The following is a 59,403-nucleotide window of genomic DNA, read 5'->3' as shown; positions in this document are numbered from 1 at the left end:
CAGAAACAACATTACCACCTGTAGAAGGAGGCCATATCAGAAACAACATGACCACCTGTAGAAGGAGGCCATATCAGAAACAACATTACCACCTGTAGAAGGAGGCCATATCAGAAACAACATTACCACCCGTAGAAGGAGGCCATATCAGAAACAACATTACCACCCGTAGAAGGAGGCCATATCAGAAACAACATTACCACCTGTAGAAGGAGACTATATCAGAAACAACATTACCACCTGTAGAAGGAGGCCATATCAGAAACAACATTACCACCTGTAGAAGGAGGCCATATCAGAAACAACATTACCACCTGTAGAAGGAGGCCATATCAGAAACAACATTACCACCTGTAGAAGGAGACTATATCAGAAACAACATTACCACCTGTAGAAGGAGGTCATATCAGAAACAACATTACCACCTGTAGAAGGAGACTATATCAGAAACAACATTACCACCTGTAGAAGGAGGCCATATCAGAAACAACATTACCACCTGTAGAAGGAGACTATATCAGAAACAACATTACCACCTGTAGAAGGAGGCCATATCAGAAACAACATTACCACCTGTAGAAGGAGGCCATATCAGAAACAACATTACCACCTGTAGAAGGAGGCCATATCAGAAACAACATTACCACCTGTAGAAGGAGGCCATATCAGAAACAACATTACCACCTGTAGAAGGAGACTATATCAGAAACAACATTACCACCTGTAGAAGGAGGTCATATCAGAAACAACATTACCACCTGTAGAAGGAGGCCATATCAGAAACAACATTACCACCTGTAGAAGGAGGTCATATCAGAAACAACATTACCACCTGTAGAAGGAGGCCATATCAGAAACAACATTACCACCTGTAGAAGGAGGTCATATCAGAAACAACATTACCACCTGTAGAAGGAGGCCATATCAGAAACAACATTACCACCCGTAGAAGGAGACTATATCAGAAACAACATTACCACCTGTAGAAGGAGGTCATATCAGAAACAACATTACCACCTGTAGAAGGAGGCCATATCAGAAACAACATTACCACCTGTAGAAGGAGGTCATATCAGAAACAACATTACCACCTGTAGAAGGAGGTCATATCAGAAACAACATTACCACCCGTAGAAGGAGACTATATCAGAAACAACATTACCACCTGTAGAAGGAGGTCATATCAGAAACAACATTACCACCTGTAGAAGGAGACTATATCAGAAACAACATTACCACCTGTAGAAGGAGGTCATATCAGAAACAACATTACCACCTGTAGAAGGAGGCCATATCAGAAACAACATTACCACCTGTAGAAGGAGGCCATATCAGAAACAACATGACCACCTGTAGAAGGAGACTATATCAGAAACAACATTACCACCTGTAGAAGGAGACTATATCAGAAACAACATTACCACCTGTAGAAGGAGGCCATATCAGAAACAACATTACCACCTGTAGAAGGAAGCCATATCAGAAACAACATGACCACCTGTAGAAGGAGGCCATATCAGAAACAACCGGCTATTCAAAGGCGAGGAAACACCACAACAATGTATTCAGATTTGTGAATAAAGGTTTTGCAATTTGAATAATGAATAGCCTACTGGAGCTTTTAAAATACGTTTTAGTGAGAATTGCAGATTTGTTCCGGCAGGGGGGGGGTGGTGTGTATTTCGCAAACCTTGTTTGCATTTCTCTGTATGAGCGCATAAGGTTTGACATGGTAAGAGAGAAAAAAGATCTTAAAAAAAGAACCCAACATGTATCAGATATTGCAGCCTTTCTGCTGACTGTGCAACCTAATGAACAGGTTTTCATCCCAGGCAAAAACAAGATAATTATCATCTGTAAAAACACACCTCTGTTACATAACTCTGTACTTTCACTCTCAGGACAGGATGTACAGTGTGCATTGCATGCAGGCGTACTGTAGCCTATGTACGCAGTGTGTGAGCCCTTCCATTATTGATTACATGCACTCACGATGTGCTCAGCTCAAGCTGGGCTAGTCTGACTAATCCTCTAATAACAGGCATAAACACGGGCTCAGGGCCGGATCTAGGGGGTGGCAGGGCACCAAAAAGTAATCTTGCCCACCCATTTTTTTTTTTTTTTTTTTTTTTATCTCCCTTTTTGAATTCCAGGCGACCCCACTTAGGGTCGCAACCCGAAGGTTGGAGACCACTGGGTTAGTTAGTTTAGGGCACCTAACAGTAGTTATAGCTTTAATTTGATTTGAGAAATAAGCTCATCCAATGAAAAGAATATTATGGAGTTGATTATTTTTAAACTATGGATGAAGGATTGTTATTTATTTGTTAGGGGAACAAAGTCAATCTGCTTTCAAAGTTTTAATTTCAGTTTGAGTTTGAATAAGACTAAAAGTCTTGTAAATATAGGTTTGAAGGCTAAATGGCAAATAGTTTTTAGCTATGGTTAAGTCTCACTGCACTAGTCTTTAATTTGATTTGAGAAATAAGGTCATCCAATGAAAATAACTGTTATGGAGTTGATTATTGAAATTATGGATGAAGGATGTTTTTAAGTTTGATGGTAAATCAATCTGCTTTCAAAGTTGTTTTCTTTTCACTTTTAAGACTAAAAGTCTTGTGCATATAATAACAGTTTTGTAAATTGTTAGTTTGTTAGTTAGTTTGTATGTACATAGTTAGTTTGCAAATAGTTTTAATAATAGGAGTTTTGTAAACATTGGCCTGTCCCCTGAGTGAAAGTTCATACTTAGGTTACCCACAGCACAATGTGGACACCTATTGGAACAGTTTAGTGTTAGAATATAATGCAACTTAATCCCCATCCCCAAACAGAGAACCTTTGGGCAACCTACCGCCAAAGATGTAACAGGCTAAAAACGGATCTGGTACCAGCTACCGTATGGCATACTAGCTTGTCAAATTTTCAATTGCCCACCCAGTAACCTCACCCTAGATACGGGCCTGCTGGGGCTAGTCTGACTAATCCCCTAATAACAGAGGCATAAACACTGGGGCTTGATACAAAGGGCCCGGGATTCAGTGAGGGCCACTGGGGTTACAGCTGACCATTCAGCTGTTTGGGAGCTCTTTGTGACTGAGAACGACTTTGGTAAAATACACTTTTCAATGTCGTGAGTAGTGAATATTTCCTGTCTGCCTGTCCATTTCTCTCTCTCTCTCTCCATTCGCTGTTTCTCTGTGTGCGTTAACCAGTGGCTCACTCGTTTCCCAACAACACATCACATAAATGATATCGAACTTATTTGCCTGTGAATTCTCATGAAGCGTCAACATACCTCATTATGAATTCAAATCACTGTGTTCGAATAGAATCCCACGTCCAAATCTCTGTGCTATGAGCTGGCGATGACAGACACTAAACACACAGACAAATACACAGACGCCCTCCCCTACCCCACCACCCTACGCTGCCCCCCACATACATTATCAGTGCCATAAGTCTATACTTGCCTGTCACCCTATCGCACCTCTTTAATTATGCACACTGAGAAGGCCCCCCCCATCTGAGGTCTGGGTCCAGGTGATGCTGCTCCTTGGCCTTTGGGTTTATTGGCTGCTGCAGGATGAAGATGCAGACGGACAACGCAGATCTCACAGCTTCAGGACCATATTGTAAGTACAGTACTGTGTACATTTACATTATAATTCTGATTACAATCCTCAAGTTAGAATAATCATTAGAATGATTATGAATGCTAGCTCTATGGATGATTTGTAGATATGATTTAGACTTTAAGAAAGCGGGTATATGGGGTAAAAAAAAGTGATGTAAGTAATATAGTTATTATATTATCATATTATAATAGTCATAATAATAATAAAAGTCTTTACAATGATAATGTGAAGCATTTCGCATGAAAAAGAATAATTTTTGAAACATTTCCATTTTTAAATGTATGTATGTATTTGATTGGGTGTATTTTCATATCAGCTTATGCAGGCCTAAAGGTTAGTGCAAATTACACGCGATTGTCATAGAATGAGGTTATGATGTCAAGATGTGATATATGCACTAAACGCCTTACTGAAATATGCGATAATAAACGATATGTTGTACATATAACATTTACATACCACTCAGATGGCATCTGACTTCTTGGGCTGCCGTTTTCAATTGGGTGAACGGAACAGCTTTACGTAATGTCCCATGTAACACATGGGGTATTGAATGGCATGGAGCTCGTTAAGAAATCCTGTGAATCGTTATCTGAAGCAGCATATCATGTCTCTCTAAACGCTCACAAACGCTTTCTCCTACACTCTGTGGGGGATACGCTACATTCAGTGGCCGGGGTCCTGTTTCATCACTTGCTGATATCTATCTGTGATGTGCTGTGTAGCCTACTGTATATTGTGTGTGTGTGTGTGTGTGTGTGTGTGTGTGTGTGTGTGTGTGTGTGTGTGTGTGTGTGTGTGTGTGTGTGTGTGTGTGTGTGTGTGTGCATGCGTGCTGGGGGTCTCAGTCTCTTAGGAGATTACTTTGGCCCTTTTACACTCACTGCCACTGCTGGGTGAAGTTCTGTCATCATCATCTCCAGGATGATCTCCAGGAGGGGGCCCCACCTCCTCCCCTCCCCCCCCCCCCACCCCCCCCCCCAAAAAAATATCGATTGCTGTTATTCTTGTTGGGTTGTTTTTTTCGCTGTTTTGGTTGTTGTTGGTCTTTAAAGTAAACAAATCATGGATGAGTGAATGAATCAGTCAAATAGAATCAAAGTTAATTCTTTTGTTCATTCTACAGAGATATCCCTCTGATTGGTTCATGTGATGCCATACATACGTTGAGTCTGATTGGTTCATGTGATGCCATACATACGTTGAGTCTGATTGGTTCATGTGATGCCATACATACGTTGAGTCTGATTGGTTCATGTGATGCCATACATACGTTGAGTTTTCTTGTCTTTTTTCTCCATTTCCAGAAAGAGCAGCTCATTGTCCTGTCCACTTGAAACATCCGCTTGTGAATGAGCAGAATCAACATGGAGAACAGCAAGGTGAGGTGTCCAGGCATCAGTAGAGCAAGGTGAGGTGACCAAGCATCAGTAGAGCAAGGTGAGGTGACCAAGCATCAGTAGAGCAAGGTGAGGTGACCAAGCATCAGTAGAGCAAGGTGAGGTGACCAAGCATCAGTAGAGCAAGGTGAGGTGTCCAAGCATCAGTAGAGCAAGGTGAGGTGTCCAGGCATCAGTAGAGCAAGGTGAGGTGTCCAAGCATCAGTAGAGCAAGGTGAGGTGACCAAGCATCAGTAGAGCAAGGTGAGGTGTCCAGGCATCAGTAGAGCAAGGTGAGGTGTCCAAGCATCAGTAGAGCAAGGTGAGGTGACCAAGCATCAGTAGACCAAGGTGAGGTGACCAAGCATCAGTAGAGCAAGGTGAGGTGACCAAGCATCAGTAGAGCAAGGTGAGGTGACCAAGCATTAGTAGAGCAAGGTGAGGTGTCCAAGCATCAGTAGAGCAAGGTGAGGTGACCAAGCATCAGTAGAGCAAGGTGAGGTGTCCAAGCATCAGTAGAGCAAGGTGAGGTGTCCAAGCATCAGTAGAGCAAGGTGAGGTGACCAAGCATCAGTAGAGCAAGGTGAGGTGTCCAGGCATCAGTAGAGCAAGGTGAGGTGTCCAGGCATCAGTAGAGCAAGGTGAGCTGACCAAGCATCAGTAGACCAAGGTGAGGTGACCAAGCATCAGTAGAGCAAGGTGAGGTGACCAAGCATCAGTAGGGGACACCAACAATAACAGGAGGCAGTTTATGAGTCGGGGAAGGGGGTACTCCTACTCGACTCCCTTTGCTAAGAAAAACAACAGAATGAGAAGCATGTAGGAACTTCTCTCTAGAGATTTTAGGGTCAAATCTCTCATGTAACACTGAGCTGGAGAAAGTAGTGGAGATGTGTGTAATTGAATTTCCTACAGTGTGAACAGTCAAGCAGCCTCCAACGTGACGGCACTGAGAGTCTGAGAAGATCAAACGTGCTGAGAAATGAACGATTAAAGAACGCTTTCTGTAGAATTTATTAACAAATAATCACGAAAGCTCAATTTCTGATGGCCTTGCTCCCTCACCCCTGCTGTGTGTGTCCCCAGCAGCCAGTGAAGGAGGTGCCCCCTGTACCTCGCCACCCCAGCCCGCCCCCTGTGAACTGTTTATCCATGACACCTATCGCCTCCTCCAAAAAACACTCCACCGGCTCCATCCAGCATGTCCAGGTGGCTTCCTCAGGTGAGCCCGTCTGCTCTCCCAGGAGCATCTTATCTTTGCAGCTAAACAAACATGTTCTTCTCCTCAGCTCTTCAAGTAAGTGGCTTATATTTGGCACCTAGTATGCAATAAGAAGTGGCTAAAAGAAGCCTGAATGCCAGCGGTTACAGCAGATGTACCTGGTATGTTGGAGTTTGACTGGACTGAACTTCTATGTCGGTTTGCATGCTGAAAAGTTCATTTATAAATTCTCATGATGTTGAGATGATTCATTTTGAATTTTGTACACAGTTATATGTGTAGTAGGATTAAACCAATTCATTGTGTAAATCAAAGGTTTATACTTTTTTTTTCTCGCTGATTCAAACACACACACCTGCACGCACACATTTTGTCTCCATTTAAATCAGAATCAGAACTGATCATTTACAATTCATAAATACTCATCATTGTTAGCATTTTTTCAATTGACATAACTGATATAGTAAAAGTAAATACAAGTAAACATACTACATGTCAACATGTGCATTCAAAGCCAAAGCCATTTTTTTCCCAGTGTAGCAACATTGACAGTCAAATATGTGCAATAAATCCCACTTCAGATTAATTAATTCAGATCATTAACTGTAGCAGTATTGTGGCTTGTTAGTGTACAATGTGTTGTTGTTGTTGTTGTTGTTGTTGTTGTTATTGGTGTTTTGTTTGTTTTGTTTGTTTGTTTGTTTTTGTTTGCAGTGGTGACCTCGTTCAACCTTCTGAAACCTCCAGAGAGAGACCAGACCCTGTTCTCTCAGATGAAGTCTATCAAGTCCCTGAGGCATGCCGGCTTCACCGCAGTCTTCACTGGACAAGCGGTGAGCTCGCTGGCCTTCAAGCCAAACTGTATTAGCTCAAGTTCCTTATTGTCAAAATTGTGCAGAGACAACGGTTGAAAATGTGTTGCAGAGGTTGGAGCCGGAGGAAGTGCTGGAGGTACCTATAGTGGATGTGATCCTGGCTGACGTGGACTCCCTGGTGCCCACTCACGACCAGGCGGGACGTCCCATCGCAGAGTGGAAGAGGCAGGTGATGGTGCTGCAGCTGCAGGCCAGGCTGCAGGATGAGGAGGAGCAGAGGAGACAGGTACTGATGGATGTGTGAATGCAATTTTATTTGACACAATGTTCAAATCCAGCATGATTAGAAGCCATTAGGCCACAGCCATATACTGTATGGATCAAATTGTCGAGGAATTTTCACACACAATAAAGTCAAGGAGACTTGTGGTGCTCGTTAGTAAAGTCAATGAGACTTGTGGTGCTCGTTAGTAAAGTCAATGAGACTTGTGGTGCTCGTTAGTAAGGTCAAGGAGACTTGCGGTGCTCGTTAGTAAAGTCAAGGAGACTTGCGGTGCTCGTTAGTAAAGTCAAGGAGACTTGCTGTGCTCGTTAGTAAAGTCAAGGAGACTTGTGGTGCTCGTTAGTAAAGTCAAGGAGACTTGTGGTGCTCGTTAATAAAGTCAAGGAGACTTGCGGTGCTCGTTAGTAAAGTCAAGGAGACTTGTGGTGCTCGTTAATAAAGTCAAGGAGACTTGCTGTGCTCGTTAGTAAAGTCAAGGAGACTTGCTGTGCTCGTTAATAAAGTCAAGGAGACTTGCGGTGCTCGTTAGTAAAGTCAAGGAGACTTGCTGTGCTCGTTAATAAAGTCAAGGAGACTTGCGGTGCTCGTTAGTAAAGTCAAGGAGACTTGTGGTGCTCGTTTAGTAAAGTCAAGGAGACTTGCTGTGCTCGTTAGTAAAGTCAAGGAGACTTGTGGTGCTCGTTAGTAAAGTCAAGGAGACTTGTGGTGCTCGTTAGTAAAGTCAAGGAGACTTGCGGTGCTCGTTAGTAAAGTCAAGGAGACTTGCGGTGCTCGTTAGTAAAGTCAAGGAGACTTGCTGTGCTCGTTAGTAAAGTCAAGGAGACTTGTGGTGCTCGTTAGTAAAGTCAAGGAGACTTGTGGTGCTCGTTAGTAAAGTCAAGGAGACTTGTGGTGCTCGTTAGTAAAGTCAAGGAGACTTGCGGTGCTCGTTAGCAAAAGCAGCGGCAAAGAAACACATTACTTGATTGTGTGTGTGTGTGTGTGTGTGTGTGTGTGTGTGTGTGTGTGTGTGTGTGCGCGTGCGTGTGTGTGTGTGTGTGTGTGTGTGTGTGTGTGTGTGTGTGTGTGTGTGTGTGTGTGCGTGCGTGCGTGTGTGTGTGTGTGTGTGTGTGTGTGTGTGTGTGTGAGTGAGTGAGAGAGAGAGAGAGTGAGAGCACAAATGTATGTACACACCCATTAAGCAGGATGAGAATAAAGGCACTGGGAAGTACAGACAGAACAGAACAGACTGTAAGTTAGTTAATTTGCTGTCTTCAAAGTTAATAATCGAACATGTTTTTTTATGTTTTATTTATTTGCACACATAAAATACAGAAAAAAGATTAAAAAAAAAAAGCAAAACAAATAAAATATAAGCACACTCAGTCAAGAGAGGAAAAATTGGGTAAAAATAAATCGACACGTATTTGTGAAGGAAACCTGAGTCAGTCCGCCTCAAATGTATTGCAGATACAAATCCATGTTGGTCTACTTTAAGCGAATGAACAAAGATGATTTTATTTCCTTGACGATTTTGTGAAAAAAGGAAGTGAAAATATTGTGGTTAAAATGTGCTCCGTCCTCTTCCTCTCCCATCAGGACCTGACTGATGGCATGCCAGTGGAGGGCTGGAAGTTCTCCCAGGAGCATCACGCCGTGTTGGGCCCGTTTGGCGAGCTGCTGACGGAGGATGACCTGCTGTACCTGCAGCGACAGATTGACCACGTGTCGCTCCAGAAACGCTGCCAGGCCTACGAGCTGGAGCTGACCAGGCTGACCGACGCGCTGAGGGCCATTTTACCCGGTCCCCTTGTCAACATTTCCCTGAACAAAGAGGTCCTCCAACAGATGGATGCGGAGGGACGTCTGCCCTTAACAGATTGGTGCGGCCGCGTCTCAGAGATGGTCAAGAATATGTCCCTGCTACTGACCAACCTGACCAGCAGAGACGGAGGACGGGAGAGGAGCATGGTGGAAGGCATGATGCAGGGAGTGAGGGATAGTTTGGGAATTGACCTGGGCCAGGGCGCGGGACAGGGGGACCAAGGGACTCATGGAGAGACATGGAGTGGACGTAGGATACCCCACATCGGGATGGCGTCAGCGTTTAGCCACCGTCTGGAGACCAACAGCTACAGTAGAGCACAGAGGGAGAAGGTAGAGAGGGAGATCCAACAGTCCGGGGTGTCGGTCAGAAACCTCCGATCTCACTTTGAAGGCCAGATTGGGGCCATTCATCCCTTCGCTGGGTTTGTAAACATCTCGCACAAACTGGACATCAATGGAGACGAGGGGTTGAAGAAGCAGATAGAGGTGGGAGCTCCTGAAGTAAACGACACAGACCATGGCTGTGAGGTAAACCATCGTTATACTCCTCAACAAGCTGTGATGGAGACTACCAGCTTAAGGAAGGAACGTATCGTGGTGCTGTTCCTCAGCCACTGGAAGAAGTCTGCCTATGCTATTAACATGAGAGCAGCAGGGCTGCGACAGGAGACAGGGAGAGCCCAAGTGGTTGCAATGGCAGCAACACAGAGCCAGCAGAGCGCCTGCACCTCCATGTTTCAATTCTGCCGCCGGAGAACCGCTGTGGACAAGATGCTCCGCTCCTGGAGGAAGTTGGAGCTCAGAGACACGGCCAATCCGTGTCCCTCCGCCGGTGTCCCCTCACAAGCTCCACCACCTCGGGTCACCTACTCCCCAGAACAGTTCCTGCCAGAGGTGGACGGTGTCGCAATGACCCACGATACCTTGACCCTTGACCTATTCATGCTGGGATACTTCCATATCTTGGAGCAAGAGCTGTTACCGGAGGAGAGGAAAATGAGGCATCTACTTTGTTTCGAGGTCTTCGACCATGTGGGCAGTTTCCCCTGGGAGAAGGTCAGGGATTTCCACAAGGCTGTTCTCCAGGAGATCCAGGCTGGGAGGCGACAGTGGAGGGAGGGCTTCGAGGACATCAAAGTGCACTTCTTCGGGCACTCGAGAGACTGCCGCTGTCCATCACCATCATCATCATCATCATCATCAACGTTGTTGTCAGATACTCGTCTATTACCGAAGGTCGTAGTTCAAACTGCTACTCTGGATGAGTGCGGCAATGACACAGACTTCTCCTGCTTCAACAACGAAGACATATGCAAATATATTGACCGCAGCTTTGCTTTCTGGAAAGAGAAGGAGGCCGAGCTGTTTGATTTTGAACGTTAGTCTGCAATTTAAATGAATGATTTCATTTTGATATTTTTTGCATAAAGTTGATTCTATATTGGTGTTTTTGTGTTGGTAAATAAAATTATATTGACTATGCGAGTGCTTTTTTGATCAACTGTAAGGAGATTTAGTCATTTTTATGTACAAGGGCATCAACTGAATGTTTTGTTGGCAAGCCGGAGATAACACGGGGCCGCGAACCTACGACCCTCATATTGGTAGGCAGGGAATCTACCGCTACACTACCCGGACGGCCATGATTCTTTCTCTTTTTTTCCAGATTTTTCTCCCCAATTGTACTTTGGCCAGTTCCCCCTGCATGCTGCTACACTACCTAGACGCCCAATGAGTTTTTAAGATGAATAGGAAGATCTAGCTTTGTGGACTTTATGAGTTCGTATAACCTAGGTGAGATAAGGCATTTTTCATTGGGGTCAAGGGTCAAAAAACAAAGTAGACTCAATTTGAGAGCCATGAGAGCAATTGGGGAACTAGAGGAATTGATTTTGTACAAAGTGTTGTAGAAAATGTTGGATTCGTAAATACTAAATATGAATAAAATAATAATAATTAAGAAAACTGCCATAAAGATCATTGATTGAGAGAATGTGTCAGTTGGACCACACACACACACACACACACACACACACACACACACACACACACACACGTTCTATTTTGTTCACTGACTGTGTGCAAGAACGTCATACAACCCCATCTGTTGGATCAGATTACTTTGAAATGTAGTCAGTTACTGATCACAAATGACATGACAATTTTTGTAATAAGTAACAATCCCTTGGATTATAAAACAATTGTAATCTAATCTGATTACTTTTGGATTACTTCAAAATCAAACATTGAAAAAATTACACCTAGCCTACTAAAGAAAAGCACAAAAGTGAGTTCCACAAATAAAATTGTTTTCTCTATTTTTTTCTCTTTCAGCTTTTACAGTTGGTCAAATACAAAAAAATACAAAAATAAATTGGTTTCAAGTCTCCACCCCTCAGCTTTGAGTCAACAGACAGATGAGGAGACAATCAGCTCCACCTGTCGACTCCCAACTGATTCACTGTGCAGGGCTGCCACTCAATTGACTCCTAATGATGAGAGGCAGGTTCTTAGCAAACAACACATGGTCACTCATGTATAAAGCCTATGTGGGGCGCACATGGTGCAGATATCAGCAGCAGCAGCATGATGGAGCTTTGGAAGTATCTGTGTGGTGTGGTGATTTCTCTTTTGGCCTGCGATGTTGCTGCCCAGCATCAGTGGATGAGTCCTCCACAGGCACAGAGACACCCAACACCTCCACAGGCGCAGCGATATCCCACAGCTTCAGTTCCACAGAGACACCCAGCATCTCCACAGGCAGAGCGAGACCCACTGTCTCCACAGGTACAGAGACACCCAGCGTCTCCACAGGTACAAAGAGACCCAGCGCCGAGATATCCCACAGCTTCAGTTCCACAGCGACACCCAGTGTCTCCACAGGTACAGAGACACCCAGTGTCTCCACAGGCACAGCGACACCCAGTGTCTCCACAGGTACAGAGACACCCAGCGTCTCCACAGGCACAGCGACACCCAGTGTCTCCACAGGTACAGAGACACCCAGCGTCTCCACAGGCACAGAGATACCCAGCGTCTCCACAGGCACAGAGATACCCCACACCTTCAGCTCCACAGAGACACCCAGTGCCTTCACTCCCACAGCTGCCTCAGCGACAGCCTCAGGTGCACCAGAAGGCCCCGGTGTCTCAAGATCCCTCTGACAAATGCCAGGTAGAGGAGGCTGAGAAGATCCTGTGTGGCCCCCCGGATGTCACAGCTGAGGAGTGTGAAACCATCAACTGCTGCTTTGATGGGCGGCAGTGCTACTATGGGAGAGCAGGTATCTGAAGGATGTTGCATTAGCTTTGACTACACTGCTGTTGACAAATGTACTTATAAGCTGCTCTTGACAAAACTAAATGACTGTTATAGTTATAATTAGTTTTTCTAGTATGTTGTTGCCAAGGTCATGTGACGTTAATTTCCTCCTCGGTGACTGTGCAGTGTACCAGGTCATGTGACGTTGATCATTTCCTCCTCAGTGACTGTGCAGTGCACCAGGGATGGGCAGTTTGTGGTGGTGGTGGCTCGGGATGCCACTCTGCCCCACATAGACGTGGACTCGGTCAGCCTGCTGGAGATGAGCCACGCCTCCTGTAGCCCTGCTGACACCACCTCTGCCTTTGCCATCTTCCAGTTCCCCGTCACTGCATGTGGTACTACAGTGACGGTGGGTGTGTGGGCGCGCGTAAAATAAGTTTGCCAAAAACCAAATATTTCACCATTTTGGTCCAAAATGGTGAAATATTTTTCTTTACTAAATATTGTTTCTCTACTGCAGGAGGACGACGGTTATGTGGTGTATGAGAACCACATGTCGTCTTCATATGAAGTTGGAATTGGACCCAGAGGATCGATCACTAGAGACAGCCACTTTGAGTGAGTTCATGTCCAATCAATTAAACTTCACCATCACTTTCCTGCTGGAGAACATTGTGTGTACCTGTGACTCTGTATTCTGAGTGGAAATGTAACACTGCATGAACGTTCCTGCAGGCTCTTGTTCCAGTGCAGGTACTCTGGCAGCTCTGTGGAGGCTCTGGTGATTGAGGTGAACACTCTGGCCGCACCTCAGTCAGTGGCTGCTGTTGGACCCCTCAGGGTGGGGATCAGACTAGCCAATGGACAGTGCCACACCAAGGGGTGCAATGAGGGTGAGCGTCACAAGATCCTCCCATGTCAATTTCAAACAGTATTGGGAGAAATGCATTAACTCAAATCTAACTGATCTCAATTCCAGAGGAAGCAGCGTACAGCTCCTACTACACTGCAGCAGACTACCCAGTCAGCAAGGTGCTGAGGGAAGCGGTGTACGCAGACGTGCACATCCTGGAGAGGACTGATCCAAACATCGTCCTGACTCTGGAACACTGCTGGGCCACCTCCACCCCCAATCCTAATGGCCTACCACAGTGGGACCTTCTGGTTGATGGGTAGGCCTAATGCAGACAACCTCTGCGAACCCGTTTTCACTACTTGATACTAAATTTGGTAGATTAACCGAATGGAATAATGCAGAATTAGAACAATCGGCTCCTCATCTCCAGGTGTCCCTACCATGATGACCGTTACCTAACCAGAGTCATCCCTGTTGATGGCTCCTCTGGGCTTCCTCACCCAACCCACCACAGACGTTTCGTCATCAAGATGTTCACCTTCGTGGATCAAGAAACATACACTCCCCAGAAGGACACGGTAAGTGTTTCATGGTGTAGCATCAAATGCTTGGCTCTAGTTACGCTTGTATTGTCTGATTGAGACATGTTTGATATTTATGAAGTAGCTACTAACAGGCATTCTAATGGTTCCAGTTTGACTAAAACGTGATACTTTGTAGGTGTTCATCCACTGTGCTACAGCAGTGTGCCATCCCAGCAGCACGAGCTCCTGTGAGCAGCAGTGCCACCACAGGCAACGTGAGTCTAGTGGCCTCTAGTCTATGTAAATGAGAAGCGGTACAAATCTAAAGGGCAGCTTCATTACTATGCATAACTTAATTTTCTGTTACAGGAAGAGCTGCAGTGAGGAAGGTTTCCTCAGGCCAGCAGAGGGCGCTGGTGTCAAGTGGAGAAGTTATCCTGACCGCTCGAAGGCCTTTCTCTGCCAAGCACAGCAGAAATGACATGCCCAAGACCACATCAAGGAGATGACCATCCATTGGCAGCTGTATATGAAATTACTTTTAAAATAAAAAGCTTCATGAGCTTCTTCTGACAAACTTGTCCCAATTTGTCTGTATGGTGTGGAAAGGTGCCTGCAATCGGTTCAGAGATGTTAATTCAGTAGTGGAATGTATGTGTTAAATTTCCAGCTTAATATTATTGGGTGGCACATAGCCATAAAATGTCATTCTGGCTCAAGCGAGGCAAAGTCGTGAGTTCCATCTTCCTGAATGTCTACTACTAATCCATCCCCTCGGATAACTCTGATCAACTAGGAAACCACAACCCAAAATAACCAAATTATTTAGTTCATTGTCAGAGCAATGGTGTAAAGGTGAAGTCATTGGGTCAAGGCCAACGTACACTTCATCTGTCTTGCGTTAAAGGACACTGTAGTACAGACATACAATACTGTATACAGACAGTCATGGTCTTGAAAATTAGTCTGGTCTCGGTCTCTGGTCACTTCATGCTTCAGCACAAAAGCAGGATCCTTACAAATGAGACATCATTGTAAAGGGAAATGAACAGGCTACTACTACAGCTCTATACGGGCTTGTTTATCATTGTGACTGGTAGAACTGCCACCCACCTCCCTGTCTCCTTACAGCTCCACATGAGTTCAGTCAGACGTTTTAACCCCAACTCAAGACATCGCACAGGGGGAGAGAGAATCTTTAACTCATCTGTCTATATCCTACTTTTAAACTTTACAGCCTTATGTACAGATTTGTTTGCAAAATATAAATACATAGCTCTGTTTACACATCTCTGTATTTAAACAGGCTAACATTAATAGCTGTTTTTGTTTATAATTGTGATATATTATGTTTTTTATATCGTGCATTTTTGTTTTGTTTCTCACCTGCTTTGGCAATGTAAACAATACAGCCTTATTGAATTGAAAGAAGAGTTTTGCTGAGTTCTGGGACATGCTGGAATTGAGGGAAACAGATCAGCTGATTCCAAAGCCTAGTTTGGTTAGTTTGGATGTCCTGAAACAGTTAAGCTGAGCATGTTTTCCTAGAATGTGCCAAATACAAGACAGAAAGGGAAACAACTTATAAAAGTTTGATCTGATCACAAAAGCAGTTTTAAAGTTCCTGAACTGCCTGCATGATTCAGAGTTATCCTATGATGTGTTTGAGTTAGCGCTATATTTCCTTGTCCTGCGGAGGGCAGTAATACGCCTCGTAGTATCGTCTATACTGCCGCAAACTTGAAAGAAGAAGGAGAGAAAGAAGGAGAGACAAAGGGAGAGAGAGAGAGCCTTGTGTGGAAACCAGGAAGAAGTTCAACTCTGGAGCGAATTAATAATCTCAGTAAGTAGTAGTTGACACAACTTTAACACGACATGCATATGTCATCAAACTCTTGAGCTAATTCTGCTCTCACTCAGAATGTAAAAATAAAGTGATGTGGTGTATAGTTTTTGAGATATTAACATTTGTTTGGCACAACTCATACTGTTTGTTCATCCATGTTGAAAATGTGTTCTCACCATGTACATGCCTAAATGCTATGAATGTAGTGTAATAATAATAATAAAATTAATGAATAATTGTACTGACATCAAACAATACACTCACATAATTAACACAACATAAAATAAAGATAAATGTATCCTAAGGGAGACAATAGGCTAATCTAATCTAAATTAATTTGTATCTTGTAGAGTTGGATCTCAGAGGTGCCGTGGAGACAGAACTCCAGCAGCAGAAGCAACGTTACTGTAAGTGTTGTGGTTTGTGCTTTATGATTTTCATCTTTTATGTGAGCACAGGCAGCAGGATCAGCCACAGTACAGTACTCTATCTTGTGGCAGGTCTAGAAATGATATTTCTAGTATCCTGTTGAAGGTGACAATCTTCTAGCATGTTTTTAGCAGGCAGCAAGCTCAGACTTGGACAGATGAAGCTATGCGGAAGTGATGAAATCTGTAGTTACTCAAATGGCCATGATGTGAGGCTGGCTCCAAAAGCGAGTCAGTCCCTGTTCACCCCCATGTTAAAATGCCTGTCTTTACAACAGGATTAAACATGTTTACAGCCTGGTTCAAAACACGGTTTTGGTGAGTTATATAACTCACTAAACGAGTGAGTTCTATAACTCACTCTTTAACTTTAGTGAGTTATATTATATATTATATTAGAGTCAAATACCGGTACTATGTACTATGAAAATACTATATTTTGGGCATGATTGACAGGTTGCCTGTCCAGTGAACTGCTTTACTACATAAGGAAGGAACACTGGTGTACAGGACTTTACGATGCATGCGTTTACACTGCCTGCATGGCAGCCCTGCGAGTAACACCATCCTCTACCCGGTTGTCAAAATTACGCAACGCAGCGTTTTTATATGCGTTCAAGACCACAAATTACTTATTTACAAGAAATCACAGAGTTGCCTCGCCCACAGCTTAACTAGAAGAGCATAAAGAGACGACTAACCAAACAGTAGGAAGTGTAGACAGTGACGTTTCACCTTCCACAACTATAGAGTATGATTGGTATGAATGTAGACATGAATGATGGTGGTCGGAGGGGCCGTTGAGCGCCGATGTGTGGCTGCCACGCTTTCGAACCACCGGTACGAATGGTGTGAACGAATAATGATTCTGTGAAGCGCTTTGAGCACTTGGAAAGGCGCTATATAAATCCAATCATTATTATTTATTATTATTAGAGCTAAAATCAATATCTTCTAAATTATTTTGCAAATGTTTACAAACACATCAACACATTATTGTTGTTGTTGTTGTTGTTGTTTCTTTGTGTGGGCGTTCCCTGTCTTACCGTCTGTTTTGATCATGTCAGAGCTGATTGGCAGGAAGAGAGACATCTGGCAGAGGAGGAGAAGAACACTGTCAAGATGAATCCTTCAGGAGAGGTGAGAAAACATATCACTGATGATGACAGACACACACACACATACACACACACACACACACACACACACACACACACACACACACACACACACACACACACACACACACACACAGTCGCTCTGTCCTGATTCTTTCTTTGTATCTTTCTCTATGGAAACAGACAGGCACCAGTGGACCCAGACGTCATCATTGTGATCAGTGTGACAAAACATTCACAAAACTTCATCTGTTGAAGCGTCATCAGAAAGTTCACTCAGGAGAGAAGCCCTACTCCTGTCAGGAGTGTGGACACTCTTTCAGTCGGTCAGAACACCTAAAATCACACCAACGTATTCACACTGGAGAGAAACCCTACAGCTGTGACCAATGTGGGAGCAGCTTCAGTCGGTCAGAACATCTAAAAACACACCAACGCATCCACACTGGAGCTAAACCCTACAGCTGTGACCAATGTGGAAGCAGGTTCAGTCGGTCAGAGCGCCTAAAAAGACACCAACACATCCACACTGGAGCTAAACCCTACAGCTGTGACCAATGTGGGAGCAGCTTCAGTCAGTTAGGTGCCCTAACAACACACCAACGCATACACACTGGAACTAAACCCTACAGCTGTGACCAATGTGGGAGCAGGTTCAGTCAGTCAGAACACCTAAAAAGACACCAACACATCCACACTGGAGCTAAACCCTACAGCTGTGACCAATGTGGGAGCAGCTTCAGTCAGTTAGGTGCCCTAACAACACACCAACACATACACACTGGAGCTAAACTCTACAGCTGTGACCAATGTGGGAGCAGGTTCAGTCGGTCAGAACATCTAAAAACACACCAACGCATACACACTGGAGCTAAACCCTACAGCTGTGACCAATGTGGGAGCAGGTTCAGTCGGTCAGAACATCTAAAAACACACCAACGCATACACACTGGAGCTAAACCCTACAGCTGTGACCAATGTGGGAGCAGGTTTAGTCGGTCAGAGCACCTAAAAAGACACCAACACATCCACACTGGAGCTAAACCCTACAGCTGTGACCAATGTGGGAGCAGCTTCAGTCAGTTAGGTGCCCTAACAACACACCAACGCATACACACTGGAGCTAAACCCTACAGCTGTGACCAATGTGGGAGCAGGTTCAGTCGGTCAGAACACCTAAAAAGACACCAACACATCCACACTGGAGCTAAACCCTACAGCTGTGACCAATGTGGGAGCAGCTTCAGTGAGTTAGGTACCCTAACAAGACACCAACGCATACACACTGGAGCCAAACCCTACAGCTGTGACCAATGTGGGAGCAGCTTCAGTCAGTTAGGTCACCTAAAAACTCACCAACGCATACACACTGGAGCTAAACCCTACAGCTGTGACCAATGTGGGAGCAGCTTCAGTCGGTTAGGTAACCTAACAACACACCAACGCATCCACAATGGAACAGGCTACTGGTGTGATGGCTGTAACAGAATGTTCACTCGGTCTGATAGTCTGAAGAAACACCGCTGCATCTAACCACCTGCTGAAGAGCACCTCCACTGTCTGCCACTCAGACAGCGTTCAGACACACAACAGACAGACTGTACAATCAGTTTGCAGATTTCTTTCTGTAGGCTATGTGTGTTTTTTTCCTTGTATGTACTGAAGTTGCTGTTTAAATTTTGAAGATGTATAGATGTAGATAAAATCCTGCAGTCGCAGTAGAAAATAGTAATAGGATACAGCAAAGAGAATTAGAATATAGAGGTACTGCCTTTTACTTGTTAATGTTATTGTTATTGTTAAAAAAGAAAAGAAAAAGTAAATTCGATTAAGTACAGGAACCGCACAGCGGGGGGCGGAGCTCATCCACCGTGCTGAAAAGGTGGTCGGATGCAGCCTGCCATCCCTTCAGGACCTGTCCTACACACTGCCAGGACGCTGAAGCGCTCTCAGAAAGTCATGGCCGACCCCTCCCACCCAGGTCATAAACTCTTTAAGGCTCTCCCCCTTGGCATGAGACTGAGGTCTGGTGGTACTAAAACCTCTCATCAAATGGACAGCTTCTACCCAACTGCCATCTGTCTCTTCAACGACACCTGAAAGCTCCACAAAGGACTTTATCACTCCCCCCCAACCCACCCACCCTGCCTCCATCATGTCACTTTAAAGGACTTTATATTTAGCACTTCATAATTTGTGATTGTTTTTCTGTATTAGTTTGTCTTCCACTTGATGTGACCGCTGTGCTGCATACTTGCACTAAAATATAATACAAGTTAAAAAATTAAAAAACGCAAATCAAGACTGAACCAACCCCCCCCCCCCCCCCCCTTTTTTCATCTATCATGTTATTTGTCTAGTATCCTAAATGTAGGCTATACCTCTCTTCCACAGAGTGGTCTGATGTGATTCTACTAACTATATCAAAAGAAAGGAGGGTAGAAAATATCGCAAATAGCCCCAATATAGCCTTAAGTCTGCCATATATGATGAGACCATGATGCCAAACTCATACTAGAAGTTTCATATTGCCTCTCTGATAATAAAATGTGCACATCCTGTAAGATATGACTTCAGACTAGGGATCGTCCACTAGTATCGTCTATACTGCTGCAAACTTGAAAGAAGGAGGAGGATGAGAGAGAGAGAGAGAGAGAGAGAGAGAGAGAGAGAGACAGGGAGAGAGAGAGAGAGAGAGAGAGAGACGCTTGTGTTGAAACCAGGAAGAAGTTCAACCACACGCTTGTGTTGAAACCAGGAAGAAGTTCAACTCTGGAGCGAATAAATAATCTCAGTAAGTAGTAGTTGACACAACTTGAACACGACATGCATAGTCATCAAACTCTTGAGCTAATTCTGCTCTCACTCAGAATGTCAAAATATAAGCGATGTGGGGTATAGTTTTTGAGATATTAACGTTTGTTTGGCACAACTCATACTGCTGCGGGGTTCCGCATTTTGTAATGTTTTTGTATACAGTACTTGTTTGTTCATCCATGTTGAAAATGTGTTCTCACCAGTGTTGGAGGTAACTCATTACAGAAGTAACATATTACATGTAATATATTACTTTTAGCAGTAACTCAGTAATATAACTTATTACTTATAGGATTTCAGTAATATTATACCAGTTACTTTGTCAGGTAACTCAAGTTCCAAATTTATTTATTTTTTAATCAAAGCACATATTTAAAAAGGTTACAATCATTTCCTAATCAAACTGTGTTTTTATGCAAATAACCACTATAGATGACAATAACAAAGGAAAATAATAACATTTAGAATGTTGGATTGTTTACACTGACTTCAAGGCAGTTGAAATGATTTTTTGGGATGGTTCCGGGGCAGCGATGTCATTCTGCTGTTGCTATTGTTTTGGTGAAAGTAATGCAAAAGTAGTGTAATAAGTAACGAGTTACTCTACACAGACAGTACTATAATTGTAAAGTAACTTATTACTTTAAAATGAAGGTAACTAGTAATATGTAGTATATTACATTTTGAAAGTAACTTGCCCCACACTGGTTCTCACCATGTATAAAATACATGTACCTAAATACTTATTCAATTAGGCTATGAATGTAGTGCAATAATAATAATAATGAATGATTGTACTGACATCAAACAATACACTCACATAATTAACACAACATAAAATAAAGACAAATGTATCCTAAGGGAGACAATAGGCTAATCTAATCTAAATGAATTTGTATCTTGTAGAGTTGGATCTCAGAGGTGCCGTGGAGACAGAACTCCAGCAGCAGAAGCAACATTACTGTAAGTGTTGTGGTTTGTGCTTTATGATTTTCATCTTTTATGTGAGCACAGGCAGCAGGATCAGCCACAGTACAGTACTCTATCTTGTGGCAGGTCTAGAAATGATATTCCTAGTATACTGTTGAAGGTGACAATCTTCTAGCATGTTTTTAGCAGGCAGCAAGCTCAGACTTGGACAGATGAAGCTATGCGGAAGTGATGAAATCTGTAGTTACTCAAATGGCCATGATGTGAGGCTGGCTCCAAAAGCGAGTCAGTCTCTGTTCACCCCCATGTTAAAATGACTGTCTTTACAACAGGATTAAACATGTTTACAGCCTGGTTTGGTGAGTTATATAACTCACTAAACGAGTGAGTTATATAACTCACTTGTTTAGTGAGTTATATTATATATTATATTAGAGTCAAATACCGGTAGAAGAAATAAAATACTATGTTTTGGGCATGATTGACAGGTTGCCTGTTCAGTGAACTGCTTTACTACATAAGGAAGGAACACTGGTGTACAGGACTTTACGATGCATGCGTTTACACTGCCTGCATGGCAGCCCTGCGAGTAACACCATCCTCTACCAGGTTGTCAAAATTACGCAATGCAGAGTTTTTATATGCATTCAAGACCACAAATTACTTATTTACAAGAAATCACAGAATTGCCTCGCCACAGCTTAACTAGAAGAGCATAAAGAGACGACTAACCAAACAGTAGGAAGTGTAGACAGTGACGTTTCACCTTCCGCAACTATATAGCTAAAATCAATATCTTGTTTACATGTTTAAATGTTTACAAACACATCAACACATTATTGTTGTTGTTGTTGTTTCTTTGTGTGGGCGTTCCCTGTCTTACCGTCTGTTTTGATCATGTCAGAGCTGATTGGCAGGAAGAGAGACATCTGGCAGAGGAGGAGAGGAACACTGTCAAGATGAATCCTTCAGGAGAGGTGAGAAAACATATCACTGATGTTGCAACACACACACACACACACACACACACACACACACACACACACAAACACACACACACACACACACACACACACACACACACATATACACACACACACACACACACACACACACACACAGACACACACACACACAGACACACACACACACACACACACACACACACACACACACACACACACACACACACACACACACACAGTCTCTCTGTCCTGATTCTTTCCTTGTATCTTTCTCTATGGAAACAGACAGGCACTAGTGGACCCAGACGTCATCGTTGTGATCAGTGTGACAAAACATTCACAAAACTTCATCTGTTGAAGCGTCATCAGAAAGTTCACTCAGGAGAGAAGCCCTACTCCTGTCAGGAGTGTGGACACTCTTTCAGTCAGTCACATGACTTAAGAAGACACCAACGCATACACACTGGAGAGAAACCCTACAGCTGTGACCAATGTGGGAGCAGGTTCAGGCAGTTAGGTCACCTAACAATACACCAACGTATTCACACTGGAGCTAAACCCTACAGCTGTGACCAATGTGGGAGCAGCTTCAGTCACTTAGCTACCCTAACAACACACCAACGCATCCACACTGGAGCTAAACCCTACAGCTGTGACCAATGTGGGAGCAGCTTCAGTCACTTAGCTAACCTAACAATACACCAACGTATTCACACTGGAACTAAACCCTACAGCTGTGACCAATGTGGGAGCAGCTTCAGTCAGTTAGCTAACCTAACAAGACACCAACGTATTCACACTGGAACTAAACCCTACAGCTGTGACCAATGTGGGAGCAGCTTCAGTCAGTTAGCTAACCTAACAAGACACCAACGCATACACACTGGAGCTAAACCCTGCAGCTGTGACCAATGTGGGAGCAGCTTCAGTCAGTTAGGTCACCTAAAAACACACCAACGCATACACACTGGAGCTAAACCCTACAGCTGTGACCAATGTGGGAGCAGCTTCAGTCAGTTAGGTGCCCTAACAAGACACCAACACATACACACTGGAGCTAAACCCTACAGTTGTGACCAATGTGGGAGCAGCTTCAGTCAGTTAGGTAGCCTAAAACACACCAACGCATACACACTGGAGCTAAACCCTACAGCTGTGACCAATGTGGGAGCAGCTTCAGTCAGTTAGGTGCCCTAACAACACACCAACGCATACACACTGGAGCTAAACCCTACAGCTGTGACCAATGTGGGAGCAGCTTCAGTCAGTTAGGTCACCTAAAAACACACCAACACATACACACTGGAGCTAAACCCTACAGCTGTGACCAATGTGGAGCAGCTTCAGTCAGTTAGGTACCCTAACAACACACCAACACATCCACAATGGAACAGGCTACTGGTGTGTTGAGCACCACCTGCTGAAGAGCACCTCCACTGTCTGCCACTCAGACAGCGTTCAGACAGACACACAACAGACAGACTGTACAATCAGTTTTCAGATTTGTTCTGTATGTCTGTTTTTTTCCTTGTATGTTTTGAAGTTCCTGTTCTTTAAATTTTGAAGATGTATAGATGTAGATAAAATCCTGCAGTCGCAATAGAAAATAGTAATAGGATACAGATACAGCAAAGAAAAATTTAATATAGAGGTACTGCCTTTTACTTGTTGATGTTATTGTTAAAAAACTTTTTTTTTTTTGTAAATTCGATTAAAGTAAGTTAAGAAAACCAGTGAGTGAAGAAAAGAAAACCAATAATAATTAAAAGAACTGAACATTTTGTGGTTGAATTTCAAATAAAGGTTTTAACATAACCACTATAGACTAATGCTTCTGTTAATTAACAGCATACTCCACATAATATCATATACAGTACTGTAGCATCATACAGGTAATTAAAATAGGCTACTGTATAACTGACCAATCAGTGGCTGCCCCCCTCGGTCTTGGTCTTGACTCAGTCCCCCTCCCCCCCCTGTCACGGTCTCTCTTGGTCCTGACTCGGTCTCGGTTTAGGGGGTCAACAAAACCTATTGCTTTCAAAATGAGTAGCAGATGCTGATAAAGACTCAGTCTGTTATAATCTGGGGCCTGGGGGATCCATTGATGGTATTTGAGCTTATCCACCTCATGCTGGCATCATACTCCCTCCCACACACACTTTACCAGTGTTGTGTGAGTGTAGGTGGCTGTGCAGCCAAAGTGAACGTCACTTCCTGCTTCAGCACTGTACCAGAGATTTTCATCCACCATTTATTTTCCCATAGACATTTCGTAAAATGCTCCTAAAATAGTTTTACTTGGTCAAACCAAACGGTTCAGCTATATTTAGAATCGGGGGAGACCATATAACATTTCACTCGGACCAAAACTAAAAGAAAACATTGAAAAAAAAAAAATTTTAATCCGCAATTTACGTTTTGGTCCGAGTGAAATGTTATGCGGTCTCTCCTGTTTCTCTGAACCATTTGGTTTGGACAAGTAAAACTATTTTTATACGCATTTTAGAAAATGTCTATGGGAAAATAAATGGCGGATGAAAATCTCTGGTACAGTGCTGAAGCAGGAAGTGACGTTCCACTTTGGCTCTCTACAGACATGGAATTCAGCCGCAAACATGAGGAATGCCGCAGATGGCGTTGCCTCTCCATGACAAGATGCAGTTCAGACATTGCCCACAAGACTTATGTGTCAAGTGTGTCAGCCAGGTATTTTTATGTGACATTATGACAGATGACAGTTTGGTCAAACGGCTAACCATCTCATCTCTATGACATCATAATTGTCACTTGACATCACAAGTTATTTCTGCTGTAGTGAACATGGCAGGAAGACAGAATGGGTAAAGTACTTCTCCACATGCTTGTTATGAATCATCTAATTCAAGGTTTGCTATCTGGAATGGTAACAGTATTCAATGCTGCATCACCTATATCAACAAGGATCGAGGAGCCTTGCTCATACATATTCACAATGTAAACAATTCTGCTTCACAATATAGTCCTTCATTATTGACCATTTGGGATGAATGAACACACTTGGGAAACATGATGTTGAAGCAAACTCAGGCCAGCATGGGGTCAAAGGTCATACAACAAAACATGACACTTTTGATCAGCCTACATATACTCTGATTACATATACTCTGATTACTCTGTGATTAGGACTTTCTTACTTTCGCAGTTTCCACTACAGTATAAAGCTTTTGGTCCAAGCCCTCAGCCTTCACTACGCCATCTAGACAGAGCTGGATGACTTTGAACAACTTAGGTTGCCAAGCATATATCGCCCTCTGCAGGCATCAAGCATATATTACCCTCTGCAGGCATATATCGCCCTCTGCAGGCATTTAAGGGGCAAGACTTGTTCATGACTCAGCCTTGTTTTTTAATCCACCAGCATTTGTGTGCACAGAAAAGGACTATTTCAGTTATCAAAGCAAGCTAAAAAAATGTTTTCCCGGTAGCCATCTACCGCCTTTCTCTACTAAATTCTCTTGAAATTGTATTAGACAAATTTGATGTAATATATACCAGAGCCATGTAGATAGAAGAGTCCCGACATCTCCATTCACTCCAATAGACCTTTTTTTTTTACTTTCAAGAGTTCCAGGAAGTAAGGTCCTGGATTAAGCAGCACTGTCGAGTTGCAGCAAAATAGACAGTTTGTGTTGTACTCTGAAAGGGGTTTTCCCCCCTTGAATCAAATTGTACATTATCAGCTTTGTTTTAGCATGCAAGAAAGTAGCGCGAGACCCCTTCCTGGCTGTTCATTGGCTAATGAGTCTCGCATTTTGGTCCTCCGCTGACGCCACTCTCTCTCTAGAGGACACTAATATCTACCAATAATTTATATTTATTTATTCCATTGACATGCACAAAAAGAAATGGTTGACATAATGTTCAAAAGCTTAGGGAGGACACATTGTCCCTGTGTGAAAAGATTATTTTAAGGGTTGGAAGATTTGAAGAATGAAGTGTGGTTTTCAGGACGTTCTTCTCTTCACCCACATGTGCACATCATGTATATCAATATAACTCCAAATCCCTGTGATGAACAACCAGCCTCAAAACAGTGAGATGCACAAATTCACCCAAATCCTAGATGTCCCATGTGAAAATGTGAGATCATTATGTCCACGTCATTCATTGATTTCCGATGTGTGGCCGTGTCTTGGTAGCATATGGAGAGCACATCATGTAGGAAAGTTGTGTCAAGTGTAAAGATGGACTGTTGCAGTGTGAGTCCCAGGTCTTAGACTGGTCTGTGAAAGGTTAAAGGTCAGCTAAAGAACTGAGAACCATTGCTGATGACAGGCATAATCCCATGGACGAACAATACGGGACCATGGTCAATAATGGATACAGTTAAGGTCAATAATGGATACAGTTTTGATAGTAAAAGACTAGAGGTCAGTAGTGACAACAGGAGTTAGCCCGTGGACGAGCAGCGTAGGTCCCAGGTCTCGACTCAGCAGGTCCAGGTAGGTCAGGTAACGCCTTGTGTCTGCTGGTGGGCGGGGCAAGTACAGGAACCACACATCGGGGGGCGGAGCTCCGTGCTGGCGAATCAGATTGTTGACAGCACAGATATATTGATCCGTCAGCTGCGCAGCATTGTTGGGGAACCTCTGTATACTCTGGTCCTGCTGCTTCTCAGCCTCCTCTTCATCCCAGTCCCTCTCCTCATCCTCTCCAGGTTGTAGAGCTGCAACGATTCATCGGTTAGTCCAGTGGTTCCCAACCTTTGTTTGTCTTATGTACCAGGCCAAAGGTATCTGAGGTCTATAATGCCAAAGGCAGCGATGGTGCTTTTCTACACCTCCACCGTCGAGTCCACCCTCACCTCCTCCATCTCCAGACTGCAGCGCATCATCCACCGTGCTGAAAAGGTGGTCGGATGCAGCCTGCCATCCCTTCAGGACCTGTCCTACACACTGCCAGGACGCTGAAGCGGTGTCAGAAAGTCATGGCCGACCCCTCCCACCCAGGTCATAAACTCTTTAAGGCTCTCCCCCTTGGCATGAGACTGAGGTCTGGTGGTACTAAAACCTCTCATCACATGGACAGCTTCTACCCAACTGCCATCTGTCTCTTCAACGACACCTGAAAGCTCCACAAAGGACTTTATCACTCCCCCCCAACCTGCCCACCCTGCCACCAGTACAGTATGTCATATATGATGAGACCATGATGCCAAACTCATACTAGAAGTTTCATATTGCGTCTCTGATAATAAAATGTGCACATCCTGTAAGATATGACTAGTATCGTCTATACTGCTGCAAACATGAAAGAAGGAGGATGAGAGAGAGAGAGAGAGAGAGAGAGAGAGAGAGAGAGAGAGAGAGAGAGAGAGAGACGCTTGTGTTGAAACGGTTGAAACCAGGAAGAAGTTCAACCACACGCTTGTGTTGAAACCAGGAAGAAGTTCAACTCTGGAGCGAATTAATAATCTCAGTAAGTAGTAGTTCACACAACTTTAACACGACATGCATATGTCATCAAACTCTTGAGCCAATTCTGCTCTCACTCAGAATGTAAAAATAGAAGCGATGTGGTGTATAGTTTTTGAGATATTAACGTTTGTTTAGCACAACTCATACTGCTGCGGGGTTCCGCATTTTGTAATGTTTTTGTATACAGTACTTGTTTCTTCATCCATGTTGAAAATGTGTTCTCATCAGTGTTGGAGGTAACTCATTACAGAAGTAACATATTACATGTAATATATTACTTTTAGCAGTAACTCAGTAATATAACTTATTACTTATAGGATTTCAGTAATATTATACCAGTTACTTTGTCAAGTAACTCAAGTTACAAATTGTACCACTATAGATGACAATAACAAAGGAAAATAATAACATTTAGAATGTTGGATTGTTTACACTGACTTCAAGGCAGTTGAAATGATTTTTCGGGATGGTTCCTGGCCCGCAATGTCATTCTGCTGCTGCTGTTGTTTTGGTAAAAGTAATACAAAAGTAGTGTAATAAGTAACGAGTTACTCTACACAGACAGTACTATTGTAAAGTAACTTATTACTTTCAAATGAAAGTAACTAGTAATATGTAGTATATTACATTTTGAACGTAACTTGCCCAACACTGTATAAAATACATGTACCTAAATACTTATTCAATTAGGCTATGAATGTAGTGTAATAATAATAATAATAATGAATGATTGTACTGACATCAAACAATACACTCACATAATTAACACAACATAAAATAAAGACAAATGTATCCTAAGGGAGACAATAGGCTAATCTAATCTAAATGAATTTGTATTGTAGAGTTGGATCTCAGAGGTGCCGTGGAGACAGAACTCCAGCAGCAGAAGCAACGTTACTGTAAGTGTTGTGGTTTGTGCTTTATGATTTTCATCTTTTATGTGAGCACAGGCAGCAGGATCAGCCACAGTACAGTACTCTATCTTGTGGCAGGTCTGGAAATGATATTTCTAGTATACTGTTGAAGGTGACAATCTTCTAGCATGTTTTTAGCAGGCAGCAAGCTCAGACTTGGACAGATGAAGCTATGCGGAAGTGATGAAATCTGTAGTTACTCAAATGGCCATGATGTGAGGCTGGCTCCAAAAGCGAGTCAGTCCCTGTTCACCCCCATGTTAACTCATTGAATGCCATGGACGGACATGTTCGTCATTTCAAATAGTAACGTAGAGTGCCAAGGACGGACATGTTTGTCAATTGCGTTTTTTGACGGTGGGGCGTCGATCAAAGCCTTCTGCCTCTCCTGTACAAATATTATAGCTATTGGAGGTCTATAACCTATTTTACAGAACCCTTAGGTGGCGACAGTGCTCTCCACATAACAGAAAGGCAAGGAAAAAACAAAGAAGAAGTCGTTATGGAAACGGAATCGCATCGCATCCGTATGCATCGATATGCTGAAGCACGTTACTGCAGCTGTGCCTGCAGCAGCCAATCTGCTCCCACAATTGAGCCGCTCCGTGTCGGTTGCGACAGCACATCCGCACATCCACACCGTGGAGTTGTTATTATTCTCAACTGGAAGCATCGTTGCCGGTGACAAACACACGCGGAACGCTGTAAAAAAGCTGGATGTCGCGCACAGCAAACTCAGCAGAGAGCCACCACAGACAGGAGGAGGAGTGTGCAGTTGAGGCGAGGCGAGGCGAGGCGGGGCGGGGCGGGGCGGGGCGGGGGGGGGGGGCACGCAGAGCAGCACGCAACACCCAGACAGACCCAGGCAGCAGGACAGGATTGACAAACGCAAGCCAGAATATCCGATGCCCACCAGCAGCAAGCTTCAGAGTCAGTGATGTGCTTGAAATGTTTAATTTCACAAAAGGCCAATTATCTCAGCTTCTAGAAAAAAATTGCTGTTTTTGGATGAATCAAGCTATTTTCTCCGGCTCATAACTAAAGAACGGAAAATGGGATCAATATACTTTTTTTGCAGATGATAGAATAGAGTCTCATCGTTCTTTGTGCGTGTTCAGTGTTTACATAGTAATATCACACAATATTCTGTGGGCCTCGAGAAATCACTGAAAACGCTCTGAAACTCTGGCACTGGGAGCGTCCGTTCTCCAAAAGTGGCTGGCACTCAATGAGTTAAAATGCCTGTCTTTACAACAGGATTAAACATGTTTACAGCCTGGTTCAAAACACAGTTTTGGTGAGTTATATAACTCACTAAACGAGTGAGTTCTATAACTCACTCGTTTAGTGAGTTATATTATATATTATATTAGAGTCAAATACCGGTAGACGAAAGAAAATACTATGTTTTGGGCATGATTGACAGGTTGCCTGTCCAGTGAACTGCTTTACTACATAAGGAAGGAACACTGGTGTACAGGACTTTACGATGCATGCGTTTACACTGCCTGCATGGCAGCCCTGCGAGCAGTGGCGGTTCTAGACATCTGGAGGCTCCAGGTGAAGATCAATGTGTGAGCCCCCCCCCCCCCCTATTTTTGTTTGTTGCTTAAAGCTCGTGAACAAAAACTACTTGGGGGCAGCTCTTTTCAGCCCCAGAACTAGAGGACACATAAATAAGAACTCTTACTGTTCTACCTGAAGAACTTGACCAGAATAGTCACCAGAATAACCAGTCAGTTAGAAGAAGACAATGTGGCAATAGTAATATACTGTAAGTATATAGCCTTTAATTAATATCAAATGCTCACAGATCACACCACACACTCAGATGATCACCACATCACAGCCACAGCCAGTCAGGTCATCATGATGATGTTGGGATGTTGTTGGAACAACCTGGAGAGAGACATTGGAAGAGAGAGAAGAAGAGAAGAAGAGAAGGGGACAAGTAAATAACTTAAGGAGGAGAGAGATGACTTCCACTGAAAAAGATCTCATTGAATAACTAGAAACATTTGCAATGTAAACCCTTTTGTCTCGTCTATAAGATGGAAAGATTAGTGTACAACTGTATACTTAACTTACTGTGTGTGCTGGAGTTTAGCTGTTAACAATCACAGCCAGGCAGCAGTACAGTAGATCACAGGGAGAGCAGGTTACATCCTCACAGCCAGGCAGCAGGTCAGTAGATCACATGGAGAGCAGGTTACAGCTTCACAGCCAGGCAGCAGGTCAGTAGATCACAGGTTACAGCTTCACAGCCAGGCAGCAGGTCAGTAGATCACAGGGAGAGCAGGTTACAGCTTCACAGCCAGGCAGCAGGTCAGTAGATCACAGGGAGAGCAGGTTACAGCTTCACAGCCAGGCAGCAGATCACAGGGAGTAGCGTTGTTGTTAGCTAGCTCACGCTCACCTGGCTGGTACTGCTTCAATTAAGGTTCCAGCTGCTCGCTGCTCCTCGTCCTCCATCAAGTCGGTGGCTTTTTTTGAAGAGGAATTTTGTCAGCTTGGGCAAACTTTCATTAAACTTCGCCTCTTCCAATTTCCTCTTTTTCTTCTGTGCGCCACTCTGAAAACGCTTCTTTGTCATTGTTCTACTGCGGCTAGATGCTGCTCTGATATAAAGCCTCTGATACGTGATACTACTGACAAGTAAACACACTTGAACTGATAACCTGACAATGCAAGTACTGATCACTGTTGTTGTGACTGCAGCAGTCAGGCACACCTGACATTAATCAGTTCATCCAATAGTGTAGGACAGGAAACCAAACTGCCCTATTCATTTCAGGAAGTAGTGGAGTTGTGCAAGTAGTCTATTGGACCCATTGGACAAAAACATTTGCATATCTCCCAACATGCATTGTTCCTTCCAAACTTTTGACCACAAAGTAATTAGTAACCACATTAAATAAGTGGTGAGTGGGAATAATCATTAGCCTATTCTTAGTTAAACATGCAGTTTTGGAACACTCAATAAAGACAAATAAAAAAATCGACTATGACTCGACACCCTAAGTGATACACACATGTTATGGGAGTGGTATATACAGTATACCCCTCACACTAATATACATTTTAGTATAGAATGGTTAGTTCCTTGCTCTGCTCTCCCCTAGAGTGCAACAGGACAAACAACCATGTCCAACCGTACAACAGAGTCAGTGATCAACACATGATTATTATTATTGTTGTTTCTTTGTGTGGGCGTTCCCTGTCTTACCATCTGTTTTGATCATGTCAGAGCTGATTGGCAGGAAGAGAGACATCTGGCAGAGGAGGAGAGGAACACTGTCAAGATGAATCCTTCAGGAGAGGTGAGAAAAAATATCACTGAGGTTGCAACACACACACACACACACACACACACACACACACACACACAGTCTCTCTGTCCTGATTCTTTCTTTGTATCTTTCTCTATGGAAACAGACAGGCACCAGTGGACCCAGACGTCATCATTGTGATCAGTGTGACAAAACATTCACAAAACTTCATCTGTTGAAGCGTCATCAGAAAGTTCACTCAGGAGAGAAGCCCTACTCCTGTCAGGAGTGTGGGCAGTCTTTCAGTCGGTCACAAAACCTAAAATCACACCAACACATCCACACTGGAGAGAAACCCTACAGCTGTGACCAATGTGGGAGCAGGTTCAGGCAGTTAAGTCACCTAACAACACACCAACGTATTCACACTGGCGCTAAACCCTACAGCTGTGACCAATGTGGGAGCAGCTTCAGTCACTTAGCTACCCTAAAAACACACCAACGCATACACACTGGAGCTAAACCCTACAGCTGTGACCAATGTGGGAGCAGCTTCAGGGAGTTAGCTAACCTAACAAGACACCAACGTATTCACACTGGAACTAAACCCTACAGCTGTGACCAATGTGGGAGCAGCTTCAGTCAGTTAGCTAACCTAACAAGACACCAACGTATTCACACTGGAACTAAACCCTACAGCTGTGACCAATGTGGGAGCAGCTTCAGTCAGTTAGGTGACCTAACAAGACACCAACGTATTCACACTGGAACTAAACCCTACAGCTGTGACCAATGTGGGAGCAGCTTCAGGCAGTTAGCTAACCTAACAAGACACCAACATATTCACACTGGAGCTAAACCCTACAGCTGTGACCAATGTGGGAGCAGCTTCAGTCAGTTAGGTGACCTAACAAGACACCAACGTATTCACACTGGAACTAAACCCTACAGCTGTGACCAATGTGGGAGCAGCTTCAGTGAGTTAGGTACCCTAACAAGACACCAACGTATTCACACTGGAGCTAAACCCTACAGCTGTGACCAATGTGGGAGCAGCTTCAGTCGGTTAGGTACCCTAACAAGACACCAACGCATACACACTGGAGCTAAACCCTACAGCTGTGACCAATGTGGGAGCAGCTTCAGGCAGTTAGGTGACCTAACAAGACACCAACGCATCCACACTGGAGCTAAACCCTACAGCTGTGACCAATGTGGGAGCAGCTTCAGTCACTTAGCTACCCTAACAACACACCAACGCATCCACACTGGAGCCAAACCCTACAGCTGTGACCAATGTGGGAGCAGCTTCAGTGAGTTAGGTGACCTAACAAGACACCAACACATTCACACTGGAGCTAAACCCTACAGCTGTGACCAATGTGGGAGCAGCTTCAGGCAGTTAGGTGACCTAACAAGACACCAACACATTCACACTGGAGCTAAACCCTACAGTTGTGACCAATGTGGGAGCAGCTTCAGGCAGTTAGGTAACCTAACATCACACCAACGCATCCACAATGGCACAGGCTACTGGTGTGTTGGCTGTAAGAGAACGTTCACTCGGTCTGATAGTCTGAAGAAACACCGCTGCATCTACCCACCTGCTGAAGAGCACCTCCACTGTCTGCCACTCAGACAGCGTTCAGACACACAACAGACAGACTGTACAATCATTTTTCAGATTTGTTTCTGTATGTGTTTTTTTCCTTGTATGTTCTGAAGTTGCTGTTGTTTACATTTTGAAGATGTATAGATGTAGATAAAATCCTGCAGTCGCAATAGAAAATAGTAATAGGATACAGATACAGCAAAGAAAAATAGAATTTAGAGGTAGGCTACTGCTTTTTACTTGTTAATGTTGTTATTGTTTTTTTTGAGTAAATTCGATTAAAGTAAGTTAAGAAAACCATTGAGTGAAGAAAAGAAAACCAATAATAATTAAAAGAACTGAACATTTTGTGGTTGAATTTCAAATAAAGGTTTTAACATAACCACTATAGACTAATGCTTCTGTCAATCAACAGGATACTCCAGGGGGTCAACAAAACCTATTGCTTTCAAAATGAGTAGCAGATGCTGATAAAGACTCAGTCAGTTATAATCTGGGGCCTGGGTATTTTGAGCTTATCCGCCTCATGCTGGCATCATACTCCCTCCCACACACACTTTGCCAGTGTTGTGTGAGTGTCGGTGGCTGTGCAGCCAAAGTGAACGTCACTTCCTGCTTCAGCACTGTACCAGAGATTTTTATCCGCCATTTACTTTCCCATAGACATTTCGTAAAATGCTTCTAAAATAGTTTTACTTGGTCAAACCAAACGGTTCAGCTATATTTAGAATCGGGGGAGACCATATAACATTTCACTCGGACCAAAACTAAAAGAAAACATCGAAAAAATATGTTTTTGAAATCCGCAATTTAGGTTTTTTTTCCGAGTGAAATGTTATGCGGTCTCTCCTGTTTCTAAATATATCTGAACCATTTGGTTTGAACAAGTAAAACTATTTTTTATAAGCATTTTAAGGAAATGTCTATGGGAAAATAAATGGTGGATGAAAATCTCTGGTACAGTGCTGAAGCAGGAAGTGACATTCCACTTTGGCTCTCTACAGTCATGGAATTCAGCCGCAAACATGAGGAATGCCGCAGATGGCGTTGCCTCTCCATGACAAGATGCAGTTCAGACATTGCCCACAAGACTTATGTGTCAAGGGTGTCAGCCAGGTATTTTTATGTGACATTATGACAGATGACAGTTTGGTCAAACGGCTAACCATCTCATCTCTATGACATCATAATTGTCACTTGACATCACAAGGTATTTCTGCTGTAGTGAACATGGCAGGAAGACAGAATGGGTAAAGTACTTCTCCACATGCTTGTTATGAATCATCTAATTCAAGGTTTGCTATCTGGAATGGTAACAGTATTCAATGCTGCATCACCTATATCAACAAGGATCGAGGAGCCTTGCTCATACATATTCACAATGTCAACAATTCTGCTTCACAATATAGTCCTTCATTATTGACCATTTGGGATAAATGAACACAGTTGGGAAACACGATGTTGCAGCAAACTCAGGCCAGCATGGGGTCAAAGGTCATACAACAAAACATGACACTTTTGATCAGCCTACATATACTCTGATTACATATACTCTGTGATTAGGACTTTCTTACTTTCACAGTTTCCACTATATAAAGCTTTTGGTCCAAGCCCTCAGCCTCCACTACACCATCTAGACAGAGCTGGATGGATGACTTTGAACAACCTCGGTTGCCAAGCATATATCGCCCTCTGCAGGCATCAAGCATATATCGCCCTCTGCAGGCATCAAGCATATATCGCTCTCTGCAGGCATTTAAGAGGCAAGACTTGTTCATGACTCAGCCTTGTTTTTTAATCCACCAGCATGTGTGTGCACAGAAAATGACTATTTCAGTTATCAAAGCAAGCTAATTATTGCTTTTTTCCCCGGGAGCCATCTACCGCCTTTCTCTACTAAATTCTCTTGAAATTGTATTAGACAAATCTGACGTAATATATACCAGAGCCATGTAGATGGAAGAGTCCCGACATCTCCATTCACTCCAATGGACCAGTTTTTTTTACTCTCAAGAGTTCCAGGAAGTAAGGTCCTGGATTAAGCAGCACTGTCGAGTTGCAGCAAAATAGACAGTTTGTGTTGTACTCTGAAAGGGTTTACCCCCCCCCCCCCCCTTGAATCAAATTGTACATTATCAGCTTTGTTTTAGCATGCAAGAAAGTAGCGCGAGACCCCTTCCTGGCTGTTCATTGGCTAATGAGTCTCGCATTTTGGTCCTCCGCTGACGCCACTCTCTCTCTAGAGGACACTAATATATACCAATAACTTATATTTATTTATTCCATTGGCATGCACAAAAAGAAATGGTTGACATAATGTTCAAAAGCTTAGGGAGGACACATTGTCCCTGTGTGAAAAGATTATTTTAAGGGTTGGAAGATTTGAAGAAAATAGTGTGGTTTTCAGGACGTTCTTCTCTTCACCCACATGTGCACATCATGTATATCAATATAACTCCAAATCCCTGTGATGAACAACCAGCCTCAAAACAGTGAGATGCACAAATTCACCCAAATCCTAGATGTCCCATGTGAAAATGTGAGATCATTATGTCCACGTCATTCATTGATTTCCGATGTGTGGCCGTGTCTTGGTAGCATATGGAGAGCACATCATGTAGGAAAGTTGTGTTAGTCAAGTGTAAAGATGGACTGTTGCAGTGCGAGTCCCAGGTCTTAGACTGGTCTGTGAAAGGTTAAAGGTCAGCTAAAGAACTGAGAACCATTGGTCAAGTCAAGTTTATTTGTATAGCACATTTCATACACAGAGGCAATTCAAAGTGCTTCACATAAAATGGATGACAGGAAAATAAAATGGACATTTACATGTAAAAGCATCACAACAAAATTTAAAAAAGAGTATAAAAAGTGCATTAAGCAACAGGCGCAGCAGTTGCAAAAAGAGCTAAAAACTTATAGAGGACTCATTGGCTTTGCATAATAGAATAAATCAATTTATCTATATTGAGTCCCCCGACATCATGACTATAAACATGACTACACACACATAAAACTCAGGTCTGGGTACGGTGTCCTCTTTTCCTCTATACTGCAGTTTGGACACCAAGCATACCCCCACTTGTACTTTGCGTCATCTGTAGCCCGTCGACAAACAGGCCGGTTTTTTTCTCTAATTGGTGATGACAGGCATAATCCCATGGACGAACAATACAGGACCATGGTCAATAACGGATACAGTTAAGGTCAATAATCGATACAGTTTTGATAGTAAACTCAACCCCCCCAACCCGCCCACCCTGCCCCCATCATTTCACTTTAAAGGACTTTATATTTTGCACTTCATAATTTGTGATTGTTTTTCTGTATTAGTTTGTCTTCCACTTGATGTGACCGCTGTGCTGCATACTTGCACTAAAATATAATACAAATTTAAAAATTTAAAAACGCAAATCAAGACTGAACAAACCCCCCCCCCCTTTTTTTCATCTATCATGTTATTTGTCTAGTATCCTAAATGTAGGCTATACCTCTCTTCCACAGAGTGGTCTGATGTGATTCTACTAACTATATCAAAAGAAAGGAGGGTAGAAAATATCGCAAATAGCCCCATTATAGCCTAAGTCTGCCATATATGGTGAGACCATGATGCCAAACTCATACTAGAAGTTATATATTGCCTCTGTGATAATAAAATGTGCACATCCTGTAAGATATGACTTCAGACTAGGGATCGTCCACTAGTATCGTCTATACTGCTGCAAACTTGAAAGAAGGAGGAGGATGAGAGAGAGAGAGAGAGAGAGAGAGAGAGAGAGAGAGAGAGAGAGAGAGAGAGAGAGAGAGAGAGAGAGAGAGAGAGAGAGAGAGAGAGAGACAGAGAGAGAGAGAGAGAACCACCACACGCTTGTGTTGAAACCAGGAAGAAGTTCAACTCTGGAGCAAATGAATAATCTCAGTAAGTAGTAGTTGACACAACTTGAACACGACATGCATAGTCATCAAACTCTTGAGCTAATTCTGCTCTCACTCAGAATGTCAAAATATAAGCGATGTGGTGTATAGTTTTTGAGATATTAACGTTTGTTTGGCACAACTCATACTGCCGCAGCTAGGCTTCCGCATTTTGTAATGTTTTTGTATACAGTACTTGTTTGTTCATCCATGTTGAAAATGTGTTCTCACCAGTGTTGGAGGTAACTCATTACAGAAGTAACATATTACATGTAATATATTACTTTTAGCAGTAACTCAGTAATATAACTTATTACTTATAGGATTTCAGTAATATTATACCAGTTACTTTGTCAGGTAACTCAAGTTCCAAATTTATTTATTTTTTAATCAAAGCACATATTTAAAAAGGTTACAATCATTTCCTAATCAAACTGTGTGTTTTTATGCAAATAACCACTATAGATGACAATAACAAAGGAAAATAATAACATTTAGAATGTTGGATTGTTTACACTGACTTCAAGGCAGTTGAAATGATTTTTTGGGATGGTTCCGGGGCGGCGATGTCATTCTGCTGTTGCTATTGTTTTGGTGAAAGTAATGCAAAAGTAGTGTAATAAGTAACGACTTACTCTACACAGACAGAACTATTGTAAAGTAACTTATTACTTTAAAATGAAAGTAACTAGTAATATGTAGTATATTACATTTTGAAAGTAACTTGCCCCACACTGGTTCTCACCATGTATAAAATACATGTACCTAAATACTTATTCAATTAGGCTATGCATGTAGTGTAATAATAATAATAATGAATGATTGTACTGACATCAAACAATACACTCACATAATTAACACAACATAAAATAAAGACAAATGTATCCTAAGGGAGACAATAGGCTAATCTAATCTAAATGAATTTGTATCTTGTAGAGTTGGATCTCAGAGGTGCCGTGGAGACAGAACTCCAGCAGCAGAAGCAACATTACTGTAAGTGTTGTGGTTTGTGCTTTATGATTTTCATCTTTTATGTGAGCACAGGCAGCAGGATCAGCCACAGTACAGTACTCTATCTTGTGGCAGGTCTAGAAATGATATTTCTAGTATACTGTTGAAGGTGACAATCTTCTAGCATGTTTTTAGCAGGCAGCAAGCTCAGACTTGGACAGATGAAGCTATGCGGAAGTGATGAAATCTGTAGTTACTCAAATGGCCATGATGTGAGGCTGGCTCCAAAAGCGAGTCAGTCCCTGTTTACCCCCATGTTAAAATGCCTGTGTTTACAACAGGATTAAACATGTTTACGGCCTGGTTTGGTGAGTTATATAACTCACTAAACGAGTGAGTTCTATAACTCACTTGTTTAGTGAGTTATATTATATATTATATTAGAGTCAAATACCGGTAGACAAAAGAAAATACTATGTTTTGGGCATGATTGACAGGTTGCCTGTCCAGTGAACTGCTTTACTACATAAGGAAGGAACACTGGTGTACAGGACTTTACGATGCATGCGTTTACACTGCCTGCATGGCAGCCCTGCGAGTAACACCATCCTCTACCCGGTTGTCAAAATTACGCAACGCAGAGTTTTTATATGCATTCAAGACCACAAATTACTTATTTACAAGAAATCACAGAATTGCCTCGCCCACAGCTTAACTAGAAGAGCATAAAGAGACCACTAACCAAAACATTGTTGTAGACAGTGACGTTTCACCTTCCGCAACTAGAGCTAAAATCAATATCTTCAAAATTAATTTGCAAGTGTTTACAAACACATCAACACATTAGTTGTTGTTGTTGTTGTTTCTTTGTGTGGGCGTTCCCTGTCTTACCGTCTGTTTTGATCATGTCAGAGCTGATTGGCAGGAAGAGAGACATCTGGCAGAGGAGGAAAGGAACACTGTCAAGATGAATCCTTCAGGAGAGGTGAGAAAACATATCACTGATGTTGCAACACACACACACACACACACACACACACACACACACACACACACACACACACACACACACACACACACACACACACACAGTCTCTGTCCTGATTCTTTCTTTGTATGTTTCTCTATGGAAACAGACAGGCACCAGTGGACCCAGACGTCATCGTTGTGATCAGTGTGACAAAACATTCACAAAACTTCATCTGTTGAAGCATCATCAGAAAGTTCACTCAGGAGAAAAGCCCTACAGCTGTGACCAATGTGGGAGCAGCTTCAGTCGGTTAGGTCACCTAACAACACACCAACGCATACAAACTGGAGCTAAACCCTACAGCTGTGACCAATGTGGGAGCAGCTTCAGTCACTTAGCTACCCTAACAACACACCAACGCATACACACTGGAGCTAAACCCTACAGCTGTGACCAATGTGGGAGCAGCTTCAGTCAGTTAAGTGCCCTAACAACACACCAACGCATACACACTGGAGCTAAACCCTACAGCTGTGACCAATGTGGGAGCAGCTTCAGTCAGTTAGGTGCCCTAACAACACACCAACGCATACACACTGGAGCTAAACCCTACAGCTGTGACCAATGTGGGAGCAGCTTCAGGCACTTAGGTGCCCTAACAACACACCAAAGCATACACACTGGAGCTAAACCCTACAGCTGTGACCAATGTGGGAGCTGCTTCAGTCAGTTAGGTGCCCTAACAACACACCAACGCATACACACTGGAGCTAAACCCTACAGCTGTGACCAATGTGGGAGCAGCTTCAGTCAGTTAGGTAACCTAACAAGACACCAACGCATACACACTGGAGCTAAACCCTACAGCTGTGACCAATGTGGGAGCAGCTTCAGGAATTTAGGTGCCCTAACAACACACCAACGCATACACACTGGAGCTAAACCCTACAGCTGTGACCAATGTGGGAGCAGCTTCAGGCACTTAGGTGCCCTAACAACACACCAACGCATACACACTGGAGCTAAACCCTACAGCTGTGACCAATGTGGGAGCAGCTTCAGGCACTTAAGTGCCCTAACAACACACCAACGCATTCACACTGGAGCAAAACCCTACAGCTGTGACCAATGTGGGAGCAGCTTCAGTCAGTTAGGTACCCTAACAACACACCAAAGCATACACACTGGAGCTAAACCCTACAGCTGTGACCAATGTGGGAGCAGCTTCAGGCAGTTAGGTAACCTAACAACACACCAACGCATCCACAATGGAACAGGCTACTGGTGTGATGGCTGTAAGAGAACGTTCACTCGGTCTGATAGTCTGAAGAAACACCGCTGCATCTAACCACCTGCTGAAGAGCACCTCCACTGTCTGCCACTCAGACAGCGTTCAGACACACAACAGACAGACTGTACAATCAGTTTTCAGATTTGTTTCTGTATGTCTGTTTTTTTCCTTGTATGTTCTGAAGTTGCTGTTGTTTAAATTTTGAAGATGTATAGATGTAGATAAAATCCTGCAGTCGCAGTAGAAAATAGTAATAGGATACAGATACAGCAAAGAAAAATTGAATATAGAGGTACTGCCTTTTACTTGTTGTTATTGTTTAAAAAAAGAAAATGTTTTTAGTAAATTCGATTAAAGTAAGTTAAGAAAACCAGTGAGTGAAGAAAATAAAACCAATAATAATTAAAAGAACTGAACATTTTGTGGTTGAATTTCAAATAAAGGTTTTAACATAACCACTATAGAGTAATGCTTCTGTTAATTAACAGCATACTCCACATAATATCATATACAGTACTGTATCATCATACAGGTAATTACATAGGCTACTGTAACTGACCAATCAGTGGCTGCACCCCTCGGTCTTGGTCTTGACTCAGTCCCCCCCCCCCCGGTCTCGGTCTCTCTTGGTCCTGACTCTTTCTCGGTTTAGGGGTTCAACAAAACCTATTACTTTCAAAATGAGTAGCAGATGCTGATAAAGACTCAGTCAGTTATAATCTGGGGCCTGGGGGATCCCTTGATGGTATTTTGAGCTTATCCACCTCATGCTGGCATCATACTCCCTCCCACACACACTTTACCAGTGTTGTGTGAGTGTCGGTGGCTGTGCTATAAAGAGCCAAAGTGAACGTCACTTCCTGCTTCAGCACTGTACCAGAGATTTTCATCCACCATTTATTTTCCCATAGACATTTCGTAAAATGCTCCTAAAATAGTTTTACTTGGTCAAACCAAACGGTTCACCTATATTTAGAATCGGGGGAGACCATATAACATTTCACTCGGACCAAAACTAAAAGAAAACATCGAAAAAAATAAAAAAATAAATCCGCAATTTACGTTTTGGTCCGAGTGAAATGTTATGCGGTCTCTCCTGTTTCTCTGAACCATTTGGTTTGTACAAGTAAAACTATTTTTATACGCATTTTAGGAAATGTCTATGGGAAAATAAATGGCGGATGAAAATCTCTGGTACAGTGCTGAAGCAGGAAGTGACGTTCCACTTTGGCTCTTTACAGTCATGGAATTCAGCCGCAAACATGAGGAATGCCGCAGATGGCGTTGCCTCTCCATGACAAGATGCAGTTCAGACATTGCCCACAAGACTTATGTGCCAAGTGTGTCAGCCAGGTATTTTTATGTGACATTATGACAGATGACAGTTTGGTCAAACGTCTAACCATCTCATCTCTATGACATCATAATTGTCACTTGACATCACAAGGTATTTCTGCTGTACTGAACATGGCAGGAAGACAGAATGGGTAAAGTACTTATCCACATGCTTGTTATGAATCATCTAATTCAAGGTTTGCTATCTGGAATGGTAACAGTATTCAATGCTGCATCATATCAACAAGGATCGAGGAGCCTTGCTCATACATATTCACAATGTAAACAATTCTGCTTCACAATATAGTCCTTCATTATTGACCATTTGGGAGAAATGAACACAGTTGGGAAACACGATGTTGCAGCAAACTCAGGCCAGCATGGGGTCAAAGGTCATACAACAAAACATGACACTTTTCATCAGCCTACATATACTCTGATTACATATACTCTGATTACATATACTCTGTGATTAGGACTTTCTTACTTTCGCAGTTTCCACTACAGTATAAAGCTTTTGGTCCAAGCCCTCAGCCTCCACTACACCATCTAGACAGAGCTGGATGACTTTGAACAACTTAGGTTGCCAAGCATATATCGCCCTCTGCAGGCATCAAGCATATATCGCCCTCTGCAGGCATTTAAGAAGCATATATCGCCCTCTGCAGGCATCAAGCATATATCGCCCTCTGCAGGCATATATCGCCCTCTGCAGGCATCAAGCATATATTGCCCTCTGCAGGCATTTAAGAAGCATATATCGCCCTCTGCAGGCATTTAAGAAGCATATATCGCCCTCTGCAGGCATTTAAGAAGCATATATCGCCCTCTGCAGACATCAAGCATATATCGCCCTCTGCAGGCATATATCACCCTCTGCAGGCATTTAAGAAGCATATATCGCCCTCTGTAGGCATCAAGCATATATCGCCCTCTGCAGGCATATATCGCCCTCTGCAGGCATCAAGCATATATTGCCCTCTGCAGGCATTTAAGAAGCATATATCGCCCTCTGCAGGCATTTAAGAAGCATATATCGCCCTCTGCAGGCATTTAAGAAGCATATATCGCCCTCTGCAGACATCAAGCATATATCGCCCTCTGCAGGCATATATCACCCTCTGCAGGCATTTAAGAGGCATATATCGCCCTCTGCAGGCATATATCGCCCTCTGCAGGCATCAAGCATATATCGCCCTCTGCAGGCATCAAGCATATATCGCCCTCTGCAGGCATATATATCGCCCTCTGCAGGCATTTAAGAGGCATATATCGCCCTCTGCAGGCATATATCGCCCTCTGCAGGCATCAAGCATATATCGCCCTCTGCAGACATCAAGCATATATCGCCCTCTGCAGGCATATATCACCCTCTGCAGGCATTTAAGAGGCATATATCGCCCCCTGCAGGCATATATCGCCCTCTGCAGGCATATATCGCCCTCTGCAGGCATATATCACCTGTGAGTGCCATTTAACCACGTATTATGCATGCTAATATTTGATTCATAATAGTTAGTTTTTGTTCTAATTAAATGCTATGTTCAAGAGTAATTTACTCTAGTTGTAATGTCATATGCCTATTACAGTTATTATTTGCGACAGTGGGTGGCACTGTGGGGCTGTTTTGTTGCGCATGGGCAGAGGGGGTGAGGAGCCATGTGCTCAGACAAGCCAGAACAGCAGGAAATCTGCAGCAGATAACATCGCAACAAGTTTTTGACCATGTAGACCATGTAGAACGTGTAGACTGATTTAGAGTAACCATACGTGTTTATTTACTTTTTGTAGAATATATTTTTGTGGTAATGGACCATACTTGCAACTGAAAATAAATGTTCATGTTCAACGTTTCTCTGCCTGGACTTGTAATTACACTTGGGTTTTTGCAAGAAAAGTGGATTTTAAGAACACGAGTCAAAACAAGATTCTCTGCAGATTAGGTGGCCTAGGAATGTGGAAACAAGAAAACGGCCACCATATCACCCTCTGCAGGTATTTAAGAGGCAAGACTTGTTCATGACTCAGCCTTGTTTTTTAATCCACCAGCATGTGTGTGCACAGAAAAGGACTATTTCAGTTATCAAAGCAAGCTAATTATTGCTTTTTCCCCGGTAGCCATCTACCGCCTTTCTCTACTAAATTCTCTTGAAATTGTATTAGACAAATCTGATGTAATATATATAATATACCAGAGCCATGTAGATAGAAGAGTCCCAACATCTCCATTCACTCCAATGGACCAGTTTTTTACTCTCAAGAGTTCCAGGAAGTAAGGTCCTGGATAAGGCAGCACTGTCGAGTTGCAGCAAAATAGACAGTTTGTGTTGTACTCTGAAAGGGGTTTTCCCCCCTTGAATCAAATTGTACATTATCAGCTTTGTTTTAGCATGCAAGAAAGTAGCGCGAGACCCCTTCCTGGCTGTTCATTGGCTAATGAGTCTCGCATTTTGGTCCTCCGCTGACGCCAATCTCTCTCTAAGGACACTAATATATACCAATAATTTATATTTATTTATTCCATTGACATGCACAAAAAGAAATGGTTGACATAATGTTCAAAAGCTTAGGGACACATGGTCCCTGTGTGAAAAGATTATTTTAAGGTTTGGAAGATTTGAAGAAAGAAGTGTGGTTTTCAGGACTTTCTTCTCTTCACCCACATGTGCACATCATGTATATCGATATAACTCCAAATCCCTGTGATGAACAACCAGCCTCAAAACAGTGAGATGCACAAATTCACCCAAATCCTAGATGTCCCATGTGAAAATGTGAGATCATTATGTCCACGTCATTCATTGATTTCCGATGTGTGGCCGTGTCTTGGTAGCATATGGAGAGCACATCATGTAGGAAAGTTGTGTTAGTCAAGTGTAAAGATGGACTGTTGCAGTGCGTGTCCCAGGTCTTAGACTGGTCTGTGAAAGGTTAAAGGTCAGCTAAAGAACTGAGAACCATTGGTGATGACAGGCATAATCCCATGGACGAACAATACGGGACCATGGTCAATAATGGATACAGTTAAGGTCAATAATGGATACAGTTTTGATAGTAAAAGACTAGAGGTCAGTAGTGACCACAGGAGTTAGCCCGTGGATGAGCAGCGTAGGTCCCAGGTCTCGACTCAGCAGGTCCAGCTGGTGCAGGTAGGCCAGGTAACGCCTTGTGTCTGCTGGTGGGCGGGGCAATACAGGAACCACACATCGGGGGGCGGAGCTCCGTGCTGGCGAATCAGATTGTTGACAGCACAGATATATTGATCCGTCAGCTGCGCAGCATTGTTGGTGAACCTCTGTATACTCTGGTCCTGCTGCTTCTCAGCCTCCTCTTCATCCCAGTCCCTCTCCTCATCCTCTCCAGCTTGTAGAGCTGCAACGATTCATCGGTTAGTCCAGTGGTTCACAACCTTTGTTTGTCTTATGTACCAGGTCAAAGGTCTCTGAGGTCTATAGTGCTTTTCTACACCTCCACCGTCGAGTCCACCCTCACCTCCTCCATCTCCAGACTGCAGCGCATCATCCACCGTGCTGAAAAGGTGGTCGGATGCAGCCTGCCATCGCTTCAGGACCTGTCCTACACACTGCTAGGATGCTGAAGCGGTGTCAGAAAGTCATGGCCGACCCCTCCCACCCAGGTCATAAACTCTTTAAGGCTCTCCCCCTTGGCATGAGACTGAGGTCTGGTGGTACTAAAACCTCTCATCACATGGACAGCTTCTACCCAACTGCCATCTGTCTCTTCAACGACACCTGAAAGCTCCACAAAGGACTTTATCACTCCCTCCCCCCAACCTGCCCACCCTGCCTCCATCATGTCACTTTAAAGGACTTTATATTTTGCACTTCATAATTTGTGATTGTTTTTCTGTATTAGTTTGTCTTCCACTTGATGTGACCGCTGTGCTGCATACTTGCACTAAAATATAATACAAATTAAAAAATTAAAAAAATTAAAAAACCTAAATCAAGACCGAACAACCCCCCCCCCCTTTTTTTTTATCATGTTATTTGTCTAGTAACCTAAATGTAGGCTATACCTCTCTCCCACAGAGTGGTCTGATGTGATTCTACTAACTATATCAAAAGAAAGGAGGGTAGAAAATATTGCAAATAGCCCAAATATAGCCTAAGTACAGTCTGCCATATATGGTGAGACCATGACGCCAAACTCATACTAGAAGTTTCATATTGCCTCTCTGATAATATACTGCTGCAAACTTGAAAGAAGAAGGATGATGAGAGAGAGAGAGAGAGAGAGAGAGAGAGAGAGAGAGAGACAGTGAGAGAGAGAGAGAGAGAGAGAGAGAGAGAGAGAGAGAGAGAGAGAGAGAGAGAGAGAGAGAGAGAGGGGACATTGTGTTGAAACCAGGAAGAAGTTCAACCACACGCTTGTTTTGAAACCAGGAAGAAGTTCAACTCTGGAGCGAATGAATAATCTCAGTAAGTAGTAGTTGACACAACTTTAACACGACATGCATAGTCATCAAACTCTTGAGCTAATTCTGCTCTCACTCAGAATGTAAAAATAGAAGCGATGTGGTGTATAGTTTTTGAGATATTAACGTTTGTTTGGCACAACTCATACTGCCGCGGGGTTCCGCATTTTGTAATGTTTTTGTATACAGTACTTGTTTGTTCATCCATGTTGAAAATGTGTTCTCATCAGTGTTGGAGGTAACTCATTACAGAAGTAACATATTACATGTAATATATTACTTTTAGCAGTAACTCAGTAATATCACTTATTACTTATAGGATTTCAGTAATATTATACCAGTTACTTTGTCAAGTAACTCAAGTTACAAATTGTACCACTATAGATGACAATAACAAAGGAAAATAATAACATTTAGAATGTTGGATTGTTTACACTGACTTCAAGGCGGTTGAAATGATTTTTCGGGATGGTTCCTGGCCAGCAATGTCATTCTGCTGCTGCTGTTGTTTTGGTAAAAGTAATGCAAAAGTAGTGTAATAAGTAACGAGTTACTCTACACAGACAGTACTATTGTAAAGTAACTTATTACTTTCAAATGAAAGTAACTAGTAATATGTAGTATATTACATTTTGAACATAACTTGCCCAACACTGGTTCTCACCATGTATAAAATACATGTACCTAAATACTTATTAAATTAGGCTATGAATGTAGTGTAATAATAATAATAATAATAATAATGAATGATTGTACTGACATCAAACAATACACTCACATAATTAACACAACATAAAATAAAGACAAATGTATCCTAAGGGAGACAATAGGCTAATCTAATCTAAATGAATCTGTATCTTGTAGAGTTGGATCTCAGAGGTGCCGTGGAGACAGAACTCCAGCAGCAGAAGCAACGTTACTGTAAGTGTTGTGGTTTGTGCTTTATGATTTTCATCTTTTATGTGAGCACAGGCAGCAGGATCAGCCACAGTACAGTACTCTATCTTGTGGCAGGTCTAGAAATGATATTTCTAGTATCCTGTTGAAGGTGACAATCTTCTAGCATGTTTTTAGCAGGCAGCAAGCTCAGACTTGGACAGATGAAGCTATGCGGAAGTGATGAAATCTGTAGGTACTCAAATGGCCATGATGTGAGGCTGGCTCCAAAAGCGAGTCAGTCCCTGTTCACCCCCATGTTCAAATGCCTGTCTTTACAACAGGATTAAACATGTTTACAGCCTGGTTCAAAACACAGTTTTGGTGAGTTATATAACTCACTAAACGAGTGAGTTCTATAACTCACTCGTTTAGTGAGTTATATTATATATTATATTAGAGTCAAATACCGGTAGACGAAAGAAAATACTATGTTTTGGGCATGATTGACAGGTTGCCTGTTCAGTGAACTGCTTTACTACATAAGGAAGGAACACTGGTGTACAGGACTTTACGATGCATGCGTTTACACTGCCTGCATGGCAGCCCTGCGAGCAGTGGCGGTTCTAGACATCTGGAGGCTCCAGGTGAAGATCAATGTGTGAGCCCCCCCCCCCCCCTATTTTTGTTTGTTGCTTAAAGCTCGTGAACAAAAACTACTTGGGGGCAGCTCTTTTCAGCCCCAGAACTAGAGGACACATAAATAAGAACTCTTACTGTTCTACCTGAAGAACTTGACCAGAATAGTCACCAGAATAACCAGTCAGTTAGAAGAAGACAATGTGGCAATAGTAATATACTGTAAGTATATAGCCTTTAATTAATATCAAATGCTCACAGATCACACCACACACTCAGATGATCACCACATCACAGCCACAGGCAGTCAGGTCATCATGATGATGTTGGGATGTTGGAACAACCTGGAGAGAGACATTGGAAGAGAGACATTGGAAGAGAGAGAAGAGAAGGGGACAAGTAAATAACTTAAGGAGGAGAGAGATAACTTCCACTGAAAAAGATCTCATTGAAAAACTAGAAACATTTGCAATGTAAACCCTTTTGTCTCGTCTATAGACGGTTTTAACTTGACAACAAAAACATTCTAAATTGAACCCCCGCTCACTTCCTGTTGCAGTGTTTGCTATGGACATAAAAGAAAAAAAAACATTCAAGTGCAGGACTGACCATTCCGTGAAAACCGTCTATACAGCTGAGCAGCGAAAACAAAAGTAACTTTGTCGAGTGAATATTTCTGCAGTTTGCCGAATGCTGAGAAAAAGGAAGTGCTGTGGGGTTGAGCTCTGGTGAAAACCGTCTATAAGATGGAAAGATTAGTGTACAACTGTATACTTAACTTACTGTGTGTGCTGGAATTTAGCTGTTAACAATCACAGCCAGGCAGCAGGTCAGTAGATCACAGGGAGAGCAGGTTACAGCTTCACAGCCAGGCAGCAGGTCAGTAGATCACAGGGAGTAGCGTTGTTGTTAGCTAGCTCACGCTCACCTGGTACTGCTTCAATTAAGGTTCCAGCTGCTCGCTGCTCCTCGTCCTCCATCAAGTCGGTGGCTTTTTTTGAAGAAGAATTTTGTCAGCTTGGGCAAACTTTCATTAAACTTCGCCTCTTCCAATTTCCTCTTTTTCTTCTGTGCGCCACTCTGAAAACGCTTCTTTGTCATTGTTCTACTGCGGCTAGATGCTGCTCTGATATTAAGCCTCTGATACGTGATACTACTGACAAGTAAACACACTTTAACTGATAACCTGACAATGCAAGTACTGATCACTGTTGTTGTGACTGCAGCAGTCAGGCACACCTGACATTAATCAGTTCATCCAATAGTGTAGGACAGGAAACCAAACTGCCCTATTCATTTCAGGAAGTAGTGGAGTTGTGCAAGTAGTCTATTGGACCCATTGGACAAAAACATTTGCATATCTCCCAACATGCATTGTTCCTTCCAAACTTTTGACCACAAAGTAATTAGTAACCACATTAAATAAGTGGTGAGTGGGAATAATCATTAGCCTATTCTTAGTTAAACATGCAGTTTTGGAACACTCAATAAAGACAAATAAAAAAATCGACTATGACTCGACACCCTAAGTGATACACACATGTTATGGGAGTGGTATATACAGTATACCCCTCACACTAATATCCATTTTAGTATAGAATGGTTAGTTCCTTGCTCTGCTCTCCCCTAGAGTGCAACAGGACAAACAACCATGTCCAACCGTACAACAGTCAGTGATCAACACATGATTATTATTATTGTTGTTTCTTTGTGTGGGCGTTCCCTGTCTTACCATCTGTTTTGATCATGTCAGAGCTGATTGGCAGGAAGAGAGACATCTGGCAGAGGAGGAGAGGAACACTGTCAAGATGAATCCTTCAGGAGAGGTGAGAAAACATATCACTGAGGTTGCAACACACACACACACACACACACACACACACACACACACACACACACAAACACACACACACACAGTCTCTCTGTCCTGATTCTTTCTTTGTATCTTTCTCTATGGAAACAGACAGGCACCAGTGGACCCAGACGTCATCGTTGTGATCAGTGTGACAAAACATTCACAAAACTTCATCTGTTGAAGCGTCATCAGAAAGTTCACTCAGGAGAGAAGCCCTACTCCTGTCAGGAGTGTGGGCAGTCTTTCAGTCGGTCACAAAACCTAAAATCACACCAACACATCCACACTGGAGAGAAACCCTACAGCTGTGACCAATGTGGGAGCAGGTTCAGGCAGTTAAGTCACCTAACAACACACCAACGTATTCACACTGGCGCTAAACCCTACAGCTGTGACCAATGTGGGAGCAGCTTCAGTCACTTAGCTACCCTAAAAACACACCAACGCATACACACTGGAGCTAAACCCTACAGCTGTGACCAATGTGGGAGCAGCTTCAGGGAGTTAGCTAACCTAACAAGACACCAACGTATTCACACTGGAACTAAACCCTACAGCTGTGACCAATGTGGGAGCAGCTTCAGTCAGTTAGCTAACCTAACAAGACACCAACGTATTCACACTGGAACTAAACCCTACAGCTGTGACCAATGTGGGAGCAGCTTCAGTCAGTTAGGTGACCTAACAAGACACCAACGTATTCACACTGGAACTAAACCCTACAGCTGTGACCAATGTGGGAGCAGCTTCAGGCAGTTAGCTAACCTAACAAGACACCAACGTATTCACACTGGAGCTAAACCCTACAGCTGTGACCAATGTGGGAGCAGCTTCAGTCAGTTAGGTGACCTAACAAGACACCAACGTATTCACACTGGAACTAAACCCTACAGCTGTGACCAATGTGGGAGCAGCTTCAGTGAGTTAGGTACCCTAACAAGACACCAACGTATTCACACTGGAGCTAAACCCTACAGCTGTGACCAATGTGGGAGCAGCTTCAGTCGGTTAGGTACCCTAACAAGACACCAACGCATACACACTGGAGCTAAACCCTACAGCTGTGACCAATGTGGGAGCAGCTTCAGGCAGTTAGGTGACCTAACAAGACACCAACGCATCCACACTGGAGCTAAACCCTACAGCTGTGACCAATGTGGGAGCAGCTTCAGTCACTTAGCTACCCTAACAACACACCAACGCATCCACACTGGAGCCAAACCCTACAGCTGTGACCAATGTGGGAGCAGCTTCAGTGAGTTAGGTGACCTAACAAGACACCAACACATTCACACTGGAGCTAAACCCTACAGCTGTGACCAATGTGGGAGCAGCTTCAGGCAGTTAGGTGACCTAACAAGACACCAACACATCCACACTGGAGCTAAACCCTACAGTTGTGACCAATGTGGGAGCAGCTTCAGGCAGTTAGGTAACCTAACATCACACCAACGCATCCACAATGGCACAGGCTACTGGTGTGTTGGCTGTAAGAGAACGTTCACTCGGTCGGATAGTCTGAAGAAACACCGCTGCATCTACCCACCTGCTGAAGAGCACCTCCACTGTCTGCCACTCAGACAGCGTTCAGACACACAACAGACAGACTGTACAATCATTTTTCAGATTTGTTTCTGTATGTGTTTTTTTCCTTGTATGTTCTGAAGTTGCTGTTGTTTAAATTTTGAAGATGTATAGATGTAGATAAAATCCTGCAGTCGCAATAGAAAATAGTAATAGGATACAGATACAGCAAAGAAAAATAGAATTTAGAGGTAGGCTACTGCTTTTTACTTGTTAATGTTGTTATTGTTTTTTTTGAGTAAATTCGATTAAAGTAAGTTAAGAAAACCATTGAGTGAAGAAAATAAAACCAATAATAATGAAAAGAACTGAACATTTTGTGGTTGAATTTCAAATAAAGGTTTTTAACATAACCACTATAGACTAATGCTTCTGTTAATTAACAGCATACTCCACATAATGGCTGAGTTTCCAAACAAAGAAGCTTCTTAAGAGTTAAAGCCCCAATCAGTAAGATTTTTGACATTTTTTACTGTAATATAAATGCTTTTTAGTAACAGGACATGGTAGATTGACTTTTAATAGGGAGACCCTCGTCTTTATTTATCCCACACCGCCCTCCATTGGCCAGCACTGGGACTAAGCAGTTTGTCTGTCACGTCCCGTAGCAAGAAGAAAGAAAAAAGAAAAGCATGTGCGCATGCGCTGTACAGCGTAAGCGCTGTCTGCTGGAAAGCAAGGAAGTAACTCGATTCGGATTTGCTACGAAAATGATGTTTCACGGAACTATGGATTATTATTTCATCACGTGGTGAGTACCCGATGTCACAACATGTACATAGAGCTTCTGGCGCTGTGTTTTGTTGACTTTGAACGGCGATATCATTATCGATACTAATGCACGCAGAGGGCGGAGTGGAAAACTTACTGAATGGGGCTTTAAGAAGCTTGTTAAGGAGTTAAGAAGGCTCCAAAGAAGTGTTTCCCAAACGCCTTCTTAACAGCTTTCTTAACACATCGCTAAAGAAGGCTCTTAAGAAGCATCTTAACTGGAGCTGTCCACCATCTCGATGTGAGAGGTCCTCTGCGGCCCACTAGATGGCACTCTGAGCCCACCAGTGCGCCACGACCCAGTGGTTGAGAAACACTGTTGTAGAATAACCTAATCGTGGTCATGTTAAACAAGAACTTCTTCTATTAAACATTATTTATTTCAGACATGGACTCCAGTTCAAATTGCTTTATATACACAGCATACAACAAAATTGCGAGAAACACTACAGAATTTAAGCGACCTTGGGTTCTGTGAAAGGTGCTATATAAATCCACAACATTCTTATTATAAAAGGAATCCATTCTGATTAGAGGAATATAGCCTACGGTAAAACATTAAAAACACAAGTAACCATACATACAGGGGAGATTTTCAAGTGTTCCCCAATTTTAAACACTAAAGGGTGCATGAAAGAAAGGAAAAAGGGAAAACACAAGAGGAACAGTGAACACAAGTATGTCCTTTTGCCTGACGCGGCTGGATCTGCCAGTGTTTCGTCATTAAGAAGGTGTTAAGAATGCCCCAGACCCTTCTTCCAAAACCTTCTTAACGAAAGATCATCTAGCGGTAAGAAGCTTTTGGGAAACGCAGCCTTCTTAACGGAAGATCATTTTAGGCTAAGAAGCAATCGAGGAAACGCGTTGGCTTCGTTGGCTTCTTACGGGAGCCTTAAGAAGGGTCAAAGAAGCTTCTTAGCGCTAAGAAGCTTTTGGGAAAGGCATGCCTTCCTAACGAAAGATCATCTTAGGCTAAGAAGCAATTGGGAAACACCTTTGCTTCTTAAGGGGACCTTAAGAAGGGTTAAAGAAGCTTCTTAGCGCTAAGAAGCTTTTGGGAAACCCAGCCAATATACAGGTAATTAGGCTACTGACCAATCAGTGGCTGCCCCCCTCGGTCTTGGTCTTGACTCAGTCCCCCTCCCCCCCCTGGTCTCGTCTCTCTTGGTCCTGACTCGGTCTCGGTTTAGGGGGTCAACAAAACCTATTGCTTTCAAAATGAGTAGCAGATGCTGATAAAGACTCAGTCAGTTATAATCTGGGGCCTGGGGGATCCCTTGATGGTATTTTGAGCTTATCCACCTCATGCTGGCATCATACTCCCTCCCCCACGTACTTTGCCAGTGTTGTGTGAGTGTCGGTGGCTGTGCAGCCAAAGTGAACCTCACTTCCTGCTTCAGCACTGTACCAGAGATTTTCATCCGCCATTTATTTTCCCATAGACATTTCGTAAAATGCTTCTAAAATAGTTTTACTTGCTCAAACCAAACGGTTCAGCTATATTTAGAATTGGAGAGACCATATAACATTTTACTCTGACCAAAACTAAAAGAAAACATTGAAAAAATATATTTTTTAACACGTTGACTGCCAACGACGTGTTAACACGTTTTCAGAATCCAGCTGTTGACTGCCAGCGACGTGTAAACACGTCGTTGCCATCGATTTTTTTTTTTTGACGGTGGGTTGTGCATCTAACCCTTTTACATATCTTATATAAGTATTGGACGTGTACAACGTGTACAACCCATTCCACCGACCCACTAAGTGGCGACAAGGAAGTAGGAAGGCAAGCAAAAAGCAGTGTGATCCATTTCCATTCTCATGAAAATGGATTGGCGGAGGCGCTTTCGTTTTCGCGGTGATTGCTGGCGGTGCGGGATTGCAAACTTGCCCGGTGGATTGCGGATGGAGCACACTTTGAGGCACGCAGCGTAAATATGACCAGAGTCGCAGGGGCTTCATCGGAGCTCTCGGCCAGGGCTCCGGGAGGCGGGCGAGTCCAGCCGGGCTTCCTCGGGGAGCGGCCACGCAGACAGGCACAGCCAGGCACAGCCGCACAGCGGCAGCGGGGCAGTGAGACCGGTGACAAGCTTGTGGTGCAGCAGGCGATTTTGCCTTGCAAAATAGCACCAAATTGGAAACAGCCATAAAAGGCTTTTAGAATGGGATTTTCAACCCATTCTTTTTTGTTTCTTTTTCGCTCTAATTTTTCGCAATTTAATTTCTATTCAGAAATTTATTTGAGAGGTCGAGAGTATGAGAAAGTGCATTTGCACAGGTAGGAAAGTGCTTGTGACACGGCGCTGCAGCCAAGAAGAACGCCCACGGAGGGAGGAGTTGAGCAGAGGGGAGTTTCCTGCTGTTATGGAGGAAATTACTGTTCAAAACTATTGTTTAGGTCTTACTGATGCCAAAATGAATGGTTAAAGTGACTGTTCTATCGAATTTCACAAAAAGCCGTTTATCTCTGAATCTTTTTTCTGACGCTGAAACCATGCTGTATTCAATTGCTAATGCTTACATAACTACTAACTCTACAAACTAACTCTTTTAGACAGAGAAAGTACACATTCTATTAGTACTTTTGAGATATTGTATGTTCACAAACTCCAAGCAGAAAAGAATCCTCGGCTCTTGTAAAATGAGCCAGAATCCTCAAAAAACGGCTTGGCAGAAGCTACCTACAGCAAAAAAAAACGGCTGGCAGTCAATGTGTTAAATCAGCAATTTACATTTTGGTCTGAGTGAAATGTTGTGCGGTCTCTCCTGTTTCTAAATATATCTGAACCATTTGGTTTGTACAAGTAAAACTATTTTTATAAGCATTTTAGGAAATGTCTATGGGAAAATAAATGGTGGATGAAAATCTCTGGTACAGTGCTGAAGCAGGAAGTGACGTTCCACTTTGGCGGAATGCCGCAGATGGCGTTGCCGCTCCATGACAAGATGCAGTTCAGACATTGCCCACAAGACTTATGTGCCAAGTGTATCAGCCAGGTATTTTTATGTGACATTATGACAGATGACAGTTTGGTCAAACGGCTAACCATCTCATCTCTATGACATCATAATTGTCACTTGACATCACAAGTTATTTCTGCTGTAGTGAACATGGCAGGAAGACAGAATGGGTAAAGTACTTCTCCACATGCTTGTTATGAATCATCTAATTCAAGGTTTGCTATCTGGAATGGTAACAGTATTCAATGCTGCATCACCTATATCAACAAGGATCGAGGAGCCTTGCTCATACATATTCACAATGTAAACAATTCTGCTTCACAATATAGTCCTTCATTATTGACCATTTGGGTTCAATGAATCATACAACAAAACATGACACTTTTGATCAGCCTACATATACTCTGATTACATATACTCTGATTACATATACTCTGTGATTAGGACTTCCTTACTTTCCAATACAGTATAAAGCTTTTGGTCCAAGCCCTCAGCCTCCACTACACCATCTAGACAGAGCTGGATGACTTTGAACAACTTAGGTTGCCAAGCATATATCGCCCTCTGCAGGCATCAAGCATATATCGCCCTCTGCAGGCATTTAAGAGGCAAGACTTGTTCATGACTCAGCCTTGTTTTTTAATCCACCAGCATGTGTGTGCACAGAAAAGGACTATTTCAGTTATCAAAGCAAGCTAATTATTATTATTTTTCCCGGTAGCCATCTATCGCCTTTCTCTACTAAATTCTCTTGAAATTGACTTAGACAAATCTGATGTAATATATACTAATAATTTATATTTATTTATTCCATTGACATGCACAAAAAGAAATGGTTGACATAATGTTCAAAAGCTTAGGGACACATTGTCCCTGTGTGAAAAGATTATTTTAAGGTTTGGGAGATTTGAAGAAAGAAGTGTGGTTTTCAGGACTTTCTTCTCTTCAGCCACATGTGCACATCATGTATATCAATATAACTCAAAATCCCTGTGATGAACAACCAGCCTCAAAACAGTGAGATGCACAAATTCACCCAAATCCTAGATGTCCCATGTGAAAATGTGAGATCATTATGTCCACGTCATTCATTGATTTCCGATGTGTGGCCGTGTCTTGGTAGCATATGGAGAGCACATCATGTAGGAAAGTTGTGTTAGTCAAGTGTAAAGATGGACTGTTGCAGTGCGAGTCCCAGGTCTTAGACTGGTCTGTGAAAGGTTAAAGGTCAGCTAAAGAACTGAGAACCATTGGTGATGACAGGCATAATCCCATGGACGAACAATACGGGACCATGGTCAATAATGGATACAGTTAAGGTCAATAATGGATACAGTTTTGATAGTAAAAGACTAGAGGTCAGTAGTGACCACAGGAGTTAGCCCGTGGACGAGCAGCGTAGGTCCCAGGTCTCGACTCAGCAGGTCCAGCTGGTGCAGGTAGGCCAGGTAACGCCTTGTGTCTGCTGGTGGGCGGGGCAAGTACAGGAACCACACATCGGGGGGCCGAGCTCCGTGCTGGCAAATCAGATTGTTGACAGCACAGATATATTGTTTCGTCAGCTGCGCAGCATTGTTGGTGAACCTCTGTATACTCTGGTCCTGCTGCTTCTCAGCCTCCTCTTCATCCCAGTCCCTCTCCTCATCCTCTCCAGGTTGTAGAGCTGCAACGATTCATCGGTTAGTCCAGTGGTTCCAAACCTTTGCTTGTCTTATGTACCAGGCCAAAGGTCTCTGAGGTCTATAATGCCAAAGGCAGCGTTGGTGCTTTTCTACACCTCCACCGTCGAGTCCACCCTCACCTCCTCCATCTCCAGACTGCAGCGCATCATCCACCGTGCTGAAAAGGTGGTCGGATGCAGCCTGCCATCCCTTCAGGACCTGTCCTACACACTGCCAGGATGCTGAAGCGCTCTCAGAAGGTCATGGCCGACCCCTCCCACACAGGTCATAAACTGTTTAAGGCTCTCCCCCTTGGCATGAGACTGAGGTCTGGTGGTACTAAAACCTCTCATCACATGGACAGCTTCTACCCAACTGCCATCTGTCTCTTCAACGACACCTGAAAGCTCCACAAAGGACTTTATCACTCCCCCCCAACCCGCCCACCCTGCCTCCATCATGTCACTTTAAAGGACTTTATATTTTGCACTTCATAATTTGTGACTGTTTTTCTGTATTAGTTTGTCTTCCACTTGATGTGACCGCTGTGCTGCATACTTGCACTAAAATATAATAAAGATTAAAATCTATCATGTTATTTGTCTAGTATCCTAAATGTAGGCTATACCTCTCTTCCACAGAGTGGTCTGATGTGATTCTACTAACTATATCAAAAGAAAGGAGGGTAGAAAATATCGCAAATAGTACAGTCTGCCATATATGATGAGACCATGATGCCAAACTCACACTAGAAGTTTCATATTGCGTCTCTGATAATAAAATGTGCACATCCTGTAAGATATGACTTCAGATACTTCAGATTCTATACTGCCGCAAACTTGAAAGAAGAAGGAGGATGAGAGAGAGAAAGAGAGAGAGAGAGACAGAGAGAGAGAGAGAGAGAGAGAGAGAGAGAGAGAGAGACAGAGAGAGAGAGAGAGACGCTTGTGTTGAAACCAGGAAGAAGTTCAACCACACGCTTGTGTTGAAACCAGGAAGAAGTTCAACTCTGGAGCGAATAAATAATCTCAGTAAGTAGTAGTTGACACAACTTTAACACGACATACATAGCCATCAAACTCTTGAGCTAATTCTGCTCTCACTTAGAATGTAAAAATAGAAGCGATGTGGTGTATAGTTTTTGAGATATTAACGTTTGTTTGGCACAACTCATACGGCCGTGGGGTTCCGCATTTTGTAATGTTTTTGTATACAGTACTTGTTCCTTCATCCATGTTGAAAATGTGTTCTCACCAGTGTTGGAGGTAACTCATTACAGAAGTAACATATTACATGTAATATATTACTTTTAGCAGTAACTCAGTAATATAACTTATTACTTATAGGATTTCAGTAATATTATACCAGTTACTTTGTCAGGTAACTCAAGTTACAAATTGATTTTTTTTTTTATCAAAGCACATATTTAAAAAAAGATACAATCATTTCCTAATCAAACTGTGTGTTTTTATGCAAATAACCATTATAGATGACAATAACAAAGGAAAAGAATAACATTTAGAATGTTGGATTGTTTACACTGACTTCAAGGCGGTTGAAATTATTCTTTGGGATGGTTCCGGGGCGGCGATGTCATTCTGCTGCTGCTGTTGTTTTGGTGAAAGTAATGCAAAAGTAGTGTAATAAGTAACAAGTTACTCTACACAGACAGTACTATTGTAAAGTAACTTATTACTTTCAAATGAAAGTAACTAGTAATATGTAGTATATTACATTTTGAAAGTACTGGTTCTCATCATGTATAAAATACATGTACCTAAATACTTATTCAATAAGCCTATGAATGTAGTGTAATAATAATAATAATGAATGATTGTACTGACATCAAACAATACACTCACATAATTAACTCAACATAAAATAAAGACAAATGTATCCTAAGGGAGACAATAGGCTAATCTAATCTAAATGAATTTGTAACTTCTTGTAGAGTTGGATCTCAGAGGTGCCGTGGAGACAGAACTCCAGCAGCAGAAGCAACGTTACTGTAAGTGTTGTGGTTTGTGCTTTATGATTTTCATCTTTTATGTGAGCACAGGCAGCAGGATCAGCCACAGTACAGTACTCTATCTTGTGGCAGGTCTAGAAATGATATTTCTAGTATCCTGTTGAAGGTGACAATCTTCTAGCATGTTTTTAGCAGGCAGCAAGCTCAGACTTGGACAGATGAAGCTATGCGGAAGTGATGAAATCTGTAGTTACTCAAATGGCCATGATGTGAGGCTGTCTCCAAAAGCGAGTCAGTCCCTGTTCACCCTCATGTCTTTACAACAGGATTAAACATGTTTACAGCCTGGTTCAAAACACGGTTTTGGTGAGTTATATAACTCACTAAACGAGTGAGTTCTATAACTCACTCGTTTAGTGAGTTATATTATATATTATATTAGAGTCAAATACCGGTAGACGAAAGAAAATACTATGTTTTGGGCATGATTGACAGGTTGCCTGTCCAGTGAACTGCTTTACTACATAAGGAAGGAACACTGGTGTACAGGACTTTACGATGCATGCGTTTACACTGCCTGCATGGCAGCCCTGCGAGCAGTGGCGGTTCTAGACATCTGGAGGCTCCAGGTGAAGATCAATGTGTGAGCCCCCACCTCCTATTTTTGTTTGTTGCTTAAAGCTTGTGAACAAAAACTATTTGGGGGCAGCTCTTTTCAGGTAAAGCCCCAGAACTAGAGGGCACATAAATAAGGAACTCTTACTGTTCTACCTGAAGAACTTGACCAGAAAAGTCACCAGAATAACCAGTCAGTTAGAAGAAGACAATGTGGCAATAGTAATATACTGTAAGTATAATATAGCCTTTAATTAATATCAAATGCTCACAGATCACACCACACACTCAGATGATCACCACATCACAGCCACAGGCAGTCAGGTCATCATGATGATGTTGGGATGTTGGAACAACCTGGAGAGAGACATTGGAAGAGAGAAGAAGAGAAGAAGAGAAGGGGACAAGTAAATAACTTAAGGAGGAG

The 59,403-nt window shown here is 42.9% G+C and overlaps 2 protein-coding genes and 2 long non-coding RNA genes across 4 annotated transcripts; 3 read left to right on the top strand and 1 right to left on the bottom strand.

Annotated features, from left to right (window-relative positions):
* Window positions 1-4,990: 4,990 nt before the first annotated feature.
* LOC310771598 (espin-like protein) lies at window positions 4,991-10,526 on the top strand (the record flags this gene model as incomplete). Its single annotated transcript, XM_083664178.1, has 5 exons — window positions 4,991-5,020; window positions 6,107-6,239; window positions 6,954-7,072; window positions 7,164-7,340; window positions 8,916-10,526. The coding sequence occupies 5 exons, from the start codon at window positions 4,991-4,993 to the stop codon at window positions 10,524-10,526; spliced, it is 2,070 nt and encodes a 689-aa protein (XP_083520304.1).
* A 1,164-nt stretch (window positions 10,527-11,690) lies between these two features.
* On the top strand, window positions 11,691-14,082 carry LOC310771597 (zona pellucida sperm-binding protein 4-like; the record flags this gene model as incomplete). The annotated part of the gene is made up of 7 exons (XM_083664177.1): window positions 11,691-12,426; window positions 12,629-12,816; window positions 12,928-13,025; window positions 13,143-13,300; window positions 13,387-13,579; window positions 13,694-13,841; window positions 13,984-14,082. 7 exons carry the CDS (start codon window positions 11,691-11,693, stop codon window positions 14,080-14,082), a joined length of 1,620 nt encoding a protein of 539 aa, XP_083520303.1.
* A 16,370-nt stretch (window positions 14,083-30,452) lies between these two features.
* Window positions 30,453-48,413, bottom strand: LOC310771600. The gene is made up of 3 exons (XR_014552448.1): window positions 48,341-48,413; window positions 47,817-47,901; window positions 30,453-30,620 (listed from the first exon to the last, which is right to left on the bottom strand). It is a non-coding gene; the product is annotated as an uncharacterized lncRNA (long non-coding RNA).
* On the top strand, window positions 45,984-50,292 carry LOC310771599. Its single transcript, XR_014552447.1, has 4 exons — window positions 45,984-46,046; window positions 46,907-46,963; window positions 49,311-49,383; window positions 49,521-50,292. It is a non-coding gene; the product is annotated as an uncharacterized lncRNA (long non-coding RNA).
* Window positions 50,293-59,403: the final 9,111 nt, after the last annotated feature.

The sequence above is a fragment of the Poromitra crassiceps genome (assembly GCF_964638095.1).
Source record: "Poromitra crassiceps genome assembly, contig: HAP1_SCAFFOLD_861, whole genome shotgun sequence".
In the NCBI taxonomy this organism is placed as follows: domain Eukaryota; kingdom Metazoa; phylum Chordata; class Actinopteri; order Beryciformes; family Melamphaidae; genus Poromitra; species Poromitra crassiceps.
Note: the sequence above shows the minus strand (reverse complement) of the source record. Positions and strands in the feature narration are given on the sequence as shown.